Below are 65,126 nucleotides of genomic sequence, written 5' to 3' on the forward strand. Positions count from 1 at the left end.
AATACTCTGTCCTTCGATTCTTTTCCTTTTTGTCCGGGTTTGGTCCTTCTGTTCTTCCCAAATTTTCCACTTATTCCCCTTTTCTCATGACTTTTGAGTGTGTGTGTGTGTGTGTGTGTGTGTGTTGGATTGTTTGTTTGTGTGTTGCTTAGTTTTCTTTTAGGTGTATTACTTTTTTGCATTATTCTTACTCCTTTTTTTATTTTAAGAATATCTATGTATCCCACCTCTTTCTGTACAGGTTTTTTAGTCCTGGCTGGGTATACTGTACTACCTGACAGGTTCCCACTGCTCTTTCCTTCACAGTGTTTTGCGGATTTTCTATACTTCACCTGCTTTCCTTTGCTATACTACCCAAGCTCTATAACCCCCATTTAGACAGATCACATAGAATCTATCACGTGAGTGTTGCTCTAATATTATTGTAACTAAGAGCTGTTCTGTACAACAGTAATACTTCATAACACATCTCTCGGACCTTAGAACACCTTACAGGTGCCTGAATTCTATTACTCTATTTACTGACGTGCTACACCCAGTTACTAACCTGTACTTGTCACCTTACCTCAAATCTGACCACCCGCAACCACACTGCTTTCTAGATACAACTCACAAGCCCACCCTTCTTAACAAGACACTTAACTTATGCCCACCCTTTCCTAAAAGTGGTAGGCTGGGTCATTAAAATGGCAAACCTCCAAGACAAAGAGAGAATCCTAAAGGCAGCAAGGGAGAAAAAGGAAGTAATGTACAAGGGGGTCCCAATAAGGTTGGCTACTGACTTCTCAATGGAAACATTCCAAGCAAGAAGAGAATGGCAAGAAATATTTCAAGTAATGAGAAACAGAGGCCTACAACCAAGGCTACTTTACCCAGCAAGGCTCTCAATCAAGATAGAAGGCCAAATAAAGAGCTTCCAAGACAAAAGAAGTCTAAAAGAATATGCTTCCACCAAACCAGCTCTACAAGAATTACTAAAAGGGCTGCCTTAAGGAAAGGAAGGAAAAGAGAGAGACGGAGAGGAACACAGGTACATAAATGGCAATGAATAAGTACCTTTCAATAATAACCTTAAATGTAAATGGATTAAATGCACCAATTAAAAGACAAGAATAGCTGAATGGATAAGAAAGCGTGACCCACACATATGCTGCCTACAAGAGACCCACCTCAGGACAAAAGACCATCACAGACTAAAAGTGAAAGGATGGAAACAAATTTTCCAAGCAAATGGACAAGAAGAAAAAGCCAGGGTAGCAATTCTCATATCAGACAAAATAGACTTCAAAAACAGGGCCATAAAGTGAGACCCAGAAGGTCACTTCATATTGCTCAAGCGGAGAACATCAAGAAGACATTAACATCATAAATATATATGCACCCAACATAGGAGCACCAAATATATAAAGAAAATCCTAGAGGACCTCAAGAAAGATATTGACAGCAACACAATTATAGAAGGGGATTTTAACACCCCACTGTCAAAAATGGACAGATCTTCCAAACAAAATATCAACAAAGATATTGCAGCATTAAATGACACTCTAGATGAAATGGACCTAATTGATATATATATAGAGCCCTTCATCCTAAAGCAGCTAAATACACATTCTTTTCAAATGCAAATGGAATATTTTCCAAGATAGATCACATGATAGGACACAAAATAAGACTCAACAAATTTAGGAAAATAGAAATCATACCAAGCATTTTCTCTGATCACAAGGGACTGAAATTGGAAACTAACCCCAAAGGAAAAAACCCAAAACACCCAAAATCATGGAGACTGAATGGTATGCTATTAAACAACAAATGGGTCAAGATGGAAATCAGGGAAGAAATAAAAAGTTTCTGGAAACAAATGAAAATGAACTCACAACAATCCAAAACTTATGGGACACCGTGAAGGCAGTCCTGAGAGGGAAGTTCATAGTGATACAGGCTTACCTAAAGCAAATAGAAACATTTCAAACAAACAACCTAACTCAACACCTCCAAGAACTCGAGGAACAACAACAGAGATAGCCCAGAGCAAGTAGAAGGAAGGAAATAACCAAGAATAGAGCAGAATTAAATGACATAGAGACTAAAAGCACAATTCTAAGGATCAATGAATCCAAGAGTTGATTTTTTAAAAAGATAAACAAAATAGATAAACCTTTAAGTAGGCTCATCAAGAAAAAAAGAGAGGACCCAAATAAACACAATCAGAAATGAAAAAGGAGACATTACAGCTGATACCACAGAAATAGAAGGGATTGTAAGGAATTACTATGCAGAGTTGTATGCGAAGAAATTTGAAAACCTAGAAGAAGTGGACAAATTTCTAGAAAAATATAATCTTCCAAAACTCGATGAAAAAGAAGCAGAAAACCTGAACAGGCCAATAACAGCAAATGAAATTGAAGAAGTAATGAAAAAACTCCCATCGCACAAAAGCCCTGGACCAGATGGTTTCATGGGAGAATTCTACAAAGCTTTTAAGGAAGAACTAACCCCGATTCTTCACAGACTATTTCAAAAAATCCAAAAGGATGGAAAACTCCCGAACTCTTTTAATGAAGCCAGCATCATCCTAATTCCAAAGCCAGATAGAGACACAACAAAGAAAGAAAACTTAAGGCCAATATTGCTGATGTTCATAGACGCTAAAATCCTCAACAAAATATTGGCAAATCGCATCCAACAATACATCAAAAAGATCATACACCACGACCAAGTGGGATTCATCCCAGGGATGCAAGGATGGTTCAATATTCGTAAATCAGTAAATATAATACACCACATAAACAAAAGCAATCACAAAAACGACATGATCATATCAATAGATGCGGAAAAAGCTTTTGATAAGGTACAACACCCATTTATGATAAAGGTACTCAGCAAAGTGGGAATAGAGGGAGCATTCCTCAATATAATAAAGGCCATATATGAAAGACCTACAGCCAACATCATACTCAATGCGCAAAACCTAAAAGCTTTTCCACTAAGATCGGGAACAAGACAAGGTTGTCCACTTTCGCCACTTCTATTCAATATAGTATTGGGAGTTCTAGCCACAGCGATCAGACAAGAAAAGGAAATAAAAGGCATCCAAATTGGAAAGGAGGAAACAAAACTGTCATTGTTTGCAGATGACATGATAGTGTACATGGAAAATCCTATAGACTCTACCAAAAAACTGCTCAAACTAATAAATGAATTTGGCAAAACAGGGGGTTACAAAGTCAATATCCAGAAATCAAAGGCATATTTCTATACTAACAATGAAACAGCAGAGGCAGAAATCATGAAAAAAATCCCATTTGATATAGCAAAAAGAAAAATAAAATATCTGGGAGTAAACCTTACCAAGGAGGTTAAACACCTGTATGCAGAAAACTACACCACACTGAAGACAGAAATCAAGGAAGACACAAACAAATGGAAACCTATACCGTGTTCATGGATTGGAAGAATTAACATCGTCAAAATGTCCATACTACCAAAAGCAACAGATTCAATGCAATACCTATTAAAGTGCCAATAGCATATTTCACAGACATAGAACAAACACTTCAATAATTTATACGGAACCACAAAAGACCACGAATAGCAGCTGCAATTTTGAGAAAAAAGAACAAAGTAGGAGGGATTACAATACCTGATATCAAACTGTATTACAAGGCCACTGTAATCAAAACAGTCTGGTACTGGCATAAAAACAGGCACATAGACCAATGGAATAGAACAGAGAGCCCTGAAATAAACCCAAATCTCTACAGTCAATTAATATTCAACAAAGGGGGCAGTAACTTAAAATGGAGTAAAGATAGCCTCTTCAACAAATGGTGTTGGGAGAACTGGACAGACACATGCAAAAAAATGAAACTCGAGCACTAACTTACACCATACACCAAAATAAATTCATGGTGGATAAAAGACTTAAATATAAGCCGGGAAACCATTAAAGTCCTAGAGGAGAGCATTGGCCGGAAAATCTCAGATATTCCAGGCAGCAATATTTTTACTGATACGTCCCCTAGAACAAGGGACATAACAGAAAGAATAAACGAATGGGATCTCATCAAACTTAAAAGCTTCTGCATGGCCAAGGAAAACAGTATCAAGATAAAAAGAGAAACAACAGTTTGGGAAAACATATTTGCCAATGACACCTCAGACAAAGGTTTAATCCCCAAAATATAGAAAGAACTCACACGACTCTACTCAAAGAAGATGAGCAACACAATTAAAAATGGGCAAAGAACATGAACAGACACTTCGAGAAGGAGGATATACAGAGGATCCAGAGATACATGAAAAGATGCTCGATATCACTAGCTATCGGAGAGATGCAGATCAAAACCACAATGAGATACCACTTAACACCAGTCAGAATGGCTACCATAAACAAAGAAACAAACAACAAGTGTTGAAGAGGTTGTGGGGAAAAGGGGACCCTAGTTCACTGTTGGTGGGATTGCAGACTGGTACAACCACTATGGAAAGCAGTATGGAATTTTCTAATAAATCTAAAAATGGACTTGCCTTTGACCCAGCAATTCCACTGCTAGGAATATATCCTAAGAACCCTGAAACACCAATCCAAAAGAACCTATGCACCCCGATGTTCATAGCAGCACAATTTACAATAGCCAAGAGTTGGAAGCAACCTAAATGTCCATCGGTCAATGACTGGATCAAAAACCTATGGTACATTTACAAAATGGAATTCTATGCAGCAGAAAGGAAGAAGGAGCTCCTAACCTTTGCAACATCATGGATGGAACTGGAAAGCATTATGCTGAGTGAAATAAGCCAGGCAGTGAAAGACAAATACCGTATGATATCACCTTTAACAGGAATCTAAACAACAAAATAAACAAGCAAGCAAAATGTAACCAAAGACACTGTAATACAGAACGTGCTGACAGGGTCCAGGGGAGAGATGGGAGAGAATCACAGGGGAAAAGGGGAAGGACTCACATGAACAAGTATAAAGGACACATGGACAATAACTAAGGTGACGGGCAGAGATGGGAGGGAGATGGTGATCACTGGGGGTGGGGGGGCAGGGCTGGGAATACAAGAAAGAAAGCTGTACTTGATCAAGGGTCAAATAAAAAAAAAGATGCAACCTAGTTTCCTAATCAGATATGTCACCAATATGATAAATTTTAAATAGCTGTATACCCATTTCTAGACTCTCTTTTCTTTTAATTGGTTTATTATTCTTAGGACAATAATACATTATTATAGGTCTTGTAAGTAGCTTTTGCTTGTTAGTGTATTTTGTTCACTGGGTTCCTCTTATAGGTGAGATCATATGGTAGTTGTTGTTCACTCCCTGGGTTCTTTCACTTAGCATAATGTTCTCCAGTTTCATCCAGGCTGTCAGGAAGGGTAGGAGTTCCTTCTTTTCTTTTGGGTGAAAACTGAACAATAAGAAAAGGCAGTTCTCTTTTAGGTTTTAAGGACATTCCATAATGTTTTCCAGAATGGCTATACCTGTCTGCATTCCCACCAATAGTGGACTAGGGTTCCCTTTTGTCCACAACCACTCCAGCACTTGTTTGTTGATTGATTAATGATGTCAATTGTGACAGGTGATATGTTATTGTGTTTTTAATTTGCACTTCTGATGGCTAGTGATGTTGAGCATCTTTGTGTATGTCTATGTTCATAGCAGTGCTATTTGTGAGGGTGTGGCAAAGTCACATTGTAGAACAGCAAGTGGAATGAAAGATTGTATTTGTTTTGTGGAATTACAGTTGTTCACATGTCCAAAACAGCAAGCTCTCAGTTTTATTCTGATTGAGTTGAATGTATATCTATGCATTTAATATATATATATATTAAATACATATATATGTATTTAATATACATGTATATACATTTAGATATATACATATATATCTAAAATATTCACTTATTTTTAAGTGAATAACATCTTAAGAATTCTGAATTTTCTAATTCCTGAACATGATATATACAATTATTTAGGTGTTTAAAAACTTAATTCTGAGAATATCTGTAAGTTTAGTCTAGGGATCTTGCTCATCTTTTCCTAAGTATTTATATTTTCAGATGCTATTGTAAAAGGTACTTAAATAGTTGTCAGTTTCCATTGTTGTTGATGTTAATATATAAAAGTGCAATTGAATAATATTTTGGACCTTGAATTTTACAATCTTGCTAAATTCTCTTACCATTTCCGGTAATCTCTGTAGCTTCCTTAGTGTTTCCTATGACACAATCACGTCTACAAAAAAGGTTGGTTCATTTCTGAGGAGATGGAGGATTAACTAGCTTATCAATTTCTTTGAGTTATTTCAGCTGGTTGTGTTTTCCTCATACTTGATGTGTTTCATCTAAATTATCTAATTCACCGAGTTGACATTTTATATAAGTACAATTGATTATTCTTTTAATTTTATTTCTATTTTAAGTTTTATTTTCAACTTCGCATGGAAAATATTATTTTCTTTTTTAAATTATATTTTATTAATTTTGCCATTACAGTTGTCCCATTTTGTCCCTCTCTTCCCCCCTTTAGTCCATGTACATGTGTCACAACTTTTTCAGCTTCTACATACCACACCATTCTTTCCTGCCCTGTCTATTTTGTACCTACCATCTATGCTATTTATCCGTAGTACCTTCTCCCCCCTTTTCCTCCTCTCACTCTCCCGTTGCTAACCTTCCATGTGATCTCCATTTCTGTGGTCTGTTCCTGTTCTAGTTGTCTGCTTAGTTTTAGGTGGGGTTGTTAATAACTGTGAGTTTGCTATCTTTTCACTGTTCATATTTTTTATCTTCTTTTTCTAGATAAGTTTCTTTGACATTTCATATAACAAGGGCTTGGTGATGATGGACTCTTTGAACTTGATCTTATCTGAGAAGTACCTTATCTGCCCTTCCATTCTAAATGAGACCTTTGTTGGAAAGAGCAATCTTGGATAGAGGTCTTTGGATTTCATGACTTGGAATATTTCTTTCCAGCTCCATTTTCCTGTAAGGTCTCTTTTGAGATCAGCTGACAGTCTGATGGGAACTCTTTTGTAGGTGAGTGTCCCCTTATCTCTTGCTGCTTCTAGTATTCTCTTCTTCATCTTAATCTTGAGCAATGCAATTTTGATGTGCCTTGGAGTGTTCCTTCTTGAGTCCAACTTCTTTGGGACTCTCTGAGCTTCCTGGACTTCCTGGAAGTCTATTTCCTTTGCCAGATTCAGGAAGTTCTCCTTTATTATTTGTTCAAATAAGTTTTCCACTTGTTGCTCTTCCTGTGTCCCTTCTAGTACCCCTATTATTCAGATGTTGGAACCTTTAAAGGTGTCCTGGAGGTTCCTGAGCCTCTCTTCATTTTTTTGAATTCTAGTTTCTTCATTATTTTCTGTTTGGTTGTTTCTTTCTTCCTTCTGGTCCACTCCATTAATTTTAGTTTCCCTTTTGTTTCAATTAGTTTTGGTTTCCTTTGCATAGTGTTTCATATCACTTAGTGTAGCATTCACATTTTCACCTAATTTGTGACTAAAATCGACCAGTTCTGTGAGCATCCTGATCACCAGTGTTTTGTACTGTGCATGTGATAGGTTGGCTATCTCTTTGTTTCTTAGAAGTATTGGGTCTGGGGCTTCGAAGTTTTCTTCCGCTGGAGCCACAATGTTTTTGTTTGTTCATGCTTGTTACATATGAGGGGCATAGGCTTATATGTTCACCAGGGCAGGTCAACCCAGTAGCTGGGTTGTGACTGGGGGTGGGGTCAGAGAAGGATCAATGGCATTTGTTCTTCTCTCTTTAAGATTTTGGTCATTCTTGCTGCTTCCCACAAGCAAATTGGGCCCTTCTGGTGCTCTTTCCGAGGTGTGTGGGCTTGTGTATGGTCCAGGACCATCCTGTGAGGCTGAGAGCCTCTCCCAGCACCTCAACACCTCAAAGTTTTTCCAATTGGTGCTTTTAGGCTTCATTTGTCTTCACTGGAGCCCTGGGTTGTGCAGTCTGTCTCACTGCTTTTTTTGCCTGGTTTATCTTTGTGTGAATGTGTAAGCCAGCTGCCATGCACCCTCACTGGGTCTGCCCATTGCCACCCCTTGCATGGGATCTGTGACCCGCCACCTGCATGCCTGGGTTTGTCCAGCAGCCACCACTGTTTCCCGCTGCATCCCCTCTCCATCAGCCACTGACACTTCCCCTGTTATCAGTCTGGATGAATGCTCCCTGTTGTTGGATTTCAGTACAGTTCAATTTTTTTGTATGTTTTGGTTGTGTTCTTGTTTCTAAATCTCTGTTGTGCTTAAATTTGGTTGTGCAAGGAGGTACAGTATTTCCACCTATGGCTCCATCTTGGCTGGGAGTTGGAAGATTTTATTTTCATCTGTACCCCACAGTAGTTTATAATTGTCTTTCTTATATCCTTGAGATGATGGTGGAAATGGTTCCAGTCTCCTTCACACAGAATGTATTGATTTTGAGGATCCTAATTTTATTTTATTTTTCCACATTTTGTTTCCTTTTTAAAAAATTAAATTTATTGGGATGACATTGTTTAATAAGATTATATAGGTTTCAAGTGTCCGTTTCTATGATATATGATCTGTATATTTCTTTGTGTGCTCACTACCCAAAGTCAAATCTTCTTTTTTAAATATAGATTTATTTATTTATTTTTAGAGATGAGAAGGAAGGGAGATAGAAAGAGAGAAAGAGCAATATCAATTAGTTTCCTCCTATACCTCCCCAACCTGGGACCTGTTCCTCCTCCCAGGCATGTGCTCTGACTGAGAATAGAATTGGTGAACTTTCATTTTGTTGAATGACACTCAAACCACTGAGACACACCAATCAGCACTAAAGTCAAATCTTTTGTTGCCATGTTTTTAGTCGCTTTTCCCCTGTATGAGGGATCTGTATGGTGTTCATCTGCTTGTATTTCTGATACTAGCAATTTGCCTTTTCTGTCTTTTCTCTATAGGTACCAACTGTCAGCTGTTTTCCTTTTCTTTGTTTCTATTTTAATGATTTAAAAAATCTTACCTTCATTATGTTCTCCCATAACATATTTCTCTATGAACTGTTTCCATTTCATTTGAGAGCTTTATTATGCCACTTCATGCTTTTGGGAATGAAGTTATGACATCACCTATGACATAAAGGGCACTTGTGATGCTATTAAATTGTGTCTATATCAAAATCCAATGACCTCCAGTAGTTTTCTTTCCAATGAGCTGCATGTGATCACTGCTTTAGGGAATTACTGAGTCTCCAATTCAAGTTTTCAAAACAGGATGTTGGGATTAGGCTTCTGCCAAAGTCAGCAGGCTTCAAATTTTCATATAGTGGACCCTTCTGAGAACTTCTGAGCAATAGCAGGATTGGGTCCCAATGGCACTGCATGAATTACTTCCCATTTAAGTCCCCTGGAGTAAGTGTTCTCTCTTTTTTGTTATATAGTTGGATGCGAGAGAGATAGTAAAGAATTAGGTAGAATTTGTAGAATTCTGTAATGGTCATGGACCATGTTATTACCATATATTTCCCAGATTGGTGTAGGCTTTGTATTTTGGCTAGATTGAACCAGTGTAGTTGACTAAAAATGTACACGCTAGCTCCCACATTGTCCCAAACTTCTTTCTTTAAGAAATTCTTATGATGTTATCAGTGTAATAGACTAACTTATTTCAAGTATGTTCATATCTAAATTTCCTTTCCAAGCATGACAATAGATATGGCTTATAGAGAATTCCTATGAAATATTTTGTGTTTTGAGGCGATATCTGTATCTGTTAATGTTTCCAGTGTATCATTCTTATTGGGGTATATAAACTGACATTCTCCACTAATATAATCATGGTCAGATCTAGCAAACATCTATCATTCAGATAAACAGAAAGCATTAGTACTTCTTTTCATTCAGCTGGAAGAATGTGGAGAATTGAATTTATGCATATATTTGTTCTCAAGTTCTGAGTATTAATTTAGTCCAGAGTAACCTTATCATATCAGATAGTTTTTTTTTTAAATTAAGGATATGTTTTCCATCTTACGCCACTTAAACTCAAGAGAACAGTGCTTACATGTGCCCTTTCAATCTTAGAAGTAATATGTACAATACTTGGGGTTGCTAGGTTTCATCCATTTCTTTGTTAAGCTGGAAACCACCATCTTTTGGTGAGCTTAGCACATAGTTAAAATCTTCAAGTGGTAAACAGAGGTATTTAATGCCTTTAAATCTAAGGCCCTTATGACAATATTAGTAGATGTGGAAATGCTCAGTGGAGCCCATAGGAAACCATCCTAGGGAAATTACAGTGGAAGGCATCAAAGACTTGATATAGAGGCAGGCTCTTGTTGGAAAAGAATTCCTGTCTTGGAGAAAGTAACTCAATTGATAGTAGGCTGAAAATAAAAAACCGAAATAATGGACTAGAAGTCATTATGATTCTGCTGACATGTATTCAGTACTTCAGAACTACACAACTGTGATTACTTGTCCATTCAGTAGTTGAAAGGTCAACTTCAGTAAGTTCCATAAGGCCCTATTTCTCTACCTCTGAGCTCTCGGCTTCTACCTCTAGCAGGGCCATGCACAATTTGGCATCTCTGGGTCACACTGGGAGAAGAATTGTCTTGGATCATACATTAAATACACAAATACTCATGCAAACTTGTGAACTAAAAAAGGTTTTAAATAAATTTATAATTTTCTGTTGGGCTATATTCATAGCCATTCTGGGCTGTACCTTGCCTGTGAACAGCAGTAACACTCCTGGCAGTAAGGACCTTCTTTTCAAGGGATATGCAGGTAAAGAGACCCAACACTGGTTTTCCTTTCATTTGGGCTTAAATAATGTTTGTCTTACCTAAAGATTTCCTAAAATGAAACCTGTAAATTTTTATTCACTTTATTTAATTGTTTCTTTTCAAAGCAAAGGCTTTTCATGTATTTGTCTGTGTGTTATTCTTTCTTGGCAAGACCCAAGTCTTTTTCTCTGAGGATTGTTGTAGGGGAAAGAACTGTCATAACTTCATTTGAATTTGTTCCAAATATTTTAATAAAGTAATCTATAATGACCTACATCCTCTCTTTTTAAATACAGATATAATTTTTAAAGCCAGAGAGGCTGGGTCTGATAAAAAATATTGAAGAATTATTTTCCTGATAGAAATACCTGAGAGATTTCTGGAAACTCAACTTTCTGCCTAAGCTGAAGTTCATCTTCAACTGATCTCTGATCCTTCAAATATTTCCTTGTATATTTTCCTCAGCATAGATATCTCTCATTGCTTGTAGAAACATGTATAAGGTCCCAATTTCCTGGGATGAAGTTGGGTAGAGAATGAGACATACTTTTAATTAGAAAAAAAGTGGTCTTTAGGGATGTGCTCTTTGAGTGACTGAAAGGCAGAAGAGTTCTACTACCTGGTAGAATGCCCAGTCACTGGCTATTTGAAGAAGACAAATCCCAGCAGTTGTCTTGTTAACTACAGAGATTAATGGTCAGAAACATGAATGCTGTCCGAGGTCCTCATAGGAAAGTACTTTTTGTTTACCTCACCACAACTGGCTGAGGAGAAGTACATTGAAGCAACTACTTTCAGCGTTTTAAAATTTCTGGGGTTTTTGTATTGGCAAATAATGGATTTGGCCAAGTTAATTTCCAGAAATACATCCAGTTTTTACATAGCCATGAGAACACAGCATTGTTGTTTTTCTCTGAAGGAATTTTCCCAGCAGGTGAGAGTGTTCAAGTATTTTACATGTATTTGTGTTTTATTTAAGTGTTTTTATATCCTAGATATCTGTGTTGGATACTGCAACCATTGTGTGAAAGACTGAGGTGATGGGGAGTCTGTGTGGAAACATGGGAAGGGCAGCTGCAGGAAACTATTTTCACATTTAGTGATCACTATCCATTATTCAGTGTTTTGTGGTCACACATAGATACATGAGGTTCCCACAGTCACTGCCAATGAAAGAAGCTCTGAGTTTAAAGACTAAGGAACAGACCTGAGGTGAGTTCTTAGAAGAACCAAAATTTATACAACATATTTAAATGTTGTTGATGTCCTAAATATATGTATTTTTATTGGAAAAAATCTGAATTAAGAAAATTAAGGTAGCAAAATAAGAAAGTAAACCAAATATTGAAAATATGTTTGGTGTCTAGCACTATAGTCTGATAGATACTTTTTGTTTTGTTAAATAGCAAAGAGAAATTTTCAAAGCATTCCAGATAAACTAATATGTTTATAGTCTTGGTTCACGGGGTATTATAATTTACGTGGTAAATTAATATTTCTAATTATTCTAAGACCTTTGAGTCAGAGAATTTATGATACATCATGTGTATATTGCATTGTGTGTTCACCACCCAAAGTCAGATCTTTTTCTGTCACCATATATATGACCCCCTTTGCCCTTTACTACCCTCTCCCTTTCCCTCTGGGTTAACCAGCATACTGTTGTCTCTGTCTATGAGTTTTTGTTTGTTTTTCTTCTTTGTTAATGTGTTACTTTCAGCTTTCTTTACCAGATATGAGTGATATCATATGGTCCTTGACTTTTCCTGTCTGACTTATTTCACTTAGTAGAATCTCGTGGTCCATCCATATTGTTGCAATGGCAGGGTTTCATCTTTTCTCATGGTGGGGTAGTATTGTGTGTATGTGCCTCATCTCTTTTATCCAGTCACCTACTTAGGGACACTTTGGTTGTTTTCATGTCTTGGTCACCATGTATAAGGCTGCAATGAACATAGGGGTGCATATATCTCATGTTATTCCTCAAACTTAGTATGAAATTAATGAGATAATTTAAAACTGTAACACAGCAAATGTGTTAAAGTAGGGAGAAATAAATTGCTATTTTATTTTAGATGCTGGATGTAAGATTTTTTATTTTTAAATTTTAAAGTTATACTTTATATTCAGTGTTTTGTACTAGTTTTAGGGGTATATCAAAGTGGCCACACAATCATATACTCCACAGTGTGTTCCCCTTGATACTTACAGTACAACCCTGCCCCTTGCATAGTTATTACAATATTAATGACTATGTTTTCCATGTGGGATTTTGTTTCTGATATGGAAGCTCAATATCTGTGAACATTTTAAAAACCTAAATTTGTAGACACAGCAAAGAGTTGGTGGCAACCAGAGGAAATGTAGATTTTAGTAAAGAAGGGTTGAGGGGTCAAATCTTTGGTAATGAAAGATGATTAGTCTTTGGGTAGTGGGCACACAGTGCAGTATACAGATCATGTATCATAGAAATGTATACTTGAAACCTATATGAGCTTACTAATACCATCCCAATAAATTTAATGAAAAATGAGTATATATATTATCTGCAATGCATATTAGTACATATTTGAAAGAAACCTGTGTTCAGAGAACTGCCTTGTTTATTATTACTTGTAGAGTCATAACACTGTAATTTAAAAGTACTTTGGAGACCATTTTTGTTAGTATGGAATTTTAACTTCTTTTTAAAAAGTGAGGCTCTTAAGAAACTATGTTAAATTTTTTTAAACTAGAGAAGTGTTAACTTAGCAGTTTAAGTTAAAAGTCTAATAATACTATCTGTCAGGTTTTATAGTATTGGATCTTTGACGACTTAAACAACAGAGAATAGAGTATATACCCCGTTTCTACATCTAAATAATTTAACTGGCTAGTAGGAGATTTATTCTGGAGAAATCTAACTTTGATGATTAGTAAGAGTAAGGGAACTAGATAGATCCTTCATAAAGTAAGGAGTGAGAAAAAGAGAATTGGATATAGACCACCTTGTATCCTCATGCTCTTCAATAGGTGTGCCTTTTTTCAGCCTACAGCTTCAAGTATGGTAGAGCTTCTGAATACACTGGAAGCAGCAATGTGAGTGAGGCAGGTAGAGTGGTCCTCAAAGCTGACTTGTAAAGAAAGATCTACCTTTCAGCACATCCTCCCTCTCTCTGCCCTCCAAATCTGTGGAATGGAATCACTTTGTCTGTCTTTGAACTTAAGTGATTTTGTAACTTTCCTCTAGAAAAAATAAGCAAAAAATTTAGGTCTGTATCTGTAGCTGTACAATTCTCTCTTACTTAATTTTGTCCTTCAACATCAGATGTAGAGGAATCTGAGGGATCAATTTTTTAAAAAACTTTTTTGCATTTCTGTATTACGTTGTGTCTTGTGTTTATTTTTTATGGCATCTTATTATGCCTCCCGATTAAACCCTGGAAGTCTTAGGGGATCAGCTTCTAACACTTCTGCAAGAAAGGAAATTTTTTTGAAGAAGAGTTTTTTAAAAGAATATTGATCTCACTGAATTATCTCATTAATACTCTCATTACTTGTGGATATTTGTTTCTTAAATAGAATTTCTCCTTCCTGATTTGATCTTTTTAAATTTTATCCTATGCAATTAACTGCATCCCACTTTTTCCATGTTATTCAACTTGCTTCTTGTCTAAATACATTCCATCACAAGTGAATACTACTATTCATGTGTAATCCAATACATAATTCCTGAGATGTATAATCTTAGCCTATCCCTAAATAGGACCTGATAGAGTATAATACTCTTTTTATCCTGAGTCTATGTCCATAATTCTCACCACATTGACAAAGACTCAGATGATTCCTTGTGATACAATGTTGATAGTGAAGCATTGAAGGACATTAATGATAGTTAGTTATAACTTACTGAATGTTTATTGGGTGCCAGCCAGTATTCTAGGTATTTACTTGCAATAAAACAACAACCCAGGGGGAAAGCTTTATTGTTATCCCCATTGAAAAAATGGATGAAAGTGAGGCACAGAAATGTTTATTAGGTTGCCCAAGGTCACCTAGTAGTAAGTGGTGAGGCTAGGATTTCAGTACATAAGAATGTCTCCAGAGTCCATGTAATTCATCACTCTGCTAAACTCTCCCTGAAAGGGTGCTTTGAGTATTAAATGAAAATCCACTGAAGAGAATAACTCATAATCAGTATTTGTTTTCTGTAATGATAAATTGCCACTTACTACTGGGTAGCCTTTTTGAGGAAGAGTTATAGTCTGGACATTTCTATTTTAGTATAAAAATATGAAAAAGTCAGTAGAATAGAATGTAAGATTGGATTGCACAAAGAGCCGCATGGAAGGTAAGACTGGACAAGGTTTCTGAGATTGTCTATTTCCAGCCCTTTATCTTCAAAAGAGCAAACTGAGACAGAGATGCAATTACATTTAGAAATGACTCAACCCCATGCCTTCTTACACTGACGTTGAGCTCTTCCCTTGAGTATGCTGATTTTTGGAATCTGGGCACCAAAGCTCCATTTCTGAGAACTCTCAGTACCTTGGAGGAATCATAAATATAACCATGACTCATTGTATTTTTCTCCCTTTTTGTGTCTGAAAAGAATTCTCCTTTCTCAATACTTTAGTCACTGCAAGAGTTTTGAAAGAAATAATAGCTGCTGGTGGCATAAGAGTTCATGATTGTCATGAGTCAGTGAAGTTCAAAAATATTTCGTGAAAATCTAAATAGTGTCTCTGTGTTAAGGGTTGTAGGATAGACAAAGATTACCTAACTTCTTAAAAAGCCAATACTATTTTTAAGAAGACAGAAAAATTGCTGACCGTCACAGAGTTCAACTGGGTAATTGCTTTAGGGAACAATCAGCTAATTACGTCATAATTTGATGTATTCCAGTCTGTGGAAATTTAATGAGAGATCCATGAAGACTGAGCATCCTTTGAGACATAAATGACTGAATACCTAATAACAATTTATCATAGTTTAGTTGTGTTATTCCCAAAAAGACATTATTATTGATGCTACATCAGTTATATTACAAGGTCCTCCCCACAAATATTGCCAACTCACAGGACTGACATCGTACCAATTTATTTAGAAATTTTGTTTTGCCTCTACCAGAGAGTAAGTCACTGCCTGTGTGCCCAGGACTGACAGTTTAACTAGGCTCTATGAAAGACACATCTGGCTGTCAGGCATTTGGTACTTTTCTCTCTCGACAACTACTAAGACCGAGAGGGAAAACCTTGACTTGTAGCCCAAAGAAAATCATCTGAGGAGAAACAGAATTGTCAAGGGAAGATGCAATAGGCTATGAAAAAGAACTCACGGATCTTAACCAGAACTTTATTGTGTGTAAACCCCTGTAGAAGATAAAATAATGAATATACACTCCAAGATGTAATGGATGTATTCATAGTGTGTTCACCATTTCATTACAGGTCCCTTCTCCTGACCTCTCCTCCTAGAAACAGGCTTTAGAGAAGACTGAATGGAATATAGTAACAATGTGACAGAATTTGTCCTCCTGGGCCTCACTCAGGATCCTGGGGGCCAGAAAGCATTATTTGTCATATTTTTACTCATTTACATTGTGACAATGGTGGGCAACCTGCTCACTGTGGTGACTGTTCTTGCCAGCCCCTCTCTGGGCTCCCCTATGTACCTCTTCCTTATCTATCTGTCACTCATTGATGCAGCGTATTCCAATGTCATTTCACCCAAATTGATCAGAGACCTACTCTGTGGGAAAAAGACAATTTCCTTCTCAGCTTGCATGGGACAGTTCTTTCTGGAACACCTTTTTGGAGGTACTGAGGTTTTCCTGCTGGTGGCCATGGCCTATGATCGCTATGTGGCCATTTGTAAACCACTGCACTACATAACCATCATGAATAGACAGGTTTGCCTCCTGCTGTTGTTTGTGTCCTCAGCTGCAGGTTTTGTTCATTCTCTGGTCCAACTTCTCTTTGTGTACAACCTGCCCTTTTGTGGCCCCAATGTCATTGACCACTTCATGTGTGACATGTACCCACTATTAGAACTTGCCTGCAGTGACACCCATGTCTTAGGCCTCACTATGGTTGCAAATGGTGGAGTAATCTGTACGGTCGTCTTTATTGGTTTACTAACATCCTATGGAGTCATCCTAAGTTCCCTTAAAACTCACAGTCAGGAAGGGAGGCGCAAAGCCCTGTCTACTTGTAGTTCCCACATCACGGTGGTTATTCTCTTTTTTGTTCCCTGCATTTTTATGTATTTTAGACCTGTTTCTAACTTCCCCATTGATAAATTCATAAGTGTGGCTTATATGGTTATCACACCCATGTTGAATCCTCTAATATACACTTTGAGAAATACAGAAATGACTAATGCTATGAAGAAACTGTCGTGTAGGAAATTAGTTATAGATAGACTAAGAATGTGTCATTCATATTGAATGCACCTGTTACTAATTCTGAAGCAACAAACAGATAGTTCATTCTAACAATGGATGAGTCAGTCAACCCAATGAGTTTTCTTGGGATGCTTTTCTTTATTCATAGAAGGTATGAAAAAGTATAACAAATTGTCCTGTAATGTTAAAATCAATCTAACACAGAAATACTGAAGGGTGGGAAAAAAGGCAGAGATATTTTTCCTATTATTAACAAAATAAACTAAGTTCACCTTGTAACTTTTTTTATTTTTCAGTTAGAGTTGTCCTGATTTTATTTCTGTTGCTCTCTCCTGCCCCACACCACCAACCCCCACCTCATGGTCAATGGATCCCACACTGTGCATGCCCATGAAGCCCTTATTCATGTTTTTTGGCTTGCCTCTTCCCCTTTTCTCTACTATCCCCCTACCTCCTCCCCTCTGATCATTGTCAGTTTGTTCTCTATCATTTATATTGAAATGTGCTTTAGAAGAATTTATTTTTCCCTTAGAAAGTGAAAAGCAAGCTACCTTGGAAATTTTGGTTTTACCCCAAATAATGAGAAATCAATTTGGTTAATGTTGAGAATGAATCTCTAATTTGAAAACAGTGGTATGTATGTATGTATGATTGTTGTTCAAGTACAGTTGTCTCCATTTTCACTCCACCATGCTTCTCTGTCCCAGCCATGTCCACCTCCCACCCTTAAGCTTACCCCCTTTGGCTTTGTCCATGTGTCCTTCATACAGGTTCCTTGATGGCCCTCCCCCTATTTTCCCCCAGCATCCCTCTCCCCATCTCCTCGGTTACTGTCAGTTTGTACTTTATTTGAAAATTTCGATGTTTGTTATTGTATGCATACAACACGTTTTAGCACCTGCCTTAAGCATTTTGTCTTCCAGATTATTTCTGTTCCTCATTGTGATGCCTGTGCATTTGAAGTTCAGGATGTCTAGATGGGAGATGATACCATATTTGGTTAAATGCACAGTCATGGAACAGTTCTGTTAAATGTGACGTTGGATATATTCACAGGTTGGGATGAACCCAATTGGGATGTTCAACAATGAAAACAGATTCTAGCTCTTGATTAGAGTATAGAATACCGTACTAATTCAACTGTAAACTTCTTTTCATGCTTTTTCTCACTAGTTATTATGTGCCTTTTTGCCATTCTTCGTCTTGAAAGATGAAGCTTATATTGTCTTCATGATTCTGAAGATTGGGTAAAGAAATGTATTATTTTACACAGCAATGTGTCCCCTAAAAGTTACCTTCATTTTCAATATTTTAAATAGTAGACTTAATAATGATTTGTTTTTATATAGATAAAATGTTGTTTTTCAATCTTATCTTTAAAAAGTTTTATTTCGTCAGTGTGTAGCCTCTCTAGAATATCACAAAGTAGAAATTGCTTCCACTGTATTTTAGGAACATCACGTATGTTTTCTAAGATTTTTTTAACTAAAAAGCATTAAAACCTTTCTTAATTAAAAATTTTATCATGTATTTTTTCATGTATACCAATAATATATGTAATTTATACCCAGAATGCGATCAATATTGAAATTACTTGTGTATATAATTCCCCTCCTTCTTTCCAGATGTAATCCTAATGTTGAATTTTATATTTGTCATAGTTAAAAATAGTTTAACTGCATATGCATGTATACTTAATTTATAGAGTGTACAGTTTCATATTCTTTACCTTTATTAAAATTATGCTACATAATACTACGTTTTCTGAGTCTTTTATCCACGACGCTGACTTCCTCAGATTTAATCATGTTGTTGCTCATCTCTCTAGTCCCACCAGTCTGTGCTCTGTATTATTCCATGTCTAAATATACCATGTGTTTGGAACCCATTTAGCCAGTGTCCTACTTTATGCTGCTATGGACATTTTGAAAGCAATTATTTTGTGTTGGGTATGCTGTTTGCATGCTCAGTTTTATGAATGATTATAGTTTTCTCCTAAAGATGTTTTATCAGTTACATTCCTGCTTGTGTTTATACATGTGTGTTTGTGTGTGTGTGTGTGTGTAAAGAATGTAAATCTACTTTACAAAGGGTTTTCTGCTGTGATAAAACCAAATTTTTCAACACATTTTTCAAACATGCAACCTACTTTCCTAATATGATATGTCACAAATATGAAAAATTTTAAATAGATGTGTACCCATTTCTAGACTCTCTTTTCTTTTAATTGGTTTATTATTCTTAGGACAATATTACATTATTTTAGGTCTTTAAGTAGCTTTTGATATCTGTTAAGAGGTCTATTACACCATAGTCTTATTGAAAACAACGTTTTCTGTTTCCAGCAACAACTTTCCACATAATGATTAGAATGATTTCAGAGGTCTTAGAAACCTACCAGCAGTTTGACACACAGTATATTAAATGTCTAATTAACGTGGAAAGGAATTGATATATTGATCACATTGAATCATTCTTTCTAGAAACATGAAAAATCTGAGTACTTATTTAGGTATTTAAGATTCAGTTAGGATTCACCTTTTGGGATATTACTGAGCAGTAATGATATGAATGACTTTTGTTTCTAATATTTTCTATCCTATTTCTCACTTTATATTACTTAGCAGAGGAATAACTGATATAATAACTGTGGGTAGAGGAAACCTGAACTTAGTTTTAATAATGATGCCTGTGGTATTTCTCTGTAAAAATGCATTTATTAAAAATTATCATTTTAAGTGTCCTCCAGGAAAAAGACATCACTCTTAAAAAAAAAAAACAACTGGAAACTGTTTACAAAGAGTTTACAAAATTAAAGACCAGATGGGAGAAGGTATGGGATTATAGGGGAAAAGGGGAAGGGTTAGCAGGAACAATTATAAAGGACATGTGGACAATAACAAGGGGCAGGTAGAGCAGGGGGGAGAGGTGAGGAAGGCTGGGGTAGTGGAGACAGGTGAGGACAAAAGGCAGAAAACGGTACCTGAATATCAATGAAAAATGTTAAAAGCAAAGAAACTTTAAAAAATGGTGAAGTACCCAGGACTAGTAATGGTGGGACGTCATTACTACCTCAGTTATGAAGAAGAAAAAGGAATGGATTTCTTTCTGAACCTGGGAATAACTATAACAGAAAAAGGAAGTTCATTTGACAGCAGCTGTGCCTTGAGTAGAGAGACAGCCATTTCCAAACTGGCCCATGAGGGAAACTAGCATATGAATTAATACCTTGATGTCTCTTCACTGTCTGATATTCTGTTATTTCCTTCCATTGGCTGAACTTAACCAACAGCTAAAGGGTGAGTTAGCTTGGTTGGTTACCATTTTAGCAGTTATTTTCTCAGGGACCAGAAAAAGGTGGAAAATAAAGATAAAACTCGAAGATAAAACAGGCAAAAAAAGCAGTGAGACACACTGCACAACCCAGGGCTCCAGTGAAGAAAAATGAAGTCTAAAAGCACCAATTGGAAAAACTTTCAGGTGTTGAGGTGCGAGGAGAGGCTCTCAGCCTCACAGGAGAGTTCATTGGAGAGATCCAGAGGGTCCTAGAACATACACAAGCTCACACCCCCCGGAAACAGCACCAGAAGGGCCCAATTTGCTTGTGGGAGGCAGCACAAAACACCAAAATCTTAGAGAGAAAAGAACAAATGTCATTGTTCCCTCTCTAACCCCACTCCCAGTCACAACCCAGCCACTGGGCTTATCTGCCCTGGTGAACACATAAGCCTATGCCCCTCATATGTAACAAGCACGAACAAACAAAAATATTATGGCTCAAGCAGAAGAACATTTCGAAGCCCCAGAGCCAACACCTCCAAGAAAGAAAGAGATACCCAACCTATCAGATGCACAGTTCAAAACACTGGTGATCAGGATGCTCACAGAACTGGTTGATTTTAGTCAAAAATTAAGTGAAAAGTGAATGCTACACTAAGTGATATGAAGCAAAATGCACAGGAAACCAATAATAATGGAAACAAAAGGGAGACTAAAATCAATGGAGTGGACGATAAGGAGAAAAGAAAAAAACAAACAGAAAATAATGAAGAAACATGAACTCAAAAAAATGAGGAGAGGCTCAGGAACCTCCAGGACATATTTAAGTGTTCCAACATCTGGATAATAGGGGTACTAGAAGGGACACAGGAAGAGCAACAAGTGGAAAACTTATTTGAACAAATAATAAAGGAGAACTTCCCCAAACTGGCAAAGGAAATAGACTTCCAGAAAGTCCAGGAAGCTCAGAGAGTCCTAAAGGCGTCCTACCAAGAAGAAATACACCAAGGCACATCATAATTACATTTCCCATGATTAAAATGAAGGAGAGAATTCTAGAAGCAGCAAAGATAAGGGGACACTCGCCTACAAAGGAGTTCCCATCAGACTGTCAGCTGATTTCTCAAAAGATACCTTACAGGTAAGTGGGGCTGGAAAGAAATATTCCAAGTCATGAAATCCAAAGACCTGTATCAAAGATTGCACTATCAAGCAAACCTCTCATATAGAATGGAAGGGCAGATAAAGTGCTTCTCAGATAAGGTCAATTTCAAAGAGTTCATCATCACCAAGCCCTTATTATATAAAATGTTAAAGAAACTTATCTAGAAAAATAAGATAAAAAATATGAACAGTGAAAGGAGAGAAAGCTCACAGTTAATAACCACACCTAAAAGCAAGCAGACAACTACAACAGGAATAGAACCACAGAAATGGAGATCCCATGGAGGGTTACCAACAGGGGAGTGGGAGAAGGAGAAGAGGAGGGAAGTTACTAAGAATAAATAGCATAGATGGTACGTAGAAAATAGAAGTGGGGGAGGGCAAGGACAGTGTGGGAAGTGTAGAAGCAAAAAAAATTGTGACACATGCACATGGATTAAAGGGGGGATGAGGGAGAGGAAGTGTGCAGCATGGAGGAGAATGAGGGGGGGAGAATGGGACAACTGTAATGGCATAATCAATAAAATACATTTTAGAAAAGAAAAAATTTTCCATGTGAAGTGGCAAATAAAAACAAAAATAGAAATAAAATTAAAAGAATAATCAATTCTACTTATGAAAAATGTTAACTCACTGAATTGGATAACTTAGATGAAACAGAACAAGTATGAGGAAAACACAACCAGCTGAAATAACTCAAACTACTTAATAAGCTAATTAATCTTCTATCTCCTAAGATATAAACCATCCTTTTCTGTAGATATGATTGTGTCATAGGAAACACTAAGGAACTTTCAGAGATTACTAGAAATGGTAAGCGAATTTAGCAAGTTTGTAAAATTCAATGTCCAAAAAATTATTCAATTGCAATTTTATATATTAGCATCAAAAACAACTGAAAATAACAACTTTTTAAGCACCTTTTACAATAGCATCTGAAAATATAAATACTTAGGAAAAGATGAGCAAGATCCCTAGACTAAACTTACAGATCTTCTCAGAATTAAGTTTTTAAACACCTAAATAATTGGATATATCATGTTCAGGAATTAGAAAATTCAGAATTGTTAAGATGTTATTCACTTCAAAATAATCTATACATTCAACTCAATCAGAATAAAAATGAGAGCGTGCTGTTTTGGACATATGAAGAACTGTAATTCCACAAAACAAATACAATCTTTCATTCCACGTGCTGTTCTGCAATGTGACTTTGCCACACCCTCACAAATAGAACTACTATGAACATAGACATACAAAAAGATGCTCAACATCACTAGCCATCAGAAGTGCAAATAAAAACCACAATAACATATAACCTCACACATGTCACAATGGACATCATTAATAAATCAACAAACAAGTGCTGGGGAGGTTGTGGACAAAAGGAACCCTAGTCCACTATTGGTGGGAATGTAGACAGGTGTAGCCACTCTGGAAAACAGTATGGAATGTCCTTAAAACCTAAAAAAAGAACTGCATTTTCTTATTGTTGTTCATTTTTCACCCAAAAGAAAAGAAGGAACTCCTACCCTTCCTGACAGCCTGGATGAAACTGGAGAACATTATGCTAAGTAAAAGAAGCCAAGGATTGAAAGACAACTACCATAGGATCTCACCTATAAGAGGAATCCAGTGAACAAAATACACTAACAAGCAAAATAGAACCAGAGGCATGGAAACATGGAACAGACTGAAGGAAAAGAAAGGTGACCAGAAGACAGTTTGGAAGGGTATAAAGGTGGAAAGAAGAGGAAGGTACTAGTAAGGAACACGTATGAGTGCCCCACAGATTTGGACAAGAGGGTGGGGAATGACTGTGGAAGACAGAGAAGGGGAATGGGCTGGGCGGAAAAGTGCAAAAGGGAAAAATTGAGCTGACTAATAGAATATTAATAAAGCATTTTAATGGGTATCCAGGCCCTTTGGTTTTTTTAACCAGGTTATTTGGGGGATTTTGCTACTGAGTTATAGAAGTTCCTCATCTAACTTGAATACTAACCCCTGTAAACCATAGGATTTGCAAATATTTTCTCCCATTCTGTGGGGTGCCTTTTCATTTGGTTGGTTGTTTCCTATGACGTGCCATGCAGTCTTGTTTTCAAACTTCAGAACCTGGTCTTCAAGCTGATGTCAGGATGGGATGAGACCTTAACTGTCCTGACACCTTTTGCCACCTACCTCTGGTAGCTCTTAGTTGCCACTTAACAAGTCTGACAGTGTCACTGGAGAGACATTGTCTACATAGTCCTTTATCTACATGGAAAAACAAAAACAAAAAAAAAGGCACCCAGAGCAATTTAATATCCTAGCCATCACTGCTAGGCTGTTAGCCACCATTCATAGGAACAAAGTCATCTTGGACCCTCCTTAAACCCCAGCATTCAGCTGAACACTAGAGAGTGACCTCAGTCCACAGCAAAAGAATCATTCAGTCAGGATTTCCCAAAACTAACAGAAGGAGGATGAGAAGGACCAGGGGAACCACCCCTCAAATTAAACCTGTAAGTATATAAAATTTGACATAGTAAATAGAAAGTTTTTAACTATAGATGAAATGAATCATAAAACAAATTATTTTACCTATTTGGGAGAAAGAAACTTAAATATATTTTCATCATGAAATAAATTATGCATGTTAAAAACTTCTTGAAGTTTTGATGTTTATTGAAGTTTTTCTAAATAATAAGTTGTTATAATAGATAACAACCTTTCAAGAAAAAAATGGAATTTTCCAAGAGTGATATGATAGATGAAATCAAAATGTGACAGAATATAAAAAAGTAACATATTTGTGTAAAAACACCCATAATTATAGCATAAGTAATATAAGGGAAATGCTTGTAACAAAAATTAAAGAACAAATATTTGTAGCAAATATACACATAAATTTAATCTAGAAAGAGTTCATCAAATTTCATCACTAAAATTCTTATTCTAATGGATCAATTCAAGAATAACAGTAAGGCACAAAGTCAATGGAGTGGATTCTATGTTCCAGTCATTGAGGGGGGAACACAGAGCACAAAGACAATGAAGTGGCTTTCCCTAACTTCACAGAGATCATTGAATGCAGACAATTAACTAAGATTTTTGTCTTATCACATGAAGTAACTATACAAATTTAAGAATTACCTAAATACCTGTCTTCATCATTTTGAGCTACCATACCAGCATTCTATAGACTGTGTGGTAGACAATTAACAATTATTTCTCACAGTTCTAGAAGCTGAGAAGACCAGGTCAAGGTGCTGGCAGCTGCAGTGTCTGGTGAGGCGTTGCTTCCTAGTTCACAGACAGCCATCTTCCCTGGGTTCTCATCTGGCATAAAGGACAAGAGCTCTTTGGTCTCCATAATAAAGACATGAATTCTATTCATAAGAACTCCACATTCATGAGCAAATCACTTCCCAAAGGCCCCACCTCCAAATACAACCACATTAAGAAAAGCTTTACTTCTGAACTCAGCCTCAGAGGTACAGGGACAGTGAGTTGGGTCTGTGACCAGTTGTTCCATAGATAATATATATCACTCAGTAGAAATTTTATCTACCGTTCAAGAAGAAAGAAGTAAGGGTGCAGCTTAAGTGAAAAGAAACGTGGCTCATTGCCAGTGTCTAACAACACAATGGGTATCTGAGACCATCTGTGTTGTATGGATACATGTGAACTTAAAAATCCCCACCATTGTACACAGCTGTCTCAAGGTGTTAACTCTATACAGAAGCTATGGCATGTAAGCCTCAACTATGTGAGGTCTGTGAAGTGTCAGACCCTAAGATGACAAGTATTTAATTAGATAGAAAATCAAGTATACTACGGAAATCATGAACCTGCACAACATTTAATGACCCTGTTGGGAGAAGATGGCAGTGAGGTAGGTGGGAGCAAAGCCCAGTTCTCCCTGTTCCCAGCTTGAACACCTGGCTGATCTTTGGAGGAACAAAGTAAACAGCCAATGGAATCCCAGTTTATATAAAGTTTGGCGACAAAAAATTACAGAACACATTGGAAAACAGATGGTGAGGAGATTGCTCTGGGACAGTAAGGTCCCTAGGATATACATCGGGACCAAGGCTGCTGTGGCCCCCAACTGTCCCCTGTTGCAGGATACAGGGAGGAGAGTTAGAGCACCAGCTTCCTCCCCTACCAGAGCAGGGAGGGCACCCTGGCACCAGGGGTTACCTGGATGCTGGAAGTTGCTCGGAAGAGTAGAGGTGAAGTTAGAGACACACATAGGCAGTATACATCCACTGGGACTGTGGGCTTCAGAACCAGAGTAAATGGGGTTCTGGGCTACAACTGGAGAAGGGAGGGGTGTGGCCATGTGGGACCCTGACTCACATGGTCTCGAGACTGTCAGGAAGGTTGGGCTGTGTGAAAAGCAGGGTCCTTGTTAAGAACAGCAAGCAGCTGTTTTGTAAGGAACTCTCAGCAGTGGCTGGCTTGCCCTGAGGGTGATTTGAGCTGCATCTGCCCAGAAACTGACTGAAGAGTTGAGCAGAACCGTGCTCCCCACTTACCTTGGCCTCAAAATATGAGATTGGCTCAAAGTGGGCACCCAGAGACTGAGTAGCTGAGAAGAACCACAGGCCTGGCTTGTCTGGGGTTCCACGCCCAAGATTGACTCATGTTGTGTGCCCAAAGACTGAGTGGCTGATTTGAGCCTACCATCTCACAGACTACCTGGGCCAATGGAGGCCAGGAAACTGTTAATATTGTGACCTAGAACTGGTCCCCATGCTCTCAAACCATAGAACGGGAGAAAAGAGAAGCCGAGCCACACTATTTCTGAGGCATCTAGGAAGACCAGCAGAAATCACTGAACAGGTTTAAAGTCAGCAGGAGGCTTATTCTTTTTACTTTTCTGTTTGGGTCCTCTCTCTTTTGTTTCCTTCCTTTTTTCCTTCCCATGAATGAAACAATAATACAAGAAGTTATGAAGGGTCCAGAGACACATCAAAAGTGGCAGTACAAAGCTGACCCATAAAACTTGGAAACTGAGACAAATACCATTTTGCTATCCCATAGATCTGGCATTTTACTCTTCATGTGTATTATTATTATCTCTTCATTATTTTTACAACTTTTATTTTATTAGTATTTTTAATTCTCTTTCTTCTGTTTAGTTTTCTAGGTTTTCTTTCTCTATTTAATTGCATTGCTTGGTTTTCCTTATGCTCTGTTTATTGACTCCTTAGTTATCTCTTTAATTTTTCTTTTTTGACTTCACTCATGTTACAATATACGACTCATGATCAAGTACTTTCAACTCTGGCTATCCAAATTACACATTTCTTGTCATATTATTTTTGTTCCAGTACTATTATACATAGTTGTTCTTCCATTCAATTGTACGTAAAGCAAACCTCCCTAAATTTAGCCCATTTCACTTCAATCCAGAGCATTATTATTATTGTGGTTATCTCTGTTATCTCTTACACTATGCCTACTTCCTAACCTTTACTATCACTTTACCTCATCATCTAACCTTGTTCTGTTTTATGGATTTAGCTCAAAATCATCCTCCCCCTAATAAGAGTCTTATCTTCCTTTCACCTTTTATAAAAAGTGGATACTTGAGTGAAATATCACAGTTAACATTATACTTATCCTAAGAATCTCCTATGTCTACTCTACATGCTGGTACCTTAAAAACCATCAAATATTCTCTGACGCTGTCTTAATCTATTTTGCCTACTCCTTGCCACTGATCACATACAAGAATAGGTGGGAACTAAGAACATCAGTATACCTACTAGAGGAGAGAAACCACCAACGACGGAACCACCAAAAGATAGAAACCCAACTACAACAAGAGAGCCCACAGAAACAGAAGAAAGGGAAAACCTAGATCATCCAGCCCAGGAGATCAAAGAGACCACACCACTAAACCTCATACAATGCCTATCATACATGTTCACCCTACAAAGACAGCTACCAAAGCAAAATATCTGGGAGCACACAAACAAACAAATTGAGTCACCTAAAATGAGAGACAAAAAAAAGAACATGAAACCAAAAGGAATGGAAGACTCCCAACGAAAAGAGATAAACAAAATGGAGGTAACAAAACCGTCAAATATAAAATTCAAAATAATGGTTATAAAGATGCTCAAGGAACTCACAGACAATACAAGGACCTGAGTGAGAACTACATCAGCATGAAAAAGAAAAGAGAAACTATCAACAAAAAAAGGAAGAAATGAACAAGAAAATCTCAGAAATGAAAAACACACTAAAAGAAATTGCAAGCAGGCTGCATGAAGCAGAACACCAAATCAGTGACCTGGAGGAAGAGAAGAAAAAAGGAAAAAAACACCTAAATAGAGCAAGAAAAGCAAAAAAGACTCAGAAAGAATGACGAGGTGGTAATGGAAGTATAGTACAACATGAAATAGAATAATAGCAGTATGATAGGGATACCAGAAGGAGAAGAAGAAGACCAAGGGATAAAAAACCTGTTTGAAAAAGTAATGATGGAAAACTTCCCTAATTTGATGAGAAAAAAATTTACACAACTTCCTAAAACTTGGAGAGTCCCAATCCAGAGGAACTTAAAGAGGCCCACCCTAAGACACACCATACTTAGAATGCCAAAATTACAAAACAAAGAAAAAATCTTAAACGCTGCAAGAGAGGAACTAGAAGTCACATACAAGGGAGCCCTGATAAGGCTAGCAGCTGACTTCTCCAAGGAAACTCTCCAACGCCAGAGAGGATGGCAAGAAATATTCCAAATAATGAAAACCAGAGGCCTGCAAACAAGGCTATTTTACTCAGGAAGGCTCTCAATTAATATGGAAGGCCAAATATGGAGCTCCCAAAGCAAAAGAAGTCTAAAAAATGCACCTCCACCAAACCAGATCTGCAAGAGATGCTAAAAGGACGGCTTTATTAAAAGGAGGGAAAAGAGCCAGAGAGAGAAACATAGGTACAAAAAATGGCAATGAGTAAGTACCTATCAATAATAACCTTAAACATAAACAGATTAAATGCTCCAATCAAAAGACATAGAATAGCTGAATGAATTGGAAAGCATGTCCCACACATATGCTGCCTACAAGGGACCCACCTCCGCACAAAAGACCTACACAGACTGATAGTGAAGGGCTGGAAACAAATTTTCCAAGCAAACAAACAGGGAAAATAAGCCAGAGTAGCAATTCTCACATCAGGCAAAATGGACTACAAAAAAAGGCCATAAGAACAAATCCAGCAGGTCACTGCAAAATCGGAGAGGGCAGAATCCATCAAGAAGACATAAACATTGTAAATATATATGCACCCAACATAAGAGCACCCAAATACATAAAGGAAATCTTGGAGGACTTCAAGAAACATATAGACAGCAAAACAAACATAGTAGAGGATTCCAATACATCACTGTCAACTATAGATAGATCTTCCCAACAAAATATCAACAAAGATACTGCAGCATTGAGCATTGTCCTAAATCAGATGAACTTAACTGATATATACAGAGACTTTCAACCCAGAGAAACAAAATTCACATTCCTTTCAAAAGCACACGGAAACCTTTGAAAGATAGACTACATGATAAGACACAAAACAAGCCTCAACAAATTCAAGAAAATTGAAATCAAGCACTTTCTTGGACCACAGGGGTCTGAAACTGGAAACCAACCTCAAGAAAAAAAAAACTGAAAAAGACTCAAACTAATGGAGATTCAATAGCATGTTATTAATGAATAGCTCTAGAATGGATGGAGGAAGAAAAGAAAAAGTTTCTGGAAACAAATTAAAATGAACTCACAACAACGCAAAACCTGTGGACACACGAAAGTCAGTCCTGAGAAGGAAGTTCATAGCGATACAGGCCTACCAAATGAACATAAAATTATTTCAACTAAACAATGTAACCCTATGCCTACAAGAACTCAAAGAACAACAATGAAGACAACACAGAGAAAGTACAAGGAAAGAAATAACCAACATCAGAGCAGAATTAAATGACATAGAGACTACAAGCACAATTATAAGGATCAATAAAACCAGAAGCTGGTTTATTGAAAAAATAAACAAAATTGATGACCTTTAAACAGACTAATCAATAAAAAAAGAGAAAGGACCTAAATAAACACAACCAAATGAAAGGGGACAGATCACAACTGATACCATAGACACACAAAGGATTGTAAGAAATTACTACAAAAAACTATATGCGAAGGAATTTGAAAACCTACACAAAATGAACAAATTTTTAGAAAAATAGAATCTTCCAAACTCAATGAAGTACAAGCAGAAACCCTGAACAGACCAATAACAGCTGACAAAATTGAAGCAGTAATCAAAAAACTCCCAACACGGAAAACCCCTACACCTGATGGTTTCAAAGAAGAATTCTACAGAGAACTTGGGAAAGAACTAACTCCTATTTTTCACAGACTATTTCAAAAAATCCAGGAAGCTGAAAGACTCCAAAACTCTTTTTATGAAGCCAGCATTATCCTAACCCCAAAACCAGATAAAGACACAATAAAGAAAGAAAACTTCAGACCAATATCACTGATGAACGTAGATGCTCAAATCCTCAACGCAATACTGGCAAACCATATCCGGCAATTCATTAAAAAGATCATACACCATGACCAAGTGGGACTCATCCCAGGGATGCAAGGATAATGCAATATTCACAAATCAATGAATGTAGTACATCACATAAACAAAAACAAAGGCAAAAATCACATGATCATATCAATAGATGCAGAAAAGCACTTGATAAGGTACAGCACATATTTATGATAAAAACACTCAATCAAGTGGGAATAGAGGGAGCATTCCTCAACATAATAAAAGCCATATATGAGATACCTAGAGCCAACATCATACTCAATGGGCAGAATCTGAAATCTTTCCCACTAAGATCAGAAACAAGACAAGATTGTCAAATTTCACCACTTCTATTCAATATAGTATTGGAAGTCCTAGCCACAGCAATCAGACAACAAAATAAAAGGTATCCAAATTGAAAAGGAGGAAGAAAAACTGTCATTGCTTGCAAATGACATGATAGTCTATATAGAAAAATTCCATAGAACCCACCAAAAAAAACCTCTGCTCCTCTCAATAAATGAATTTCGCAAAACAGCAGGATACTAAGTCAGTATTCAGAAATCAAACACAGTTTTGTACACCAACACTGAAACATCACAAATAGAAATCAGGAAATAAAAATTCCATTTGATATAGCAACAAGAAAAATAAAATACCTAGAAATAAACAAAACCAAGGAAGTAAAACACTGTACACATTAAACTACAGAACACTGAGGAAAGAAACTTCAAAAGACACAAAAACATCGAAACATATATCGTGTTCATGGATCAGAAGAATTAACATCATCAAAATTTCCATACTCCCCAAATCAATTTATACATTCAACTCAATACCTATTAAAGCACCAATGGCCTATTTCACAAGTATGGAACAAACATTTCAAAAAATTGTATGGAACCATAAATGACCCCAAATAGCTGCAGCAATTTTGAGAAAGAAAAGTAAAGTAAGAGGGATCACAATACCTGATATCGAACTGTATTACAAGGCAACTGTAATCACTGGCATAAGAACAGACACATAGACCAAAGGAACAGAATAAAGAGCCTAGAAATAAACATAAGTCTCTATTGTAAATTAATATTTGTCAAAGAGAACGCTGAACAGCTCTATGTACCACTTCCCCTAACAGGATCATCTCAGTGACCCATCTTCAACTTCACTGACTTGCTTGCTCAGATCTACTGTTGAGCCACTTCAGTGGATTTCTTATTTCAATTATTGTCCACAATGTATTTGTGTTCTTTTTCATGATTTTCATCTGTTTATTTATATAAAGCACTTGCAAAAGAAACATTGTTTTATAGTTTTTTTTCCTTCAGCTGTCTAGACATGGTTTTCTCTAGTTTGTTGAATATTTTTAAATAACTACAGTCTATGCCACTGATCTCACAAGTTTTCCCATTACTCAGAAGCATCCAACATGATAAAATGATGAAATGAGATGGTGAAGTCTCTATCTCAGTGCCACTTGAGACAAAAGACAGCACAAAACAATGTTGGTTTTTTATCCTAAAGGATAGCTATATACTTCAGCCATGCCTATACTGAAATCAGGCCATCTCTCCTGTATTCACAAGACACAAAAGGCAGTGAATCAAATGTAGAAGTCAGAATGAGCTTCATCATTCTTACACCTATTACACATGATAACCCACCTAAGGTATCTTTGGTTCAGTCACTTGGAAGTTTGAACTTCGTACAATTGAAAGCCCTGCTGCCCAAAGACAAATACTTGTACAAATGAACACAGTCATTGTTCCAATATGTTTTCAATGGAAAATGTCCATGGTTATGTTGGGCTCCCAAGGCTGATGAAACAAGAAGTTCCCTGGACTGAGTTGAGAGCTTGGTCCTAATTGATGAAAGAAAATTGGTTTGCTACACACAAATGAACACGTGAAATACAATATCTTCTTCTACTCCCGTGCCCAGTAGACAGCAATGAGAAACAGGGAGAAAACTCCAAAACAAAACCATTATAGATTTGACTGCAATGGTAACTAAGGTTTCAATGGTCTGACTGGATATTATTCTCTGTCTATCCAAGAAATTGGCAGAAAGTGAAAGGAATATAAAATTTCTGTTCGAGAAGCTACAATTGCTAACTTTGATCACATGACAATCTGTGGAAGCTTAGACTGAAGTGGATGTTTTGTTTTATGTAATTATTTCTTTATCTCTCTCTTTCCCCCCTCCACTAATTTATATAAAGGGTATTGGTGGTTCATATTTCAATTAGGTTGGAAATCGGAGTATGTCTGAGCTGAAATCAATTGATGATATGAAAATTAAAGGGATATTTTATGTTTTCTGTGTTGAGGAGAGAGTTTTCCCTTCCATCCAAAGTTGTAAATGAATAGTAGAAGCAAAAAGGGTTGGGTGTTACAGATGTGCTACATTTGCTCCTGTACAACCAACTCTAATATTTTCCACCTTATTCTGGTCCATAAGAAACTGACTGCTAAAGTGGTCACCGACCAAGCTAACTCACCCTTTAGCTGTTGGGTAAGTTCGGCCAATGAAAGGAAATAACGGGATATCAGAGAGTGAAGAGACATCAAGGTATTAATTCATGTGCTAGTTTCCTTCATGGGCCAGTTTGGAAATGGCTGTCTCTCTACTCAAGGCACAGCTGCTGTCAAATGAACCTCCTTTTTCTGTTATAGTTATTCCCAGGTTCAGAAAGAAATCTATTACTTTTTCTTCTTCATAACTGAGGTAGTGATGATGTCCCACCATTGCTAGTCCTGAGTACTTCACCATTTTTAAAGTTTCTTTGCTTTTAACATTTTTTGTTGCTATTCAGGTACCATTTTCTGCCTTTTGTCCTCACCTGTCTCCACTACCCAATGCTTCCTCACCTCTCTCCCTTGCTCTACCCCACCCTTGTTATTGTCCACATGTCATTCGTAATTGTTCCTGCTAACCCTTCACCTTTTCCCCTATAATCCCATACCTTCTCCCATCTGGTCTTTAAATTGGTAAACTCTTTTTAAACAGTTTCGTGTTGTTTTTTCTTTTTTGGAGAGTGATATATTTTCTTGGAAGACAATTGAAATGATAATTTTTAATAAACACATTTTTATAGAGAAATATCAGAGGCATCCATATTAAAGCTAAGTTCACTTTTCCTCTGCTCACAGTTATTGTATCATTTATTATTCTGCTAAGTAATATAAAATGAGAAACAGGATATAAAATATTAGAAAGATATTAGAAACAAAAGTCATTCATATCATTACTGCTCAGCAATATCCCAAAAGGTGAATCCTAACTGAATCTTAAATACCTAAATAAGTACTCAGATTTTTCATGTTTCTAGAAAGAATGATTCAATGTGATCAATATATCAATTCCTTTCCACGTTAATTAGACATTTAATATACTGTGTGTCAAAATGCTGGTAGGTTTCTAAGACCTCTGAAATCATTCTAATAATTATGTGGAAAATAGTTGCTGGAAACCGAAAACATTGTTTTAAATAAGACTATTGTGTAATAGACCTCTTAACAGATATCAAAAGCTACTTACAAGACCTAAAATAATGTAGTATTTTCCTAAGAATAATGAACCAATTAAAATAAAAGAGAGTCTAGGAATGGGTACACAGCTCTTTAAAATACATTGTAAATATGACATCAGATTAGGAAAGTAGGTTGCATCTTTGAAAAATGTGTTGAAAATTTTGGTTTTATCACAGCAGAAAGCCCTTGGTCAAGTAGATTTAAATCCCTTACACACATGCACACACACAAACACACATGTATAGATTCAAGCAGGGGTGTAACTGATAAAACATCTTTAGGAGAAAACTATAACCATCCATAAAACTGAGCATGCAAACAGCCTGCCCAACACAAAGCAATTTCTTTCAGGATGTCCATAGCAGCATACAGTAGGACACTGGCTGAATGGGTTCAGAACACGTGGTATATTTAGACATGGAATAATACAGAGCACAGAACTGGTGGGACTACAGAGAGGAGCAACAAGAAGATTAAATCTGAGGAAGTCAACATTGTGGATAAAAGACTCAGAAAACATAGTACTATGTAGCATAATTTTAATAAAGGTAAAGAATATGAAACTGTACACTCTATAAATTAAGGATATATACATATGCAGTTAAACTATTTTTAACTATGATAAATATAAAATTGAACATTAGGATTACATCTGGAAAGAAGGAGGGGAATGGTATTCCCAAGTAATTTCAATATTGATCATATTATGGGTATAAATTGCATATATTATTGGTATACATGAAAAAATTCATAATAAAATTTTTAAGTAAGGTTTCAATGTTTTTTAGTTAGAAAAAAAAGAAACTCTTGCAAAACATAGATGATGTTTCTAAAATACAGTGGAAGCAATTCCATGTTCTTCCTACTTTGTGATATTCTGGAGAGGCTACACACTGCGGAAATAAAACTTTTTAAAGATAATATTGAAAAACAAAATTTTGTTTATATAAAAGCAAATCATTATTAAGTCTACAATTTAAAGTATTGAAGATGAAGGCAACTTTTAGGGAACACATTGCTGTGTAAAATAACACATTTCTTTACTCAAACTTCAGTGTCATAAAGTCAAAATAAGGTCATCTACACTTGGAAGAATGGCAAAAAGGCACATAATAACTAGTGAGGACAAGCATGAAAAGATGTTTACAGCTTGGATTAGTAAGGTATTCTATACTCTAATCAAGAACTAGCATCTGTTTTGTTTTTTGTCAACTATCTCATTCGGATTCATCCCAACCTGTGAATGAATCCAACATCACATCTAACAGAACTGCTCCATGATTGTGCATTTAGCGAAATATGGTATCATCTTCCATCTAGACATCCTGAACTTCAAATGCACACGTGTCACAATGAGGAACAGAAATAATCTGGAAGACAAAATGCTTAAGGCAGTTTCTAAAACCTGTTGTATGCATACAATAACAAACATAAAAGTTTTGAAATGAAGTACAAACTGACAGTAACCAGAGGGGATGGGGAGAGGGATGCTGGGGGAAAACAGGGGAAGGGCCATCAAGGACCATGTATGAAGGACACATGGACAAAGTCAACGAGGGTAAGTTTACCAGGTGGAGACGGCTGGGGCAGAGAAGCATGGTGGAATGAAAATGGAGACAACTGTACTTGAACAACAATCAATCAACACATACATACATACATACATACATACATACACACCACTCTTTTCACATTAGAGATTCATTCTAAACATTACTCAAATTGATTTCTCATTATTTGGGGTAAAACCAAAATTTTCAAGGTAGCTTGCTTTTCCCTTTCTAAGGGAAAAATAAATTCTTCTTAAGCACATTTCAACATAAATTATAGAGAACAAACTGACAATGATCAGAGGGGAGGAGGTAGGGGGAGTAGAGAAAAGGGGAAGAGGCAAGCCAAGAAACATGAATAATGGATTCATGGGCATGCACAGTGTGGGATACATTGACCATGAGGTGGGGGTTGGTGGGGTGGGGTAGGTGAGAGCAACAGAAATAAAATCAGGACAACTCTAACTGAACAATAAAAAAAGTTACAAGGTGAACTTAGTTTAATTTGTTAATAATAGGAAAAAATATCTCTGCCTTTTTACTCACCCTTCAGAATTTCTGTGTTAGATTGATTTTAACAACACAGGACAAATTGTTCTACTTTTTGATACCTTCTATGAATAAAGAAAAGCATCCCAAGAAAACTCATTGTGTTGACTATCTCATCCATTGTTAGAATGAACTACTTGTTTCTTGTTTCAGAATTACTAACAGGTGCATTCAATATGAATGACACATTCTCAGTCTATCTATGCCTAACTTCCTACACCACAGTTTCTTCATAGCATTTGTCATTTCTGAATTTCTCAAAGTGTATATTAGAGGATTCAACATGGGAGTGACAACAGTATAAGCCACACTTATGAATTTATCAACAGATAAGTGGGAAACAGGTCTAACATTCATAAAAATGCAGGGAACAAAAAAGAGAACAACCACCATGATGTGGGAACTACAAGTAGACAGGGCTTTGCGCCTGCCTTCCTGACTGTGAGTTTTAAGGGAACTTAGGATGACTCCATAGGATATTAGTAAACAAATAAAGATGACTGTACAGATTGCTCCACCATTGGCAGCCATAGTGAGGCCTAAGACATAGGTGTCACTGCAGGCAAGTTCTAAGACTGGGTGCAAATCACATATGAAGTTGTCAATGATATTGGGGCCACAAAAGGGGAGGTTGTACACAAAGAGAAATTGAACCAGAGAATGAACAAAACCTCCAGCCCAGGACACCACCAACAGCAGGATGCAAACCTGTCTATTCATGATGGTTATGTAGTGCAGTGGTTTACAGATGGCCACATAGCGATCATAGGCCATGGCCACCAGAAGGAAGATCTCAGCACCTCCAAAAAGGTGTCCCAGAAAGAGCTGTCCCATGCAAGCTGAGAAGGAAATTGTCTTTTGACCAGAGAGTAAGTCTATGATCAATTTGGGTGAAATGTCAGTGGAATATGCTGCATCCATGAGTGACAGATAAACAAGGAAGAGGTACATGGGGGAGCCCAGAGAGGGGCTGGCAAGAACAGTCACCACAATGAGCAGGTTGCCCACCATGGTCACAAGGTAAGTGAGTAAAAATATGACAAATAATGCTTTTTGGCCCCCAGGATCCTGAGTGAGGCCCAGGAGGATAAATTCTGTCACATTGTTACTATGTCCCATTTAGTCTTCTCAAAAGCCTGTTTCCAGAATAGGAGGAGAGGTCAGGAGATGGGAACTGTAATAAAAGGGTGAACAAACTATGAATACATCCATTATATTTTGGTGTACCTATTCATTATTTTATCTTCTACAGGGGTTTACACTTAATAAAGTTTTGCTGAATATCTATGACTTCTTCTTCCTAATAGCCTATTGTACCTTCCCTTGACATTCTGTTCCTCCTGAGATGATTTTGTTTTGGTTACAAAGAAGAGGTTTACCCCCTAAATCATAGTGGATTGTCAAAAGAGAAAGTATCAAAAGCCCCACAGCCAGTCATATCTTTAATAGAGCCTTATTTAAACTCTCAGTCCTGGACACTCAAGTCAGCAGTGACTTACTCTCTGGTGGTTCCAAAACAAAAACCCTCTGGATAAAATGGCATGATGTCAGGGCTCTGAGTTGGTAATATTCATGGTGAGAACCTTTACACTATAATTAATGAAGCACAAAAAATAATGCCCCCTTTGCACTAACTCAATACTACGATAAGTTGCTATTAAGTATTCAGACCTTTATGTCTCAAGGATATTCAGTCTGTATGGATTCTCAATAAGTTTCCACAGACAGGACTTTATCCAAACAAGACATAATTAGCACATTGTTCCCTAATGCAATTACTAAGTTAGACTCTGTGACTTTCAGAAACTTTTCTGCTTCTTTTTTTTTAGTATTATCAGCTTTTTAACAAGTTGTAATTCTCTCCATGTATTTTGACTATTCTACAACCCTTAACACAGAAACACTATTTAGATTTGAAATATTTTTCAAATTCACTGACTGCTGACTATCATGAACTCTTACATTACCAGCAGGTATTATTTTTTTCAAAATTCTTGGGGAGACCCAGGTATTGAAGAAGAAGAACACAGGCACTGAAAACAGAGGTAGAGGACAACGAGACATGGTTGTATTTATAATTCTTCAAGGTACAGAGGGTGCTCAGAAATGGAGCATTGTTGCCCAGGTTCCAAAACTCAGCATACTCAAGGGAAGGGCCCAACACCAGTGTAAAAAAGGCATGGGGTTGAGTCATTTCTAAATGCAATTACATCTCTGTCTCAGGTTGCTTTTTGGAAGATAAAGGACTGGAACTAGATAATCTCAAAAACCTTGTCCAGTCTTATCCTCCATTGGACTCTTTGTGCAACCCCATCTTACATTCTATTCTACTGACATTTTCATATTTTTATAACAAAATAGAAATGTCCTAGCCTATAACTGTTCATTAAAAAAGGCTACCCAGTGGTAAGTGGCATTTTATCATTACAGAAACCAAATACTGATTATGATTTACCCTATTCAGCTTATACTTATTTAATACCCAAAACAGCCTTTCAGAGAGAGTGAAGCACAGTGAAAAATCACATGGACTCTGGAGACACATTGCCTTGTGTTGAAATCCTAGCCTTGCCACTTACTACTATGTGACCTTGAGCAACCTAATAAACCTTTCTGTGCCTCATTTTCATCTTTTTTACAATGGGGATAACAATAGAGCCTGCCTCTTCCGTTGTTTTATTACTAGTAAATACCTAGAATATTGGCTGCCATCCAGTAAAGGTTGAATAAATGATAACTATCATTAATGTTCTTGAATGCTTTACTATCAACATTGTAACACAAGGAATCATTGGAGTCTTTGTCAATGTGGTGAGAACTATAGACATAGGCCAAGGATAAAAAGAGTATTATACTCTATGAAGCCCTATTTAGGCATAGGATAAAATTGCATGTCTCAGGATTTATCTCTTGGATTACACATGAGTTGTAGTATTCACCTGTGATGCAATGTATTTAGACTAGAAGCAAGGTGAATGACATGGAAAAAGTGGGACACATACATCATAGGAAGAACTGAATAGCATACAGTGACAGAAACAAAACGATCAAATCAGGAAGGTGAAATTATATTGAAGAGGTAAATATCTAGAAGTGATTAGAATATTAATGTGAATATTAAGTGAGATAAATACTCTTTTTTAAATTCTTCTTCAGAAAAATTTTCTTTCTTGAGAAAGTGTTAGAAGCCTGATCCCCAGGGATCTTCCAGGGTTTACTCAGGAGGCACCTTAAAATGCTATAAGAAATAAAGACACAATGCAGCTTAATAGACAAAAGCAAAAAAAATTATTTAAAAAATTGATTCCTCAGATTCCTCTACATCTGATGATAAAGGATAAAGTTAAACAAGAGAGAAGACCTGTACAACTATAAACACAGACCTAAATTTTTTTTGTATTTCTCGCAGTGAAAAATTACGAAATCACTTATGTTCAAAGACAGACAAACTGATTCCATCCCATAGATTTGGCACGGGGAGGGAGGGTATGCTGAAAGGTAGATCTTTCCTTACAAGCCAGCTGTGAGCACCACTCTCCCTACCTCATTCACATTGCTGCTTCCAGTGTATTCAGAAGCTGTACCATTCTTGAAGCTGTAGGCTGATAAAGGCTCACCTATTAAAGAACATGAGGATATAAGGTGGTCTACATCAAATTCTTTTTTTCTCCCTCCTTACTTTATGCAGGATCTATCTAGTGCCCTTACTCTTACTAATCAGCAATGTTGGATTTCTCCAGAATAAATCTCCTACTAGCCAGTTAAATTATTTAGATGAGAAACTGGTTATATACTCTATTCTCTGTTGTTTAAGTCATCAAAGATCCAATATTATAAAACCTGACAGGTAGTATTATTAGACTTTTAACTTAAACTGCTAAGTTAACACTTCTCTATTTAAAAAAAAATTTAACATGTTATCTTAAGAGCCCCCTTTCTAAAAAGAGAAGTTAAAATTCCATAGTAACAAAAATATTCTCTAGAATACTTTAAAATTACAGTTTTATGACTCTATAAGTAATAATAAACAAGGCAGTTCTCTGAACACAGATTTCTTTCAAAAATGTACTAATTTGCATTGCTGATTATGCATATACTGATTTTTCATTAAATTTATTGAGATGGTATAAGTTAGAAAGCTCATATAGCTTTCAAGTGTACATTTCTATGATACATGATTTGTATACTGTATTGTGTGCCCAGTACCCAAAGTCAAATCATCTTCCATCACCACAGATTTGACCCCTCAACCCTTCATTACTAAAACCTACATTTCCTCTGGGTACCACCAACTCTTTTCTGTGTCTACAAATTTAGGTTTTGAAAATGTTCACAGATATTGAGCTTCCATATCAGAAACAAAATCTCACATGGAAAATGTGGTCGGTAATATTGTAATAACTATGCAAGGGGCAGGGTTGTCCTTTAAGTATCAAGGGGAACACACTGTGGAGTATATGATTCTGTGGCCACTATGCTGTAGCCCTGAAAGTAGAACAAAATATTGAATGTAAAGTATAATTTTAAAATTTCAAAATAAAAAATCTTACATCCAGCTTCTAAACTAAAATAGCAGTTAATTTCTTACTACTTTAACACATTTGCTATGCTACAATTTTTCATTCTCTCATTAATTTTATACTGAGTTTGGGGAATGACATAAGATATATGCATCCCTGTATTCATTTTAGCCTTATGCATAGTGAAAAGACATGAAAACAACCAAAGTGTCCCGCAGTAGGTGACTGGATAAAAGAGATGAGGTACATGCACACAATACTACCCCACCATGAGAAAAGATGAAGCCCCAGCATTACAAAAATGTGGATGGACCATGAGATTCTACTAAGTGAAATAAGTCAGACAGGAAAAGTCAAAGACCATATGATATCACTAATATCTGGTAAAGAAAGCTGAAAGCAACATATTAACCAAGAAGAAAAACAAACAAAAACTCATAGACACAGACAACAGTATGCTGGTTAACCCAGAGGAAAAGGAGAGGGTAGTAAAGGGTAAAGGGGGTCATATATATGGTGATAGAAAAAGATCTGACTTTGGGTGGTGAACACACAATGCAATATATAGATCATGTATCATAAATTCTCTGACTCAAAGGTCTTAGAATAATTAGAAATGTTAATTTACCCTGTAAAATATAATACCCCATGAACCAAGACCATGAACCCATTAGTTTATCTGGAATGTTTTGAAAGTTTCTCTTCATTATTTAACAAAACAAACAAAAAATATCTATCAGACTATAATGCTATTCACCAAACACATTTTCTATATTCTGATTGATTTCCTTATTCTGCTACCTTGATTTAATTAATTCAGATTTTTTCCAATAAAAATACATATATTTTGGACATTAACAACATTTAAATATCTTGTATAAATTTTGGTTCTTCTAAGAACTCACCTCAGGTCAGTTCCTTAGTCTTTAAACTCAGAGCTTCTTTCATTGGCAGTGACTGTGGGTACCTCATGTATCTATGTGTGACCACAAAACACTGAGTAATGGATAGTGATCAGTAAATGTGGAAATAGTTTCATGCAGCTGCCCTTCCCATGTTTCCACACAGAGTCCCCATCACCTCAGTCTTTCACACAGTGGTTGCAGCATCCAACACAGATACCTAGCATATAAAGACACTTAAATAAAACAGAAATACATACTTGTAAAATACTTGAACACTCTCACCTGTTGGGAAAATTGCTTCAGAGAAAAACAATGATGCTGTGTTCTCATGGCTATGTAAAAACTGGATGTATTTATGGAAATTAACTTGGCCAAATCTATTATTTGCCAATACAAAAACCCCAGAAATTTTACAACACTGAAAGTAGTTACTTCAATGTACTTCTCCTCAGCCAGTTGTGGTGAGGTAAACAAAAACTACTTCCCCATGAGGACCTAGGAAAGCATTCCTGTCTCTGACCATTACTCTCTAGCTAACAAGACAACTACTGGGATTTATCTTCTTCAAATAGCCAGTGACTGGGCATTCTACCAGGTAGTAGAACTCTTCTGCCTTTCAGTCACTCAAAGAGCATATCTCTAAAGACCCCTTTTTTCTAATTAAAAGTATGTCTGTTTCTCTACCCAACTTCATCCCAGAAAATTGGGACCTTACACAGGTTTCTACAAGTAATGAGAGATATCTATCCTGAGGAAAATATACAAAGAAAATATCTGAAGGATCAGAGACCATTTGAAGATAAACTTCAGCTTAGGCAGAAAGTTGAGTTTCCAGAAATCTCCCAGGTATTTCTATCAGGAAAATAATTCTTCAACATTTATCGGCAGACCCAGCCTCTCTGGCTTAACACATTGCATTTGTTTTAAAGAAAAGAGAGTGTAACGTCATTATAGATTACTTTATTAAAATATTTGGAACAAATTCAAATGAAGTAATGACAGTTCTTTCCCCTACAACAATCCCCAGAGAAAAAGACTTGGGTCTTGCCAAGAAAGAAAAACACAGAGATAATTACATGGAAAGCCTTTGCTTTGAAAAGAAACAATTAAATAAAGTGAATAAAAATTTACAGGTTTCATTTTAGGAAATCGTCAGGTAAGGCAAACATTATTTAAGCCCTAATGAAAGGAAAACCAGTGTTGGGTCTCTTTACCAGCACATACCTAGAAAAGAAGGTCCTTATTGCCAGGAGTGTTACTGCTGTTCCCGGGCAAGGTGCAGCCCAGGATGGCTATGAATATAGATCAACACAAAATTATAAATTTACTTAGAACCTTTTTTTGCTCATAAGTTTGCATGAGTATTTGTGTATTTAATGTATGACCTAAGACAATTCTTCTTCCAGTGTGACCCAGAGATGCCAAATTGTGCATGGCCCTGCTAGATATAGAGGTCCAGAGCTCAGAGGAAGAGAAATGGGGGCATGGGACTTATTGAAATTGACCTTTCAACTACTGAATGGACAAGTAATCACAGTTGTTTAGTTCTGAAGGCCTGAATACATCTCAGCAGAATCATAATGGTTCCTAGCCCACTAATTCGGTTCTTTATTTTCAGCCTACTATCAAATGAGTTACTTTCTACAAGACAGGAATTCTTTTCCAACAAGTGCCTGCCTCTATATCAAGTCTTTGATGCCTTCCACTGTAATTTCCCTAGGATGGTTTCCTATGGGCTCCACTGAGCATCTCCACATCCACAAATATCGTTATAAGGGCCTTAGACTAAAAGGCAATAAATACCTCTGGGTACCAGCTGAAGATTTTAAATATGGGCTAAGCTCACCAAAAGATGGCGGTTTCCAGCTTAGCAAAGAAATGGATTAAACCTAGCAACCCCAAGTATTGTACATACTATTTCTAAGATTGAAAGGGTACATGTAAGCACTGTTTTCTTGAGTTTAAGTGGCAAAAGATGGGAAACATATACTTAATTTAAAAAAACTATCTGGTATGATAAGGTTACTCTGGACTAAATTAGTACTCAGAACTTGAGAACAAATATATGCATAAATTCAATTCTCCACATTCTTCCAGCTAAATGAAAAGAAGTACTAATGGTTTCTGTTTATCTGAATGATAGATGTTTGCTAGATCTGACCATGATTACATTAGTGGAGAATGTCAATTTATATACCCCAATAAGAATGATACACTGGAAACATTAACAGATACAGATATTGCCTCAAAACACGCAATAATCCATAGGAATTCTCTATAAGCCATATCTATTGTCATGTTTGGAAAGAAAATTTAGATATGAACATACTCTAAATGAGTCAAGCTATTACATTGATAACATCATAAGAGTTTCTTAAAGAAAGAAGTTTGGGACAATGTGGTAGCTAGCGTGAACATTTTTAGTCAACTACACTGGTTCAATCCAGCCAAAATACAAAGCCTACACCAATCTGGGAAATATATGGGAATAATATGGTCCATGACCATTACAGAATTCTAAAAATTCTACCTACTTCTTTACTATCTCTCTCTCATCCAAGTATATAACAAAAATGAGAGAGCACTTACTCTGGGGGACTTAAATGGGAAGTTATTCATGCATTGCCATTGGGACCCCATACTGCTAGTGCTCAGAAGTTCTCAGAAGGGTCTACTATATGAAAATTTGAAGCCTGGTGACTTTGGCAGAAGCCTAATCCCAACATCCTGTTTTGAAAACTTGAATTGGAGACTCAGTAATTCCCTGATGCAGTGATCACATGCAGCTCATTGGGAAGAAAACTACTGGAGGTCATTGGATTTTCATATAGACACAATTTAATAGCATCACAAGTGCCCTTTATGTCATAGGTGATGTCATAACTTCATTCCCAAAAGCATGAAGTGGCATAATAAAGCTCTCTAATGAAATGGAAACAGTTCATATAGAAATATGTTATGGAAGAACTTAATGAAGGAAAGATTTTTTAAATCAATAAAATAGAAACAAAGAAAACCAAAACAGGAGACACTTGGTACCTTTAGAGAAAAGCCAAATTATTAATATCATAAATACAAGCAGATGAACACCACACAGATCCCTCATACAGGGAAAGGGGGCCAAAGACATGGCAACAAAAGACTTGACTTTAGTGCTGATTGGTGTGTCTCAGTGGGTTGAGTGTCATTCAACAAAATGAAAGTTCACCAATTCTATTCTCAGTCAGAGCACATGCCTGGAATGAGGAAAAGGTCCCAGGTTGGAGAGGTATGGGAGGCAACTAATCGATATTGCTCTCTCTCTCCTTCTATCTCCCTTCCCTTTCATCTCTAAAAATAAATAAATAAAATCTATATTTAAAAAAGAAGATTTGACTTTGGGTAGTGAACACACAAAGGAATATACAGAACATATATGATAGAAATGTACACTTGAAACCTATATAATCTTATTAAACAATGTCACCCCAATAAATTTAATTTTTAAAAAAGGAAACAAAATGTGGAAAAATAAAATAAAATTAAGATCCTCAAACTCAATTCATTCTGTGTAAGGCAGACTGGAACCATTTCCCCCATTATTTCAAGAATACAAAAAACACAATTATAAACTACTGTAGGCTATGAATGAAAATAAAATCTTCCATCTCCCAGCCAAGATGGAGGCATAGGTGGAAATAGTGTACCTCCTCATACAACCAAATTTAAGCACAACGGAAATTTAGAAACAAGAACACAACCAAAACACACAAAAAATTGAACTGTACCAAACTCCAACAACAAGAAACCATAAACCCAGACGGATAAGAGGGGCAGAGTCAGTGGCTGATGGAGAGGGGTTGCAGCAGGAAACAGGGGTGGCTGCTGGACAAACCAGGCATGCAGGTGGTGGGTCACAGATCCCATGCAAGGGGTGCCAATGGGCAGACCCAGTGAGGGTGCACAGCAGCTGGCTGTCACATTCACACGAAGATAAACCAGGCAAAAAAAGCAGTGAGGCACACTGCACAACCCAGGGCCCCAGTGAAGAAAAATGAAGTCTAAAAGCACCAATTGGAAAAACTTTCAGGTGCTGAGGTGCCAGAAGAGGCTCCCAGCCTCACAGGAGAGTTCATTGGAGAGACCCAGAGGGTCCTAGAACATACACAAGCCCACACCCCCCAGAAACAGCACCAGAAGGGCCAAATTTGCTTGTGGGAAGAAGCACGAAAGACCAAAATCTTAGAGAGAGAATAACAAATGTCATTGCTCCTTCCCTGACCCCACCCCCAGTCACGACCCAGCTACTGGGTTGACCTGCCCTGGTGAACACATAAGCCTATGCCCCTCATATGTAACAAGCATAAACAAACAAAAACATTATGGCTCAAGCAGAAGAACAGTTTGAAGCCCAAGACCCAATACTTCTAAGAAACAAAGAGATAGCCAACCTATCACATGCACAGTACAAAACACTGGTGATCAGGATGCTCACACAACTGGGTGATTTCACTCACATATAGATGCAAAAATGAAGGCTATGCTAAGTGAAATGAAGCAAAATACAGAGGGAACCAATAGTGATGGAAGCAAAACTGGGAATAAAATCAATGGAGTGGACCAGAAGGAAGAAAGAAACAACCAAATAGAAAATAATGAAGAAACGAGAATTCAAAAAAATGAAGAGAGGCTCAGGAACCTCCAGGACATCTTTAAATGTTCCAACATCTGAATAATAGGGGTACTAGAAGGGCCAGAGGAAGAGCAACAAGTGGAAAACTTATTTGAACAATAAATAAATGAGAACTTCCCCAATCTGGCAAAGGAAATAGACTTCCAGGAAGTCCAGGAAGCTCAGAGAGTCCCAAAGAAGTTGGACCCAAGGAGGAACACACCAAGGCACATCATAATTACATTGTCCAACATTAAAATGAAGGGGAAAATTCTAGAAGCAGCAAAAGATAATAGGACAAGTCACCTACAAAGGAGTTCCCATCAGACTGTCAGCTGATTTCTCAAAAGAGATATTACAGGAAAGTGGAGCTGGAAAGAAATATTCCAAGTCATGAAATCCAAAGACCTATATCCAAGGTTGCTCTATCCAGCAAAGCTCTCATTTAGAATGGAAGGGCACATAAAGTGCTTCTAAGATAAGGTCAACTTCAAAGAGTTCATCATCACTAAGTCCTTATTAGATGAAATGTTAAAGGAACTTATCTAAGAAAAAGAAGATAAAAAATATGAAGAGTAAAAGGAGAGAAAACTCACAGTTACTAACAACCACACCTAAAACTAAGCAGACAACTAGAACAGGAACAGAACCACAGAAATGGAGATCACATGGAGGATTAGCAACAGGAGAGTGGGAGAAGGAGAATGGGAGAGAAGGTACTAAGAGTAAATAGCATAGATGGTAGGGAGAAAATTGATGGGGGGAGTGCGAGAATAGTGTGGGAAATGTACAAGCTAAGAAGGTTGTGCCACATGCACATGGACTAAAGGGGGGATGAGGGAGAGGAAGTGTGCAGCATGGAGGGGAATGAAGGGGGGAAATGGGACAACTGTAATGGCATAATCAAAAAAATATATTTTGGAAAAGAAAAAATTTTCCATATGAAGTTAAAAATAAAACTTAAATAGAAATAAAATTAAAAGAATAATCAATTGTACTTATGAAAAATGTTAACTCAGTGAATTGGATAACTTAGATGAAATGGATCAAGTATGAGGAAAACACAACCAGCTGAAATAACTCACAGTAATTGATAAGCTAATTAATCCCCTATCTCCTAAGAAATGAACCATCCTTTTCTGTAGACATGATTGTGTCTTAGGAAACACTAAGGAACTTTCAGAGATTACTAGAAATGGTAAGCGAATTTAGCAAGTTTGTAAAATTCAAGGTCAAAAATTTATTCAATTGCACTTTTATATATTAGCATAACAACAACTGAAAATAACAAACCTTTAAGCACCTTTTACAATAGCATCTGAAAATATAAATACTTAGGAAAAGATGAGCAAGATCCCTAGACTAAACTTACAGATCTTCTCAGAATTAAGTTTTTAAACACCTAAATAATTGGATACATCATGTTCAGGAATTATAAAATTCAGAATTGTTAAGATGTTATTCACTTCAAAATAATCTATACATTCAACTCAATCAGAATAAAACTGAGAGCATGCTGTTCTCGACATGTGAACAACTGTATTTCCACAAAACAAATACAATCTTTCATTCCACTTGTTGTTCTACAATGTGACTTAGCCACACCCTCACAAATAGCACTGCTATGAACATAGACATACAAAAAGATGCTCAACATCACTAGCCATCAGAAGTGCAAATTAAAACCACAATAACATATCACCTCACACCTGTCACAATGGACATCATTAATAAATCAACAAACAAGTGCTGGGGAGGTTGTGGACAAAAGGAACCCTAGTCCACTATTGGTGGGAATGTAGACAGGTGTAACCTCTCTGGAAAACAGTATGGAATGTCCTTAAAACCTAAAAAGAGAACTGCCTTTTCTTATTGTTGTTTAGTTTTCACCCAAAAGAAAAGAAGGAACTCCTACCCTTCCTGACAGCCTGGAGGAAACTAGAGAACATAATGCTAAGTGAAAGAAGCCAAGGAGTGAAAGACAACTACTATAGGATCTCACCTATAAGAGGAATCCAGTGAACAAAATACACTAACAAGCAAAATAGAACCAGAGGCATGAAAACATGGAACAGACTGAAGGAAAAGAAAGGTGACCAGAGGACAGTTTGGAAGGGGATAAAGGTGGAAAGAAGAGGAAGGTACTAGTAAGGAACACGTATGAGTGCCCCACAGGGCAAGAGAAGTGAGGAAAAAGCAAGAAGTTTGGAGTGAAAGGAAGAAGGACTAAAACAGGAAAAAAGAAAGGAGAGGAACAGAGTACTGAAAGATACAGCAACAATAAAATTTAAAAAAAATATACAATTACTGAAAAAAAAGTTTAAAAAAGTTTTTAAAAAGTTAAACACACACACACACCCAAAAAACCTCCTTCCTTGTTGGTTTCAAACTGTCCAATCCTGTTTTTCTGGTTTTGGTACGACCCCTCTGTGGGCTGGGTTGTAGGCCCAGGCACACACCCTCTCGCCAGCCAGGGTACCAGACTCGGGTGCGGGCGCCCGCCCACCCGACGGGCTGCCTGGGTCCGAATGGATGTGGTACTGGTCCTTCCCAGTCCTGTGGCTGGTTGAGAAGCAAGTCAAGCTGCCTTCACAGGAGAACACCTCAGTCCACTTTCCAGTAAAAACTTCTGCAGAAAGTGTACCTCTCAGCCCAGCCCAATCCCCAACCTGACTGGTTAGGACAATGCTCCTCTCAAATTTCCTGGGCTGGCAGGCTGGTGGGCTGGCGACCACAGAGATTGCAACTGAACAGGGCCCTCTGTCCTTGCCACCCTTTCTGCACACCTAGGCAAACAGGTCTCTGCCACCCAGCCCCACCTAGATGGTGAGGGAGGGAGCCAGCTCTTTCAAGGACCCCGCAGCTGGCCCAATGCTCCTCTGGGTGCTGGGCTCCCTATGAGTCCTCCATGCACTGGCCACGGACGGAAGCCTCTACACCCCTAAGGAGGCAGCAGCGGCGGCTCCGAGGTGTTACTGGCGGGCAGCCAGCCCTGCTGCTGCTGCTTTTGTCTTCACTCACAGGTGCTGGGCTCCCCATGAGTCCTCTGTGGCAGACGCCCCTGTCCTGGGGCTCAGGCAGAAGCCCCTGGGCCCAGACCGCTGAGGCAGCCTTGTCTCAGAGGTCTTTACAAGCCGGCCAATGGCTGCCATCTCCAAAATGGTTGTTATTTTCAGTTGTTGTGGATGTTAATATACAAAAGTGAAATTGAATATTCGTTTACCATTTCTAGTAATCTCTAAACGTTCCTTAGTGTTTCCTATGACACAATCATGTCTACAAAAAAAGGATGGTTTATTTCTTAGGAGATAGAAGATTCATTAGCCTATCAATTACTGTGAGTTATTTCAGCTGGTTGTGTTTTCCTCATACTTGATCCATTTCATCTAAGTTATCCAATTCACTGAGTTAACATTTTTCATAAGTACAATTGATTATTCTTTTAATTTTATTTCTATTTAAGTTTTATTTTTAACTTCATATGGAAAATTTTTTCTTTTCCAAAATATATTTTATTGATTATGCCATTACAGTTGTCCCATTTCCCCCCTTCATTCCCCTCCATGCTGCACACTTCCTCTCCCTCATCCCCCCTTTAGTCCATGTGCATGTGGCACAACTTTTTTAGCTTCTACATTTCCCACATTGTCCTTGCCCTCCCCTGTCTATTTTCTCCCTACCGTCTATGCTATTTATTCTTAGTACCTTCACCCTTCTTCTCACTCCACTCCCCTGTTGCTAACCCTCTATGTGATCTCCATTTCTGTGGTTCTGTTCCTGTTCTAGTTGTCTGCTTAGTTTTAGGTGTGGTTGTTAATAACTGTGAGTTTTCTCTCCTTTCACTGTTCATATTCTTATCTTCTTTTTCTTAGATAAGTTCCTTTAACATTTCATCTAATAAGGGCTTGGTGATGATGAACTGCCTGAATTTGATCTCATCTGACAAGCACTTTTTCTGTCCTTCCAATTTAAATGAAAGCTTTGCTGGATAGAGCAACCTTGGATATAGGTCTTTGGATTTCATGACTTGGAATATTTCTTTCCAGCTCCACTTTCCTGTAATATCTCTTTTGAGAAATCAGCTGACAGTCTGATGGGAACTCCTTTGTAGGTGACTTGTCCTATTATCTTTTGCTGCTTCTAGAATTTTCCCCTTCATTTTAATGTTGGACAATGTAATTATGATGTGCCTTGGTGTGTTCCTCCTTGGGTCCAACTTCTTTGGGACTCTCTGAGCTTCCTGGACTTCCTGGAAGTCTATTTCCTTTGCCAGATTGGGGAAGTTCTCATTTATTTATTGTTCAAATAAGTTTTCCACTTGTTGCTCTTCCTCTGGCCCTTCTAGTACCCCTATTATTCAGATGTTGGAACATTTAAAGATGTCCTGGAGGTTCCTGAGCCTCTCTTCATTTTTTTGAATTCTCGTTTCTTCATTATTTTCTATTTGGTTGTTTCTTTCTTCCTTCTGGTCCACTCCATTGATTTTATTCCCAGTTTTGCTTCCATCACTATTGGTTCCCTCTGTATTTTGCTTCATTTCACTTAGCATAGCCTTCATTTTTGCATCTATATGTGAGTGAAATCACCCAGTTGTGTGAGCATCCTGATCACCAGTGTTTTGTACTGTGCATGTGATAGGTTGGCTATCTCTTTGTTTCTTAGAAGTATTGGGTCTTGGGCTTCAAACTGTTCTTCTGCTTGAGCCATAATGTTTTTGTTTGTTTATGCTTGTTACATATGAGGGGCATAGGCTTATGTGTTCACCAGGGCAGGTCAACCCAGTAGCTGGGTCGTGACTGGGGGTGGGGTCAGGGAAGGAGCAATGACATTTGTTATTCTCTCTCTAAGATTTTGGTCTTTCGTGCTTCTTCCCACAAGCAAATTTGGCCCTTCTGGTGCTGTTTCTGGGGGGTGTGGGCTTGTGTATGTTCTAGGACCCTCTGGGTCTCTCCAATGAACTCTCCTGTGAGGCTGGGAGCCTCTTCTGGCACCTCAGCACCTGAAAGTTTTTCCAATTGGTGCTTTTAGACTTCATTTTTCTTCACTGGGGCCCTGGGTTGTGCAGTGTGCCTCACTGCTTTTTTTGCCTGGTTTATCTTCGTGTGAATGTGACAGCCAGCTGCTGTGCACCCTCACTGGGTCTGCCCATTGGCACCCCTTGCATGGGATCTGTGACCCACCACCTGCATGCCTGGTTTGTCCAGCAGCCACCCCTGTTTCCTGCTGCAACCCCTCTCCATCAGCCACTGACTCTGCCCCTCTTATCGGTCTGGATGAATGGTTTCTTGTTATTGGAGTTCCGTACACTTCAATTTTTTGTGTGTTTTGGTTGTGTTCTTGTTTCTAAATTTCCGTTGTGCTTAAATTTGGTTGTGTGAGGAGGTACACTATTTCCACCTATGCCTCCATCTTGGCTGGGAGATGGAAGATTTTATTTTCATCCATAGCCTACAGTAGTTTATAATTGTGTTTGTTGTGTTCTTGAGATAATGGGGAAATGGTTCCAGTCTCCTTTCTACAGAATGAATTGAGTTTGAGGATCTTAATTTTATTTTATTTTTCCATATTTTGTTTCCTTTTTTAAAAATTAAATTTATTGGGGTGACATTGTTTAGTAAGATTATATAGGTTTCAAGTGTACATTTCTATCATATATGTTCTGTATATTCCTTTGTGTGTTCACTACCCAAAGTCAAATTTTCTTTTTTAAATATAGACTTTATTTATTTATTTTTAGAGATGAAAAGGAAGGGAAGTAGAAGGAGAGAGAGAGCAATATCAATTAGTTGCCTCCTATACATCCCCAACCTGGGACCTTTTCCTCATCCCAGGCATGTGCTCTGACTGAGAATAGAATTGGTGAACTTTCATTTTGTTGAATGACACTCAACCCACTGAGACACACCAATCAGCACTAAAGTCAAGTCTTTTGTTGCCATGTTTTTGCCCCCTTTCCCTGTATGAGGGATCTGTGTGGTGTTCATCTGCTTGTATTTATGATATTAATAATTTGGCTTTTCTCTCTTTTCTCTAAAGGTACCAAGTGTCTCCTGTTTTGGTTTTCTTTGTTTCTATTTTATTGATTTAAAAAATCTTTCCTTCATTAAGTTCTTCCATAACATATTTCTATATGAACTGTTTCCATTTCATTAGAGAGCTTTATTATGCCACTTCATGCTTTTGGGAATGAAGTTATGACATCACCTATGACATAAAGGGCACTTGTGATGCTATTAAATTGTGTCTATATGAAAATCCAATGACCTCCAGTAGTTTTCTTCCCAATGAGCTGCATGTGATCACTGCATCAGGGAATTACTGAGTCTCCAATTCAAGTTTTCAAAACAGGATGTTGGGATTAGGCTTCTGCCAAAGTCACCAGGCTTCAAATTTTCATATAGTGGACCCTTCTGAGAACTTCTGAGCACTAGCAGGATTGGGTCCCAGTAGCAATGCATGAATAACTTCCCATTTAAGTCCCCTGGAGTAAGTGTTCTCTCTTTTTTCTTATATACTTGGATGCAAGAGAAATAGTAAAGAATTAGGTAGAATTCTGTAGAATTTTTAGAATTCTGTAATGGTCATGGACCATATTATTTCCATATATTTTCCAGATTGGTGTAGACTTGGTGTTTTGGCTTGACTGAACCATCGTAGTTGACTAAAAATGTTTACCCTAGCTCCCACATTGTCCCAAACTTCTTTCTTTAAGAAACTCTTATGTCATCAATGTAACTACTTAACTAATTTAGAGTATGTTCATATCTAAATTTCCTTTCCAAGCATGACAATAGATATGGCTTATAGAGAATTCCTATGGAATATTTTGTGTTTTGAGGCGATATCTGTATCTGTTAATGTTTCCAGTGTATCATTCTTATTGGGGTATATAAATTGACATTCTCCACTAATGTAATCATGGTCAGATCTAGCAAACATCTATCATTCAGATAAACAGAAACCATTAGTAGTTCTTTTCATTCAGCTGGAAGAATGTGGAAAATTGAACTTATGTATATATTTGTTCTCAAGTTCTGAGTACTAATTTAGTCCAGAGTAACCTTATCATACCAGATAGTTTTTTTTTCAATAAGGATATGTTTTCCATCTTATGCCACTTAAACTCAAGAAAACAGTGCTTACATGAACCCTTTCAATCTTAGAAGTAGTATGTACAATACTTGGGTTTGCTAGGTTTCATCCATTTCTTTGCTAAGCTGGAAACCGCCATCTTTTGGTGAGCTTAACACATAGTTCAAATCTTCAGCTGGTACCCAGAGGTATTTAATGGCTTTTAATCTAAGGCCCTTATGACAATATATCTGGAAGTGGAGATTTTCAGTGGAGCCCATAGGAAACCATCCTAGGGAAATTACAGTGGAAGGCATCAAAGACTTGATATAGAGGCAGGCTCTTGTTGGAAAAGAATTGCCGTCTTGTAGAAAGTAACTCACTTCATAGTAGGCTGAAAAGAAAGAACGAAATTAATGGACGAGAAGCCATTATAATTCTGCTGATATGTATTCAGGCCTTCAGAACTAAGCAACTGTGATTACTTGCCCATTCAGTAGTTGAAAGGTCAATTTCAATAAGTCCACAAGCCCCCATTTCTCTACCTCTGAGCTCTGGGCCTCTACATCTAGCAGGGCTATGCACAATTTGGCATCTCTGGGTCACACTGGAAGAAGAATTGTCTTGGGTCATACATTAAATACACAAATACTCATGCAAACTTATGAGCAAGAAAAAGGTTCTAAGTAAATTTATAATTTTGTGTTGGGGTTTATTCATAGCCATCCTGGGCTGTACCTTGCCTGTGAACAGCAAGTTAGACACTCCTGGCAATAAGGACCTTCTTTTCTAGGTATGTGCTGGTAAAGAGACCCTAGACTGGTTTTCCCTTCATTTGAGTTTAAATAATGTTTACCTTACCTAAAGATTTCCTAAAATGAAACCTGTAAATTTTTATTCACTTTATTTAATTGTTTCTTTTCAAAGCAAAGGCTTTTCATGTAATTATCTGTGTGTTATTCTTTCTTGGCAAGACCCAAGTCTTTTTCTCTGAGGATTGTTGTAGGGGAAAGAACTGTCATTACTTCATTTGAATTTGTTCCAAATATTTTAATAAAGTAATCTATAATGACCTTACACTCTCTTTTCTTTAAAACAAATGCAATGTGTAAAGCCAGAGAGGCTGGGCCTGCTCATAAATGTGAAAGAATTATTTTCCTGATAGAAATACCTGAGAGATTTCTGGAAACTCAACTTTCTGCCTAAGCTGATGTTTATCTTCAAGTGGTCTCTGATCCTTCAGATATTTTCTTGTATATTTTCCTCAGGATAGATATCTCTCATTGCTTGTAGAAACATGTGTAAGGTCCCAATTTTCTGGGATGAAGTTGGGTAGAGAAACAGACATACTTTTAATTAGAAAAAAGGGGTCTTTAGGGATGTGCTCTTTGAGTGACTGAAAGGCAGAAGAGTTCTACTACCTGGTAGAACGCCCAGTCAAAGGCTAATTGAAGAAGATAAATCCCAGCAGTTGTCTTGTTAGCTAGAGAGTAATGGTCAGAGACATGAATGCTTTCCTAGGACCTTGTAGAGAAGTAGTTTTTGTTTACCTCACCACAACTGGCTGAGGAGAAGTACATTGAAGTAACTACTTTCAGTGTTGTAAAATTTCTGGGGTTTTTGTATTGGCAAATAATAGATTTGGCCAAGTTAATTTCCATAAATACATCCAGTTTTTACATAGCCATGAGAACAGAGCATCGTTGTTTTTCTCTGAAGCAATTTTCCTAGCAGGTGAGAGTGTTCAAGTATTTTACAAGTATGTATTTGTGTTTTATTAAAGTGTCTTTATATGCTAGATATCTGTGTTGGATACTGCAACCCTTGTGTGAAAGCCTGAGGTGATGGGGAGTCTGTGTGGAAACATGGGAAGGGCAGCTGCATGAAACTATTTCCACATTTACTGATCACTATCCATTACTCAGTGTTTTGTGGTCACACATAGATACATGAGGTACCCACAGTCACTGCCAATGAAAGAAGCTCTGAGTTTAAAGACTAAGGATCTGACCTGAGGTGAGTTGTTAGAAGTACCAAAATTTATACAACATATTTAAATGTTCTGATGTCCTAATTTTATGTATTTTTATTGGGAAAAAATCTGAATTAAGAAAATTATGTTAGCAAATTAAGGAAATGAACCAGAATATAGAAAATATGTTTGTTGTCTAGCACTATACTCTGATAGATATTTTTTGTTTGTTTTGTTGAATAACACAGAGAGAAGCTTTCAAAGCATTCCAGATAAACTAATGGGTTCATGGTCTTGGTTCATGGTCTTGGTTCATAGGGTATTATATTTTAGTGGTAAATTAACATTTCTAATTATTCTAAGATTTTTTTTATATTTTAAAATACATTTTATTGATTATGCTATTACAGTTACCCCAGTTATTCATTTTTGCCCCCCTTCATCCAGTATTCCCATTCCCTCCAGCAATGTCCGCCTTAGTTCATGTCCATGGGTCATGCATATAAGGTCTTGGCTACTCCATTTCTTATACTGTTCTTAACATCCCCCTATCTATTCTGTACCTACGGATTTCTACTTCTTAATCTTTGCATATTTTCCGCCATTCCTCCCCTCCCCCCTCCCAGCTGATAACCCTCCAAATGATCTCCATATTCATGATTCTGTTTTGCTTCTTTGCTTAGTTTGTTTTTTAGATTCAATTTTTTTTCAATTTTTTAAAATTTAATTCTTATTCAAGTACTGTTTTCTGTTTTATATACCCTGCCCTGCCCCTCCCAGTGCTCCCCACCTCCCTCCCATTTCCTCCCCACACCTTAATTATTATAAAGGACAAATGGACAATTATTGAAGACCTTTGAGTCAGAGAATTTATGATACATCATCTGTATATTGCATTTTGTGTTCACCACCCAAAGTCAGATCTTTTTCTGTCACTATATATATCACCCCCTTTGCCCTTTACTACCCTCTCCCCATCCTTCTCGGTTAACCACCATACTGTTTTCTCTGTCTATGAGTTTTTGTTTGTTTTTCTTCTTTGTTAATGTGTTGCTTTCAGCTTTCTTTCCCAGAGATGAGTGATATCATATACTCCTTCACTTTTCCTGTCTGACTTGTTTTACTTTGTAGAATCTCCTGGTCCATCCACATTGTTGCAATGGCAGGGTTTCATCTTTTCTCATGATGGAGTAGTATTGTTTGTATGTGCGTCATCTCTTTTATCCAGTCACCTACTGAGGAACACTTTGGTTGTTTTCATGTCTTGGTCACCATGTATAAGGCTGCAATGAACATAGTGATGCATATATCTCATGTCATTCCCCAAACTTAGTATAAAATTAATGAGATAATTTAAAATTGTAACAGAGTGAATGTGTTAAAGTAGGGAGAAATAAAGTGCTATTTTATTTTGGAAGTTGAATGTAAGATTTTTTATTTTTTTATTTTGAAATTTTAAAATTATACTTTACATTCAATATTTTGTACTACTTTCAGGGCTACAGCATAGTGGCCACAGAATCATATACTCCACAGTGTGTTCCCCTTGATACTTAAAGTACCCACCCTGCCCCTTGCATAGTTATTACAATATTACCAACCACATTTTCCATGTGAGATTTTGTTTCTGATATGGAAGCTCAATATCTGTGAACATTTTAAAAACCTAAATTTGTAGACACAGAAAAAAGTTGGTGGCCATCAGAGGAAATGTAGGTTTTAGTAGTGAAGGTTTGATGGGTCAAATCTGTGGTGATGAAAGATGATTTCACTTTGGGTAGTGGGCACACAATGCAGTATAAAGATGATGTATCATAGAAATGTACACTTGAAACCTATATGAGCTTACTAACTAATACTATCCCAATAAACTTAATGAAAAATCAGTGTATGCATAATCAGCAGTGCATATTAGTACATATTTGAAAGAAACCTGTGTTCAGAGAACTGCCTTGTTTATTATTACTTATAGAGTCATAAAACTGTAATTTTAAAGTACTTTAGAGGGTATATTTGTTACTATGGAATTATAATTTATCTTTTTAAAAAACCATAGTCTGAAGAAATTATGTTAAATTATGTTTCTTAATAGAGAAGGGTTAACTTAGTTTAAATTAAAAGTCTAATAACACTATCTGTCTGGTTTTATACTATTGGATCTTTGATGACTTAAACAACAGAGAATACATTATATACCCAGTTTCTACATCTAAATAATTTAACTGGCTAGTAGGAGATTTATTCTGGAGAAATATAACTTTGATGATTAATAAGAATAATGGAACTAAATAGATCCTGCATAAAGTCAGGAGTGAGAAAAAAAGAACTGGATATAGACCACATTATATCCTCACGTTCTTCAATAGGTGTGCCTTTATCAGCCTACAGCTTCAAGAATGGTAGAGCTTCTGAATACACTGGAAGCAGCAACGTGAATGAGGCAGGTAGAGTGGTCCTCACAGCTGGCTTGTAAGGAAAGGTCTACCTTTCAGCACATCCTCCCTCTCCCCTGCCTTCCAAATCTATGGGAATGGAATCAGCTTGTCTGTCTTTGAACTTAAATGATTTTGTAACTTTCCTCTGAAAAAAAATAAGCAAAAATTTAGGTCTGTATCTGTAGCTGTATAATTCTTCTCTCTTATTTAATTTTGTCCTTCACTATAAGTTGTAGGGGAATCTGAGGAATAAATTTTTAAATAATTATCTTTGCTTTTTTTGAGTTAAGCTGTCCTTTGTGTTTATTTCTTACCGCATTTGAAGACGTCTCCTAAGTAAATCCTGGAAGTCTTAAGAGGGAATTCCTAGCAGAAGGCTCCTAACATTTCCGCAAGAAAAAAAGTTTTTTTGAAGAAGACTTTTTAAAAGACAACTGATTCTACCTAGTGAATTTGATCCCGCTTTCTTTCATTTTATACTATTCAGTTCTTCCTATGATGTATGGCTCCAACTTTTTCCCCTGTTATTCTGCTTGCTTCTAGTCTGTATACATTCCATCACGGGTGAGTACTACTTCTCGTATGTAATCAAATGGATAATTCCTGAGATATACAATCTTAACCTATGCGTAAATAGAGGTTCATATAGTATTATATTTTTTATTCTTGGCCTATATCTATAATTCTTACCACATCGACAAAGATCCAGATGACTCCTTGGGACACATGTTGACAGTGAAGCGTTTGAGAACATTAATGATAGCTATTGTTTATTGAAACTTTACTGGGGACCAGCCAGTATTCTAGGTATTTACTTGTAATAAAACAACAACCCCAGAGGCAGGCTCTATTGGTATCTTCACTGTAAAAGGGATGAAGCTGAGGCACAGGAAGGTTTATTAGGTTGCCCAAGGTCACATAGTAGTAAGTTGTGAGTCTAGGATTTCAACACAAGGCAATGTGTCTCCAGAGTCCATGTGATTCGTCACTGTGCTTCACTCTCTCTGAAAGGGTGTTTTGGGTATTAAATAAGTATAAACTGAATAAAGTAACTCATAATTAGTATTTGGTTTATGTAATGATAAAATGCCACTTACTACTGGGTAGCCTTTTTAATGAACAGTTATAGGCTTGGATTTTTCTATTTTGTTATAAAAATATTTAAAAAGTCAGTAGAATAGAATGTAAGATAGGGTTGCACAAAGAGTCCCATGGAAGGTAAGACTGACTGGACAAGGTTTCTGAGATTGTCTACTTCCAGCCCTTTATCTTCCAAAAAGCAAAGTGAGACAGAGATGCAATTACACTTAGAAATGACTCAACCCCATGCCTTTTGGCACTGATGTTGGGCTCTTGCTTTGAGTATGCAGATTTTTGGAACCTGGGCACCAATGCTCCATTTCTGAGCACTCTCAGTACCTTGGAAGAATTATGAATACAATCATGTCTCATTGTCTTCTACCTCTGTTTTCTGTGCCTGTGTTCTTCTTCTTCAATACCTGGGTCTTCCCTAGAATTATGAAAAAAATAATACCTGCTCATAATGTAAGAGATCATCATAGTTAGCAGTCAGTGAATTTCAAAAATATTTGAAATCTAAATACTGTCTCTGTGTTTAGGGTTGTAGAATAGTCAAAATACATGGAGAGAATTACAACTTGTTAAAAAGCTGATAATACTAAAAAAAGAAGCAGAAAAGTTTCTGAAAATCACAGAGTCTAACTTAGTAATTGCATTACAGAACAATGTGATAATTATGTCATGGTTGGATAAAGTCCTGTCTGTGGAAACTTATTGAGAATCCACGCAGACTGAATATCCTTGAGACATAAAGGTCTGAATACTTAATAGCAACTTATCGTAGTATTGAGTTAGTGCAAAAGAGGCATTGTTTTTGGTACTTCATTAATTATAGTATAAAGGTTCTCACCATGAATATTACCAACTAAGAGCTCTGACATCATGCCATTTTTATCCAGAGAGGTTTTGTTTTAGAACCACCAGAGAGTAAGTCACTGCTGACTTGAGTGTCCAGGATTGACAGTTTAAATAAGGCTCTATTAAAGATATGACTGGCTGTGGGCCATTTGATACTTTCTCTTTTGACAATCTACTAAGATTTAGGGGGCAAACCTCTTCCTTGTAGCCAAAACAAGATCACCTCAGGAGAAACAGAATTGTCAAAGGAAGGTACAGTACACTATTAAGAAGAAGAACTCATAGGTGTTCAGCAAAACTTTATTGTGTGTCAACCCCTGTAGAAGATAAAATAATGAATAGGTACAGCAAGATAAAATGGATGTATTCATAGTGTGTTCATCATTTCATTACAGGTCCCTTCTCCTGACCTCCTATTCTGGAAACAGGCTTTAGAGAAGACTAAATGGGACTTAGGAGCAATGTGACAGAATTTGTCTTCCTGGGCCTCACTCAGGATCCTGGGGGCCAAAAAGCATTATTTGTCATATTTTCACTCATTTATATTGTGACAATGGTGGGCAACCTGCTCATTGTGGTGACTGTTCTTGCCAGCCCCTCTCTGGGCTCCCCCATGTACCTCTTCCTTGTCTATCTGTCACTCATGGATGCATCATATTCAACTGCCATTTCATCCAAATTGATCATAGACCTACTCTGTGGTCAAAAGACAATTTCCTTCTCAGCTTGCATGGGACAGCTCTTTCTGGAACACCTTTTTGGAGGTGCTGAGGTCTTCCTTCTGGTGGCCATGGCCTATGATCGCTATGTGGCCATCTGTAAACCACTGCACTACATAACCATCATGAATAGACAGGTTTGCATCCTGCTGTTGGTAGTGTCCTCAGCTGGAGGTTTTGTTCATTCTCTGGTCCAACTTCTCTTTGTGTACAACCTGCCCTTTTGTGGCCCCAATGTCATGGACCACTTCATGTGTGACATGTACCCACTATTAGAACTTGCCTGCACTGACACGTATGTCTTAGGACTCACCGTGATTGCCAATGGTGGAGCAATCTGTACGGTCGTCTTTGTTTGTTTACTAACATCCTATGGAGTCATCCTAAGTTCCCTTAAAACTCACAGTCAGGAAGGGAGGCGCAAAGCCCTGTCTACCTGTGGTTCCCACATCATGGTGGTTGTTCTCTTTTTTGTTCCCTGCATTTTTATGTATGTTAGACCTGTTTCCCACTTATCTGTTGATAAATTCATAAGTGTGGCTTATACTGTTATCACTCCCATGCTGAATCCTCTAATATATACTTTGAGAAATTCAGAAATGACAAATGCTATGAAAAAACTGTGGTGTAGGAAGTTAGCTATGGGCAGAATGAGAATGTGTCATTCATATTGAGCATGAGAATGTGTCATTCTATCTATACTTGTTAGTAATTCAGAAGCAAGAAATAAGTGGTGCATTCTAACAATGGATGACTTAGTCACCTAGTGAGCTCTCTTGGGTTGCTTTTCTTTATTCATACAAAGATATCAAAAATAGAACAAATTATCCTTTGAGGTTAGAATCAATCTAATACAGAAGTTCTGAAGAATGAATAAAAAGGCACAGGTATTTTCTCTATTATTAGGAAAAATAAACTAAGTTCACCTTGTAAGTTTTCTTTATAGTTCAGTTACAGTTGTCCTGATTTTTTCCACATTGCTCTCCCCTGCCCCTTACCAACAACCGCTACCTCCTGCAGCCAATGCCTTCCACATTGTCCATGCCCATGAATTCCTCATTCGGATTTTTTCGCTAGCCCCTACCCCTTATCCCATTAAACCGCTATGACCTCTCGTCTTGTCATTGTCAGTTTGTTTCTTATTGTTGTACTGAAATGGGCTTTAGAAGAGTTTTTTCCTTTGAGAAGTGAAAAACAAGCTACCTTTGAAAATTGATTTTATACAAAATAATGACAAAGCAATTTCCCTAATGTTTAGAACAAATTTCTAAGGTTAAGATCGTGTTATTTATTTATTTAGTTTTTATTGTTGTTCAAGTACAGTTGTCTTCATTTTCATGCCACCATGCTTACCTCCCCCACCCATCTTCACCACCCAACCTCAAAACTACATCCTTTGGATTTATCCATGTGTCCTTCATACATGTTCTTCGATGGCCCTTCCCCTATTTCCCCCCAGCATCCCTCTTCCTTGTCCCCTCTGGTTACTATCAGTTTGTATTTTATTTCAAAATTTTGATGTTTGTTATTGTATGCGTACAATAGGTTTTAGCAGCGGCCTTATGTATTTTGTCTTCCAGATTACTTCTGTTTCTCATTTTGATGCCTGTGCATTTGAAGTACAGGATGTCTAGATGGAAGATGATACAATATTTGGTTAAATGCACAGTCATGGAGCAGTTCTGTTAGATGCAATGTTGGATATATTCACAGGTTGGGATGAATGCGATTGGGATGGTCAACAATGAAAACAGATTCTATACTCTTGATTAGAGTATAGAATACTATACTCTAATATATAATTAGAATACCATACCAATCCAAGTTGTAAACATCTTTTCATGCTTTTTCTCACTAGTTATTATGTGCCTTTTTGGCATTCTTCATCTTGAAAGATGAAGCTTATTTTGTCTTCATGACACTGAAGATTGGGTAAAGAAATGTATTATTTTGCACAGCAATGTGTTCCCTAAAAGTTGCATTCAACTTTAGTACTTTAAATAATAGACTTAATAATGATATGTTTTTTATATAAATGAAATTTATATTTTCAATCTTATCTTAAAACAATTTTCCCTCACTCTTTTGTCCCTCTAGAGCATCACAAATTGGAAAGAAGATGGAATTGCTTTCACTGTATTGTAGAAACATCTTCTATGTCCTGTAAGTTTCTTCCTAACTAAAAAAAAATGGAACACTTCTTATTTTAAAATTTTATTATGTATTTTTTATGCATACCAATAAAATATGCAATTTATACCCAGAATATGATCAATATTGAAATTACCTAAGTATACCGTTCCTCTCCCTCTTTCCAAGGTAATTCCAATGTGGAATTTTGTATTAATCATACTTAAAAAGAGTTTAACTGCATTCGTATGTACCCTTAAGTTATAGAATATACAAAGAATTAAATAAATAAATAAAGTTATAGAATATACAAATTTGTATTCCTTCTCTTTATTAAAATTGTGGTACATGGTACATAGTTTTCTGAATTTTCATCCACAGTGTTGACTTCCTCAGATTTAATTATATTGTTGCTCATCTCTGTAGTCCCACCAGTTCCCCGCTGTGTATTATTCCATGTCTAAATATACCACATATTATGAACCCATTTAGCCAGCGTGCTACTCTGTGCTGCTATGGACATCCTGAAAGAAATTACTTTGTGTTAAGTAGGCTGTTTGCATGCTCACTTTTATGGATGGTTACAGTTGTTTCCTAAAGATGTATTATGAGTTACACTCCTGCTTTTGTTTGTATGTGTGCATTTGCGTGTGTGCATGTATGTAAAGAATTTAATTCTATTTTACACAGTGTGTTTATTTTGATAAAAGCAAGTTTTTGGAACACATTAAAAAATGCAACGTACTTTTCTAATCTGATTTGTCCTGTTTACACTAAAGTCCAAATACTTGTCCACCTGTTTGTAGACTCTTTTCTTTTTATTGGTTTAGTATACCTAAGACAATACTACATTACTTTAGGTCATGTAAGTAGCTTTTGATAAGCTACTTATCTGTTAAGAATCTTACTACACAATAGTCTAACTAATAACAATGCTTTCTCTTTCCAACAGATATTTTGCACATAATGATTTAAAAATTTCAGAGGTCTTAGAAACCTACTAAGATATTCATGACAGTATATTAAATGTCTAATTAATTTAGAAAAGATTTGATGTCTTGATCACATTGAATCATTCTTCCTTAGAACATGAAAAATGTCAGTATTTAGAATCAGAACTTCCAGCAAAGATGGAGGCATAGGTATATACACTGTGCTTCCTCATACAACCAAAATAAGGACAACAACAACTTAGAAATGAAAAACAACCAGTACTACAGAAAATTGAACTGTATGGAGGTCCAAAAACCAAGGAGTTAAAGTAGACATATTCATCCAGACTGGTAGGAGGGGCAGAGATGGGTGGTCAGGTGGAGAGGGGTCGAGGAAAAGTAATCAAATGCTGGCAGACCCTGGGCATGCAAGGCAGCAGCAGGTGGACCCAGCAAGGTGGCAGGTTGTGGAGGGGCACGGTGCACTAGGTGGCTGGTGAACCAGGTGGTCCCACATTCATGAGCAGTGAAACCAGGCAAAACTGGGGAGCAAGACAGACTGTGCATCCCAGGGCCCCAGCATGGGAAGATAAAGCCTCTAAACACATTGAAAACATGTGTGGGGATTGACGTGCTGGGAGAAACTCCCAGCCTTACAGGAGAGTTTGTTGGAGAGACCCACAAGGTCCTAGAATGTACACAAACCCACATACCTGGAAATCAGCACCAGAAGGGCCCAATTTGCTTGAGGGAAGAGGACAAATTGACTGAAATCTGGTAGAGAGTGAAGCAAGTGTAATTGTTCCCTCTGAGACCCCTGCCCCACAAACAATGTTACAACCCAGCGACTGGGTTGCCCCACCCAGGTGAGCACCTAAGGCTCTGCCCCTCACTCTGTAACAAGTGCATCAAGACCAAAAAAAAAAAAAAATGGCGTATATGTAAGAACAGACCAAAGCTCCAGAAAAAATACGACTAAGCGATGAAGATATAGCTAACCTATAAGATGTATAATTTTAAACACTGGTAATCAGCATGCTCACAGAATTGGTTGAATTTGGTTACAAATTAAAGGAAAAAATGAAAACTACACTAAGTGAAAGAGAGAAAAATGTACACGGAACCAATAGTGATGGGAGCGAAACTGAGACCCAAATCAATGAAGTGGACCATACGGAAGAAAGAAATATCCAGTCAGAAATGGGATGGAAGTAAAAGACAGAAAACTGTACTTGAACAATAATTAAATAAAGAAAAAAAGAGAAAGCAATGAAAAAACAAGAATCCAAAAAAATGAGCAGAGGCTTAGGAACCTTCAGGACATCTTTAAATGTTTCAACATCTGAATTATAGGAGTATCAGAAGAAGAAGAGGAAGAGCAACAAGTGGAAAAGATATTTGAACAAATGATAAGAGAGAACTTCTCCAATCTGGGAAGGGAAATAGACTTCCAGGAAGTCCAGGAAGCTTAGAGATTCCCATGAAGGTAGACCCAAAGATGAACACACAAAGGTACATCTTAATTACATTGCCGAAGGATAAAATGAAGAAGAGAATCTTAAAAGCAGCAAGACAAAAGGAGAGACTTACATACCAAGGAGTTTCTAGCAGACTGTCAGCCTATTTCTCAAAAGAGACATTACAGACAAGAAGGGGCTGGAAAGAAGTACTCAAAGTCAAGAAAGGCAAGGACCTCCATCCAAGACTGCTCTATTCAGCAAAGCTTTCATTTAGAATGGAAAGGCAGATAAAGTGATTCCCAGATAAGGTCAAGCTAAAGGAGTTTTTCATCACCAAGCCCTTGTTATATGAAATGTTAAAGAAACTTATCTAAGAAAAGAAAATAAAAAACATGTTCAGTAAAATAACAGCAAATTCACAATTATTAACAACTACACCTAAAAGAAAAACAAACCAATTAAACAACTTGAATAGGAAAAGAGCCACAGAAATGGAGATCACACGGAAGGTTAGTGACAGGGGACTGGAAGGAGGAGACAGGGGGGAAACATACAGAGAATAAGTAGCATAGATGAT

General features: G+C 37.1%; 3 protein-coding genes across 3 annotated transcripts; 2 read left to right on the plus strand and 1 right to left on the minus strand.

Annotated features, from left to right (window-relative positions):
* Positions 1 to 16,219: 16,219 nt before the first annotated feature.
* Positions 16,220 to 17,209, plus strand: LOC118991436 (olfactory receptor 4A5-like). The gene has a single exon (XM_037052651.1). The coding sequence runs from the start codon at positions 16,262 to 16,264 to the stop codon at positions 17,207 to 17,209; it is 948 nt and encodes a 315-aa protein (XP_036908546.1). The 5' UTR covers positions 16,220 to 16,261.
* Positions 17,210 to 35,925: 18,716 nt separating this feature from the next.
* LOC118991437 (olfactory receptor 4A5-like) lies at positions 35,926 to 36,935 on the minus strand. Its single transcript, XM_037052652.1, has one exon. The coding sequence runs from the start codon at positions 36,933 to 36,935 to the stop codon at positions 35,988 to 35,990; it is 948 nt and encodes a 315-aa protein (XP_036908547.1). The 3' UTR covers positions 35,926 to 35,987.
* Positions 36,936 to 59,753: 22,818 nt separating this feature from the next.
* On the plus strand, positions 59,754 to 60,708 carry LOC118991438 (olfactory receptor 4A16-like). The gene has a single exon (XM_037052654.1). The coding sequence runs from the start codon at positions 59,754 to 59,756 to the stop codon at positions 60,699 to 60,701; it is 948 nt and encodes a 315-aa protein (XP_036908549.1). The 3' UTR covers positions 60,702 to 60,708.
* The last annotated feature ends 4,418 nt before the right edge of the window (positions 60,709 to 65,126 follow it).

Source organism: Sturnira hondurensis, unplaced genomic scaffold (genome assembly GCF_014824575.4).
Source record: "Sturnira hondurensis isolate 20B ecotype Veracruz unplaced genomic scaffold, ASM1482457v3 Scaffold0007521, whole genome shotgun sequence".
Lineage (NCBI taxonomy): Eukaryota > Metazoa > Chordata > Mammalia > Chiroptera > Phyllostomidae > Sturnira > Sturnira hondurensis.

Bases quoted from the DNA above. Each gene is read 5' to 3' on its own strand.
- LOC118991436 (XM_037052651.1), top strand. From the start codon at position 16,262: ATGGAATATAGTAACAATGTGACAGAATTTGTCCTCCTGGGCCTCACT.
- LOC118991437 (XM_037052652.1), bottom strand. From the start codon at position 36,935: ATGGGACATAGTAACAATGTGACAGAATTTATCCTCCTGGGCCTCACT.
- LOC118991438 (XM_037052654.1), top strand. From the start codon at position 59,754: ATGGGACTTAGGAGCAATGTGACAGAATTTGTCTTCCTGGGCCTCACT.